The 72,089-nt window shown below is 33.6% G+C and overlaps 5 protein-coding genes across 12 annotated transcripts; 3 read left to right on the top strand and 2 right to left on the bottom strand.

Annotated features, from left to right (window-relative positions):
* Window positions 1-794: 794 nt before the first annotated feature.
* On the top strand, window positions 795-4,615 carry LOC113741874 (metal tolerance protein 1). Of its 4 annotated transcripts, none has more exons than XM_027269525.2 (2): window positions 795-1,066; window positions 2,582-4,615. In XM_027269525.2, exon 2 carries the CDS (start codon window positions 2,582-2,584, stop codon window positions 3,845-3,847), a length of 1,266 nt encoding a protein of 421 aa, XP_027125326.2. In that variant the 5' UTR covers window positions 795-1,066; the 3' UTR covers window positions 3,848-4,615. The 4 variants fall into 4 exon arrangements, with proteins under 4 accessions (XP_027125326.2, XP_071903792.1, XP_027125325.2 ...); XM_072047691.1 differs by lacking the exon at window positions 795-1,066 and adding an exon at window positions 1,119-1,683; XM_027269524.2 differs by lacking the exon at window positions 795-1,066 and adding an exon at window positions 1,121-1,757.
* Window positions 4,616-14,519: 9,904 nt separating this feature from the next.
* On the bottom strand, window positions 14,520-23,458 carry LOC113742845 (general transcription and DNA repair factor IIH subunit TFB4-like). 5 transcript variants are annotated; one of them, XM_027270849.2, is made up of 11 exons: window positions 22,101-23,454; window positions 21,919-22,013; window positions 21,375-21,627; window positions 20,333-20,379; window positions 20,004-20,041; window positions 19,883-19,928; window positions 19,170-19,223; window positions 19,003-19,071; window positions 16,755-16,831; window positions 15,767-15,862; window positions 14,520-15,219 (listed from the first exon to the last, which is right to left on the bottom strand). In XM_027270849.2, exons 1-11 carry the CDS (start codon window positions 22,132-22,134, stop codon window positions 15,141-15,143), a joined length of 888 nt encoding a protein of 295 aa, XP_027126650.1. In that variant the 5' UTR covers window positions 22,135-23,454; the 3' UTR covers window positions 14,520-15,140. The 5 variants fall into 5 exon arrangements, with proteins under 5 accessions (XP_027126650.1, XP_027126651.1, XP_071903789.1 ...); XM_027270850.2 differs by having other exon boundaries at window positions 14,520-15,198; window positions 22,101-23,449; XM_072047688.1 differs by lacking the exon at window positions 19,003-19,071 and having other exon boundaries at window positions 22,101-23,458.
* Window positions 23,459-32,007: 8,549 nt separating this feature from the next.
* Window positions 32,008-41,771, top strand: LOC113741544 (4-hydroxybenzoate geranyltransferase 2-like). Its single transcript, XM_027269080.2, has 7 exons — window positions 32,008-32,535; window positions 34,496-34,617; window positions 36,871-36,940; window positions 38,968-39,117; window positions 39,980-40,115; window positions 40,884-40,980; window positions 41,702-41,771. The coding sequence occupies exons 1-7, from the start codon at window positions 32,008-32,010 to the stop codon at window positions 41,769-41,771; spliced, it is 1,173 nt and encodes a 390-aa protein (XP_027124881.1).
* A 4,780-nt stretch (window positions 41,772-46,551) lies between these two features.
* Window positions 46,552-58,014, top strand: LOC140005475 (4-hydroxybenzoate polyprenyltransferase, mitochondrial-like). The gene is made up of 8 exons (XM_072046474.1): window positions 46,552-46,611; window positions 49,128-49,249; window positions 54,179-54,248; window positions 54,537-54,686; window positions 55,569-55,704; window positions 56,821-56,917; window positions 57,496-57,567; window positions 57,769-58,014. The coding sequence occupies exons 1-7, from the start codon at window positions 46,552-46,554 to the stop codon at window positions 57,563-57,565; spliced, it is 705 nt and encodes a 234-aa protein (XP_071902575.1). The 3' UTR covers window positions 57,566-57,567; window positions 57,769-58,014.
* Window positions 58,015-64,265: 6,251 nt separating this feature from the next.
* LOC113742433 (uncharacterized) lies at window positions 64,266-69,444 on the bottom strand. The gene is made up of 4 exons (XM_027270268.2): window positions 69,274-69,444; window positions 67,471-67,895; window positions 65,680-65,893; window positions 64,266-64,658 (listed from the first exon to the last, which is right to left on the bottom strand). Exons 2-4 carry the CDS (start codon window positions 67,882-67,884, stop codon window positions 64,648-64,650), a joined length of 639 nt encoding a protein of 212 aa, XP_027126069.1. The 5' UTR covers window positions 67,885-67,895; window positions 69,274-69,444; the 3' UTR covers window positions 64,266-64,647.
* Between the last annotated feature and the right edge of the window lie 2,645 nt (window positions 69,445-72,089).

Raw genomic sequence — 72,089 nt, 5'->3', positions numbered from 1 at the left:
AGACGGTGCTGTAGGTGTGGAGAAGAAGAGGAGGAGGAGGAGGGGGAGGGGAAGTGGCAGTAGCAGCGGTGGAATGATGAGATGAGAGGAGAGAGGTGAGGGAGGACTCGTACCAGTGCTGGTGAGTGGGGAAGATGGAAGGCTTAGCATCAGGGCGAACTCGTACGATGAAGGTCTTGCGCTCTCTTTCAGTGGCTAAGACAGATGATGTTGGGAGGAGTAAGAGAAACAGTGCAGCAGGGAGGAGAGGAAGATTGGAAGAGATGGCCATTCCTTTTACTTTCGACGGGTAATGAAATGTGTTTCCGGTTTTGCCCCTAAAAATATGACCATGTGAGAGGGGCGTGCTATTTTTAGCCGGAGAAATGAGCAAAAACGAGCAATAGGACCACATTGGCTCACAATTTAAATGTGAAGGACCATTCTGGCTGATTTTATATGTAAAGGACTAAAAAAGTGTTTTTGGTAAATGTTAGGGACCAATTTGGCAAATTTCCCTATTTAAAATTTAAGCATAATAATTCAACTCGAATCTTTCTTAAAACCCACTAGCATATTCTCTAAACAATCTTTTCAGTTTTCATTTCACAAGCGCACTTATCAAAGAAAAGAAAGATATTTCATCAAAACATTTTTAAAAAAAATTAATCTTGCATATACTGGCAATTTATATACACTTTTACGGTCGAATATAATTTAAATTCATATAATATGTCATTTATTTTAAATTTAAATTCAAATTATTTGTCACTTATTTAATACTAATGAAAGTTTATGTACCGTCAAAATACTCCCACAAAAACATACATAGTTACTCTCCCAATCATTACCAATTACCGCTAGGCCACAAAGGATCCATTCATTCGTCCATCAGACACCTTTTTATTATTGCCCGAGTCCCTGCATAGCTGCAATCCCTCAATCTCTGCAGCTTCTCCCCTGCCTCTAGAAAGGCGTACTTGAAGTTAACTCCCATCTTCTTCCCTACCGCCCCACCTCCAAAGCCTCCAAGGGCCCCCAGACCATTTTCATCGGCCCCATCAAACGCCTGTTTCCTGTGTACCAGGTAAGTTTTATTACCTTGAAAGGTCCCATTTTTTGGGTTCATTTATCAAACTAAAAGCCTTATTCTTGAACCCATTATGGGTTTACTTTCATGGACGGTGATGATATATTGAATCTGCATTAATTGATATATTATGGGTTTACTTTCATGGCTATATTCATCATATGGCCAAAAAGGCAGAAAGTTTTTTTTTCCCCCTTTTTCTGGTAATTTCAAGAACTTTTTTTTTTGACATTTTGCTTGATTATGGTTTGTTGGGGGTGGTTGTCAACTTCATCTTTTGGGCAACAAGCTCTCTTTTGATCCACCTTTTTGTCCTGGTGTTGCCCCACAAAAAATAAAAATAAAAAAAACTTTTTGTCGTGGTGTCCAAATACGTGTTCTTTTTTTCTTTTTCTTTTGCATGAAGTTTGTAACATTCTTTATAAAGAATTAAGTTTTTAACTCATACTTTTTTAATGTGTCTCCTTTATTGCATTATTTGGTGGCTGTGTTTTTTGGAGCTATGTGAATGGCACCATATTTGGAGTATCTTTTGAGCGTTTTGGTTTTTGGTTTTGTTTGCTTGTTCTTTATTTGATTGCTTTAACGTTTCTGTTTCGGTTCTTATTTTTATGGTAAGCTGAGGCATCCCCCTGACTGAGGGTTTTGTTCTTTCTGAGTTTCAAATTTGCAGATTCACAGATCTCTGGTATTCAAGCTTAGCTTTTCTTGTTGTACTAATTGTTCATCTGTTTCTTTACTTTTGGGCGCTATCATCTTTGTTTGGATGAGAATGTTCTGTTTATGCTTGGACCAATGTTGTGGTTTTGGTTGTGCCATTTGTTCCATAATAAATATTGTTAAACTGGCTGTTGACTTAGTTGATAGAATCCCTTTTGCCTGATTTACACAATCAAACGAAAGGTATGCAAAAACTTGACTTAACAAGATTTAATTCTGTTCCTCTACTGGAAGCGTGTATTTAAACTGGAGCAATTTTCTATTCTTTATGCTAATGAAGTGCTTCTGTCATTAGAATTACCTTTATTACTTGGTTCATCTTAATTGTAAATCTCAGCAAGCTTTTATTGTCTCCTAATGAAACGTCTTGAACATTCTGATGCTTCTTGATTTTCTCAAATTGTGTATTGGCTTTGTTTAAAGAATTCCTCTTGCCTTGTGTAGACGGTAGAAAGAAAAGTATGCAGAAACTTGAATTAACAAGATTTAGCTTTGTTTATTGACTGGATGGCTGCATAGTATGGCGGTGTGACTTCTCCCTTCAGCTTTGTCCTTGTGAAGTGTTTTTGTAATTACAATCACTTTTGTTGTGTGGTTCATGTTGACTATGAATCTAGAAAGCTGTTCAGGGTATCTGGATGAAATCTCGTTAAGCATTATGATAGCTTGTCTGATTATTACATTTTACTCCTGTCTAGGAATCCTACATCTCTTTTTTCTGGTACTGCATTGATTCATCAATTGATTGTGTTCGTGGAGTTATCGACTGATAATTTTATCCTATTGTTTCAGATGGATGCACAAGTTTCAGAGGATGGACATGTGATTGAGATAGATGCTGATAGGCCGGCTGTAGAAAAAGGCATCGTTGCCAGTAAAGTTTGTGAGGGAGCACCATGTGGATTATCAGATGCCAAAACGAGTTCAGAACGTTCAGTGTCCATGAAAAAGCTTTGGATTGCAGTTGTACTCTGCATTGTTTTCATGAGTGTTGAGGTTGTTGGAGGCGTTAAAGCCAACAGCCTTGCAATTCTGACTGATGCTGCTCATCTGCTATCAGATGTTGCTGCTTTTGCAATATCTTTGTTTTCTATTTGGGCGTCTGGATGGGAAGCTAATCCACGCCAATCTTATGGGTTTTTCCGCATAGAAATTTTGGGGGCATTGGTCTCTATCCAGATGATATGGCTTCTTGCTGGTATCCTCGTTTATGAAGCCATTGCCAGACTCATCCATGATACTGGTGAAGTTCAGGGCTTCCTCATGTTTTTGGTGTCTGCTTTTGGCTTAGTAGTGAACATCATCATGGCTCTTGTGCTTGGACATGATCACGGACATCATGGACATAGCCACGCTCACAATCACGGACATCATGGACATGGCCATGCTCACAGTCACGGACATCATGGACATGAGGGTCATAGTGATGACGATGGGGAGAAGGAAAATGAGCATACGCATACTCATGGGGTGAGCACAGCTGGGCATCACCACCATCATGAGGGACATAGTGAGCATCCTCATGCACATGAATCAGATCACACTGAGCCTCTCCTTGAAAAGAGTTGCTCGGAGAGTCAACACAAGTCAAACAGTGGACATAAAAAGAAGCAACGGAACATCAATATCCAGGGGGCTTACCTTCACGTACTAGGTGACTCAATTCAAAGCATTGGGGTGATGATTGGTGGAGCAATTATATGGTATAAGCCAGAATGGAAAATTGTTGATCTGATTTGCACACTTGTTTTTTCTGTAATCGTGCTGGGAACCACTATAAAGATGTTGCGCAATATCCTTGAGGTTCTTATGGAGAGCACGCCTCGAGAAATTGATGCTACCAGAATTGAAAAAGGTCTTTGCGAGATGGATGAGGTTGTTGCAATCCATGAATTGCATATATGGGCAATCACGGTTGGGAAAGTGTCATTGGCTTGCCATGTGAAGATTAAACCTGATGCTGATGCTGATTTGGTGCTGGACAAAGTTGTTGTCTATATTAGGAGGGAATATAACATCAGTCATGTGACAATCCAAATTGAAAGAGAGTTCAATTAAAGGGTATGATGTGGTTTAAGCCTTGGTGTTGCATTTTCCTGGGACAGGCAAACTTCTTTCAAAGATTGTCATTTCTTTTCTAGCAACAGAGAGATGACTTTCTTGCCGATTTGGCTGCATTTTTTGTAACTATTTTACCCTTTTTACCCTTTTTCTTTTCTTTTCCTTGTGTTCTTGGTTTATGTTGAGATGTAACTTGGATAATGGCCATCTAGGAAATGCCAAATTTGGAGGTCTTGGCCTCTTAGGACTACTTCCTTTCCCTGGAGTGGATGAGCAAAAGATGCCCATCGACAATGCAATACAGGGCTACGAGTCTTAGAGAATTTAGCCTCCACCGTTGCTCTGCAGATGAATTGATGCCATTCACCTTTGATTATCAGTCGTACTTTATCCTAAGATTTGCTGTGACTGATATCCAGAAAGTGAAGAAGACCATATTGAAGCAACAAGAAATAGGTGGAACTGCAATGTTTTAACTCTGCCTTAAGGGTTATCTTGCTTACGTTTGGACGCACAATTTGGTATAATTGGGCAGACCCTGATTGATTATATCAAATCTATTGTCAGCAATGGGTGAAATATAGGCTTAATGGAGGCAAAATCGAGCCTTTTTAGCTACAAATCTGCTCGTGTAGATAACTGTTTAACAGTGTGTTAGTGTTATTTTTGTATCCTACCAGTACTAGATAACTTTTTACAGTGTTATGTGTTACTTTTGTATCCTACCAGTACAAGTAAAGCATAACTGTTAATTTGTGCCGGCAATCTGTGGCTTCGTTTAGATTGCAGGTTTTGAGTGAGTGTTTAGAAAAACCAATATATAATCTAACTGTTCGCGCTGATTTTTGGCACTAACATTGTACGGCATAGTGCATACGTAGCAAAAAGCGATCGTTGAGAAATGTGTCAAGAATCTTTGAGGAAAAGAAAAGAAATGCTAGAGTCATTTAGTAGCACTATTTCAATTGACTGTCTCTAAAGTAGTTAGCCGCTAGAGAGAGGTTTAAACCTTTCTTTGAATATAGGTTAAGGGATTAAATTTCTTGAATTTTTCTTTAGAATTTTTTGAAAAAATCTGTCAGGAGTAGGTGTAGAACATATCGTGTCGACCAAAACAAAAAAATTAGTAGCACTATTTCATATCATGTCTCTCTTATGTGCCCAAAAGAATCACTTCAAGTGCATTATTCACACCGATCGGATGCAGTAATTAGTTACTCTAGGATTTGCTTATTAACTACAACAAAACTTGTTCAAATGTAGGCGCTTCTAAAGTTGTTATGTAACTACGATTTATATGGTTTCGTAGGCAATCTGGATAAATTTTCTATATTCTGTCAAAATAAAGATTTTTTTATATAAGCAGAATTAGATCAATGCTACATAATATCAATTCAAATTTGAAATTTAAATTATGTACACGTGTTTATTTAAAGTTGCTAGTGTAAAAAATCAAACTTTTATAAAAAGTTAATCCGTGCAAAAAATTCACGGAAAGCAATTGATTAGGACAATTTTGACTTTAGGGCCTTGTGAGCACATGTGCAAATCAGTACACGTGCAAAACGAGACATTTGGGCTGGGGGTCCAATTTTTTTTCATCTTATCATGAGGAATAAGTTTTGACCCACTATTGCCCCCTTCGATTTTAATCGATGGGACAGTTGAGTGGGTTGGCGCACAGATAACGAATGGTCCATGGACAAGCAGCAGCAAGAGGGCGAGTGTTTTTGTGATTCAGAGGGTGCATTATTGCCGTGTCATTATTTGAAAAAAGAAAGGGAAGAAGAAGAGCTCGTCTAATTGAGTCCAGTCCACTTTTCAATGATTTTTAGATGACAATCTTTTAGAAAATGAGATTTAAATCTGAAAAATATATAAATATTAGAATGTGATTGGGTGTATTTATATGACAAATTTAATATAAAACAACATACACATTAAAAAAAGAGTTTACTTACAAAAAGTCACTAAAAATTATGACATTTAAATGATAGGTACAAGTATAAGAATTTTAATCGTTCATATAGTCTATGTTTGTTTGTCGTTAAGTTGTACCATAGAGTAGTTTTTTTTTTTTTTTTTAACAAAAAAATGCCCAAAATATATAGAAAGCTTAATTATTGCTCGTCTTTTAAACTATAGGACGTAGACTACTCCACACGTCCGGCTCTAGATTAAGGAACAAGAGGCTCTATTCATTTCATCTCATAGCTCTTTTGCATGAAGTTCACTATTGATTTTCGACTCAATTAGGTTGGACACTTTATCAAACCATGAAAAGGTCTTATTGAAGATTTTTTAAAAAAATAATAACTCTAAAGTTCTATTTGAAATAGGATTAACCTTTCCTATAATAACAATGTATGTACACATGATAAACGTTGGATGAATGAAAATTTTGTAAAATTTGAATTTAAAATTCAATTTTTATACATATATCATAAATCCAACGATGATAGTATATATACCGTCAATGTGTATAAGATTTACTATTTGGAAAATAATAAATTTTATGTTCTATTGGAAGAGAAAAAAGAATAAAGTAAAATACCATAGTAAATTATGTTTTCTTTCATAAGATAGCTTACAAAAGCATAATTGAAGGAAGCACTAGCAAGCTTATGGTGCATTTGATAAAACTAAAATTTGAAAACTAAAATTTTAAATCTTAAATCTGAAGTCTGAACCCATTAAATTATTGAATAATTACTAAATTTGATACATTTGAGTGTATATCACATTAAGTGATAAGTGACTAATTTTTCACTTATTTTTTGAACCAAGTTTTACCTAAAAAATTTAGTGCCACTTAATTAATTTAGATATTCTATTTTTTATTATCAAATATAACTAAACATATTAAGATTTGAATCTATTAAATTTAAGTATTGAATTGAGTTATTAAACAAAGCCTTAGTGCAATCTTTTGCTATAAACTGGCAAGTGCAGTATTTAGGGAAAAATAAAGAAATGAAAATGCAAACATGCTAAATTAGACCTAGTCCTTGGCTGAAGTTAAACATTTTTTATTACGGTGTGACACATTTTTTATTTAATATCCCAATGGTATGGAATCTGACTAATTTACCCAAATGGAACAATGTAAGAAAAGTTATTCAATTTTTTCAGCTTATTTAGCATAGAATGGCAATGTACAAAGATTACATTACAGCGATTTACCGACAAAAAAAGTAAACTATACAAAATTAAGTAATCTGACAGGAGAAAAAAAAAAAGAATGGCTGTTTCTTTTATGTCCATATCTAGTTATCTCGACAAAAAATTTGACATCATCTAAGCATTCATTTAGATGTTGAGGGGCATCATAAAACCTAAACAGAAAGGGAATAATGACCTTGATTTAGACTATCTTTTAAGCCAGCCCAGAAAGAAACTAACTTTTTGAACTGTTAAGTGTTTAACATTTATCTTAAGCACATGCATCATCATAAACACAAAAGTTTAAATCATAACATGATTACAAGAAATGATTAAAACAAGTTAAACATGTTCTTGAAATCAAAAGACAAATTACAGATTATTTACTAGGCACGGATTCAATTTATTTCTTTCAAGTTAATCCTGAAAATGATTAATTTCTCCTCTCAAGAGGATGGGTTGTATCAACATCAATTAAAAAAAAACATAAAAGAAGAAGAACATGATCAAATGAGTCTAAAATAAAGGGATGTCATTAAGCTCAAGTACCACGAAAAAGAGTAGCCACCATACATGTATAGGAAGCAAGCAAGATCTGGTTTTATTTGGGGATCGGACTTGGTGAAATAGGAAGGATTTTATATGAAATAATTTTTTTTCTATACCGTAATTAAACTCTGTAAATCTTTCCCTCTTCAATTTGCAGTTTGAAGTAATGTAATAATGGTAGTTCCTCCTCCATATCTACGGTGTATAAAAAATTTATTCAGTTCACAGCATTTTGCAAAGTACTAGATTTTATATGTTTCCACACTTTAGAAGGTGCATGATGTTTTCATTCGATAAGTGCAATCACATTACTAGGCAATATCTTGTCTTCTCCAGCATAAGAGGTGTCTTACGCTTAAGATGAAAAATGCAATTTGGTGTCTCCAAAATGGAAATCTAGACATATAAAAGAAACCAAAATCGATGAATTGAAACTTTCCATGGAATGTTTTGGATTTGAGCAAACTATTAGTCCAACAGTGGGAGACCAAAATTTGGATCTCTCCCTTTATGGGTATGTACAGATGAATGCCTCCTCATATTTCTGTATACATAAAAAGTGGTTGTATTTTTGCCAACAAATTTTGTTGTCAAAATTATGCAGTTTCAATCTTCTTGACACATTGAATACCTTTTAGTAAACTAATAAAGTAATAACACTGTAATAAGTCAAATATTGGATCTCAAAAAAAAATCTAGAATAAAAATATATTTCATTTATAAAATATATAGCACTTGATAATACCAATTAGATTGTTAAAATGTGTGATACATTGTAAAAGTTTTGTTGGTCAAATCTTTTCTAAAAATATGATTTTTAAGGGATATAAATTTGAACTCATTACATATTTTTTTCTACTAAAATTATCTAGAAATCTGGGAGCTATGACATAATTTGCTATAAAAAGATTTGAGGTGTCCTCCATCCTGGCAAATAAATGGATGATCCATTTTATACCTCTTGGAGGAGGTGTATAAATGTAGTGGATAAATGTAAAGCTATATTCACACATAATTTCAACAAAAATAGTTAATTTATTAAAGGCACAATGATAAGTATTTGATTGTGCTAATAAAGATAGAGGTTGCATTTAGATTTCTATTTTCAGGCTCTTGAACAAGGAAGTTCAAACGAGGAAATAACAAAATGTGAAAATATGTAATTTCCTAAAACAATACAGATGGAATTTCATTTTCCTCTCTATCCAATGGTATTCATGCTATTTATGCCAAAGTTGATATTTATACCTCGAACCATCTTTAATACAAATAGCAAACATATTAACAAACAAAATTATGATAAATAGGAGGGAAGGCAAACGTATTAACAAACAAAGATTATGTTAGATAGGAGGGGAGGATTGGATTGAATGATAAGATGAGGGTCGTAAGTAAGACAGTTTTTTGTTCAAATCAAGTGGGGAAGTAAGTAGAAATTTTGTTAGTTAGTTGATAAAGCAATTATGCAATGCTCAATCTAACATGCCAAAGCAAAAAAATGTGGCTTTTCAGGCACACAGTGAACTCTTTCAAGTGATGAAGGTGATTTCTTAGTTGATAAAGCACTCGTGCAATGTTCAATCTAACATGCCAAAAAAAAAACCGGCCGACAATGCTCAATCTAACGTGCCAAAAAAAAACCAGTACATGCAATAATACAAGTACATCACCCCAATTACCAATATACTGCCAAAAAACATGATGGTCTTTCAGTTGGGGAAGAATGGTAGATGCATTAATGCAAGCTACATCACAACAATAATCCAAATATACTGTTGGATGAGTGTGACGAGCATTGATGCGAACTAATCAAAGCCATAATGATGATGTATTCCAATGATATAGATACTTGTCAATAAAGATAGTTGATATTCTTCAGATGGTATTAACAAGTTCCCATGACAGCCATAATGACAGTAGTATTGTTGGAAAATAATCTGAACAATGTTGAAGAAGTAATAATTTGAACAAACTTAAGTCATGCTAAATAGTACTGTTCGGAAAAGCTATTTCAGGATGTTGAAACTTTGCTTCGTGATTAAATAATCATTCTTCTTGTAAACAAGAAGGAAGAGGAACAACAAAAGAGAAGATGGAAGAAAGAAGCAACTGTAAGGAAAATTCAACTGAAACTTCGTAATGTAAGTGTAGTTTCTAATTTAGGAGTGGCTCTCAAGAAAATATGTTGGAGAAAGATAAAATTTCTGTGATTTTTTATAAACTAACTTTGTGTTGTGAGTGTATTTTCTAATTTAGGAGTGGCACGATCTCAAGAAAGATATGTTGGAGAAGGATAAAATTTCAGTGATTTTTTTTTTTTGTAAACTTTATCATCAAGTGGAAATAGTCAAAATGTGTTGTGAGTGTACTTTCTAATCTAGGAGTGGCTCTCAAGAAGGATATGTTGGAGAAGAATAAAATTTCGGTGATTTTTTGTAAACTTTATCATCCAGTGGAAATAGTCAAAACTTTATCTATAAATAGAATAGAAGAAGACATGTTGGAGAAGGATTTCTAATCTAGGAGTGGCTCTCAAGAAAGATATGTTGGAAAAAGATAAAATTTTTATCCATAAATAGAATAGAAGTAAAACTATACTGAGCCTACTTGCACGGGGCAAATTCATCAATTTACGTTGGATAGGTTCAACTCAACTTCCTTCTCATACGCATAAGCTCACACTAGTTATTAATTTAATACAAATCCAATAAGAAACAAGTATTATAAAATGATTGAAATTTTCTTTGATTTTCTAATGCGGGACAATATCTTTTGAAATAGAAAATCATAAAACATATCTATTTGATTATATTATTAACAGGTTCAATTGCACCCAGGGCCACAATACTTCCCTCTTTCTCCCTTGTAACTTGAGTGCCTAAAATAAAAAAATAAAGTTCCAGATTCTATTTAGATGTTGCCCGTCCTTTGTCCCAGCGCCATCACAAGGAAATTACCTTTTGCAAAACTTTCGCGGATTCCATCATGAGTTTAGTCTTCACGACCAGATCCATCAACTCCAATCCACCCCATCATGTTTTGGTAGAATTATACCATTAGATTTTCCATCAAATGATGTGTTCATTATGTCCTCCCCGTACCTAGCAAACCCTGACCCGTAAAACCATGTACTCCCTGATAAAAAGCGCAAAGCTGCATATTCGGCATGCCACTCTAGCCAAATGAATTTACATTTTTAGGCATAGTAATATTTGAAAAATTTTGAATTTACCCAACTAATTAGCAATTGTTGAAATTTAGAAAAAATTTGTCTTTAACCCCAATAATTTGTAAAAAGTCAAATTACATACATGCTTGTGAGTAATAATTTTGATGGAAATCCTTAATAAACAAACATAATTACTACAAGTCCAAGTCCAGGTCCAAGTCCAATACTTTTAGGAGCATAGTTTCACTAATAAGTTTCATTATCCATGAAACTTTGTACTTTAATGTATTGTAAATATTATTGGGTTACTTTAATCGTCTTGTATTAACATGTTCAGACGCGTTTAATAACAAAAAATTGAACATGTAAATTAATTAAGTGACACTGAATTTTTTAGACAAATTTTGCTTCAAAATAAAGTGATAAATTATTCACTTATCACTTAATGTGATATATACACTTAAATATATCAAATTTAGAATTTAACAATTCAATAATTTAATTGATTCAGACTTCAGATTTCATATTTCAAATTTTAGTTCTTAGATTTCAGTTTTATTAAACGCACTCTAAAAATGCCAAATCGAGGAGAGTAAGTGTAATTTTTGAAATAAGAGAAATTAGTGAATTGTTAGAAACCTGGTTTTTTAAATTATCCCTTATTCCTAAGATAGTTAAGCGAAAGCCTGGCAGAAGGTAGGGAAACAAGCACCTGTCATCCCCTACCATAAACAAAACGAACAAATAAAAGTTATGATAATAGGAATTTACTTATCAACAAAGTTTGTTGGGTATAAATTTACATGTGCACTTTGTCAAATCTCAATCAAACACACCATAAAGGGGCCACTCTTTCTGATCGGGAAGGATGGAACTTCTTGATATTATACCTGTCATCCCCCACTACAGACAAGCAACAAGTATATTAACAAACAAAAGATTATGATAATAGGAATCAGACACACCATGGTGGGGCTAAATTTACTCGTTCATATGCACTTAGTGAAATCTCAATCAAACACAACAAAAAGGGGCCACCCCTTCTGATTGGAAAGGATGGAACATGATGGGCTCCGATTCAAGAAGTTGATTTCAAAAAGCTGATACAAGTGATGATTCAAGAGGCTGATTCAGAGAGGTTGATCCAAAGGAACCCATATCTTTGAAAACAAGAGTTGTACAGAATCATGGCCCTGTAAGTGAGAAATACAGGATAGATTATATTAAGTGGATGAAAATGTGGTCCACTAGTGAAAGAATAGCAGGTCATATTATGGCTGCTAAGTGGATAATGTTGTGGACCAATATTTAATGGAAACATGGAGAAAGCTGGCCACTTAGATAGGATAGTGGTAACCACCAGCTCTTGGGCGGGTGGCCACCACCAAGCCCTTAAGGCTTTGAACCCTTGTCTCCCACCAAAAATACCACTCTTGTGGCTCTGCTTCAAATCCAGACGGGTGCACTACGCACCCATCTGGTCCGGTGGTGGTTCTGTCCCCATCAGTCCCCATAGGCTCAGTTGAGCCTCCCCGTAGATAGAGTAGGAGTAGGAGTAGGAGTAGAGATGACAATCGAAAAAAAAAAAAAAAAAGATAGGATAGTGGCAGTTCAGGTGTTTAACTAGATCAACAGCCAATGATTTTTGGTATAAATACCAGAAAGAGAGAGAATCACACACTGAAAAAGACAACACAAAATTATTACCAGAAAATTCTCTCTGAAGCAATCATGGTTTTTTAGGCTAGCTTTAGGGTTTACAAGCATTCAGTTGTTCATTTCACTTCATAGACAAAAGGATAAATCTCTTAGGATTTATAGACTACAGGCTAAATCTCTTAGGGTTTTCCTTATTTAATGTTCAAGTGCTTGTTCTTAGACATGCCAATCAGCTTTATGAACATGCAATGTTTGGTCACTTTGTTGGTTCTTATCAGTTTGATTTGTGTTGATTAATCTGTCCTTTGATGCTAATTTTAAGCCCTTGATTCAAGGTCAGGGTGGCACAAACAGCTTTTCTGATTGGTCAAACAGCCTTTGCATTTAATTTTTGTTCGTTTCGCTTTGTAATCAGTTTTTTTTTTAAAATTTTTTTCTAGTAAAGGAAAGATAAAATTTAAGAAAAGGGGACGAGGCAGGGAACTTTGAATTCAGAACCGCTAATTCCTGGATTCTCAACCTTAGCCGTTAAATAGGGCTGTCAACGGGCCGGGTCCGGGCCGGAATTCATTATTCCGGACCCGGACCCGAATTACTATGCCGGATCCGGATCCGACCCGTTTACCCGACGGGTCTTTTATTCTATGTTCCGGATCCGGATCCGGCGGGTCCGGATCCGGATCCGGGTCTACCCGAACAAATTTACCAAAATTTATAATTTCTAATAAAAATGAGAAAAAAATATATTTGTAAACTAATTTCTAACTAATGCAAAGAAAAAACTAAATAAGAAAAGAAATCAAATTAACTTTATTAAAATACATCACCCTAATCAAATTATATTGATAAATATATATTTTTTAAATTATTAATTCATTTATATCCGGATCCGGGTCTAATACGGGTCGGAATACTATATTCCGTATCCGACCCGTTTTTTGTTTGACAAAACGGATCCGGTCCGGATCCGGGAAACGGAATTAAATCCCTACCCATACCCGCAATAATTTCACGGATCCGGTCCGGATCCGGGTCTAGACCCGACCCGTTGACAGGCCTACCGTTAAATCAAGATCTCATCAACTATTTGGCGTAATCAGCATGGTTAATGAGCTTCAATAGAGAGGTCAGCAAGTAATATCTACACAATGGAGGAATTTGTAACATACAAAGTTTTGGTCGTAAATATTGCAGAAATTGTAGTACATAGAGGTACAAACACAAATAAATCCACTGCCTTTTAGGAGGAATTTGGAGGAATCACAGGAGAGCTTGATACATGAATTTGAAATAAATTGAAATCCATATTTAAGGAAAGAAAAAGACAAGGAAAGAAAAGGGAAAATGAAAAATGATTTTCCTCACACAAAAAAATAAATAAATTTTGGTTTTTATAAAAATTTCAAGTAAATGGTTAAACGTGAAAATTTTAACAGTAATTTTCAGTCTTTTCTCGGAAACATAATCCTTTAAAATCCGCCGATTCTAAACTCCATTATACAGCTAGTAAACGTATCAATTTGACCACCAAAAATTATGTTGAGATTTGATGAGTAAAGAAGAATTAGTGGAAAATCTCACACAAGTGAATCAGATAAAATTCATCTAAAAAAATCTTTCTTCAAGATGTAATATCAAATTGATTCAAAGACAATTAAGAATTTAAACAAAAGACTAAAGCATAGTGAACTAAGATTTACTAGAATGTCAGGTAAAAGAAATACCAAGGTATATAATGGCCACCATAATGTAATTTTCTCCTACTTTTGAACCCAAAGAGTTAATTTGCCGCAGCAGCAAGTATTCCCAGCTATGCTTATCTTCTGACCAAGAGGAGGACTTTTCTTTGGTAAGCAAAGAGATAATTAAAGCTTACTTTGGCTTGATATGTTGGAAAGTTGATAAGGACAATAATGGAGCATTATTTATTCCTTGCAATGGATGGTGATGAGGAATTTTTGCTTTAGTGTTCCAAGGAAAAAGTGCATTTATTGCAAAGAACCAAGAGTAATTTTACCTCATCAGCTCAGGTTAATACCCACAATCGATCATCTGAATGTAAAAGCTCACAATTTTTCTACCTCAAGGCCCCGAGTAAGAGTGTCCAAGGGACACAAATTAGACAAACACTTTGAAGATGGAAATCAGGGCTCTAGCTGCCTCTATATATATGGTTAGGCTAACAGTTCATTGTAGCTTATGCCCCTACCTTGACAGCCAGAAATAGGAGAGGGACAATGAGAAACAGAATGAAAAGCTAACTAGGCTTGCACATTTACAGAAGCTCAGATAATGATGCCATAATCCCACACTGGTTAGCATCATACTTTCCATGGATCTTGTTTGACAACATTCAAAGTCAGGAAAACACATGAAATGAAAGTGCAATCAAAAGTCCTGCTAAAGAACCGAAATTCCAAGAACCTTTACACGCCAAGCCTTGTCCAGCAGTCTGTGTTAGTCGACAATTCAATCATATAAATAACCACATATTGAGAGCAACGACATCGCATTTTGGTTCAGCAATGCTTCAGCATAAATATGCAAAATGGATGCTGATCGTCCTTCCCAACTTTCAACCATGGATTTCTAAGATAGCTTCCAGTGCATAATCTGAGTTTGATGTCGATGCCAATGTCATTTACTTCAGGCTGCAACATCAAAAGCTCTCGAGTGTCGTGTGACTTCACGCATGACGAGGAAACCAAAGGCAAAGCTGGAATATGTTCATATTTGAGTATCTCCTGGAGACTACTTCCTTTGCTGTGATGCTGAGGGATCACGTGTTTGCGCCTGACCAAAAATTGACCTACAGACATTTGGGAGCATCCTATCATTCAGTAGAAGAACTTTCCTCTCAGTCTAAATTTATGGTGATACTGTAACAAATCATCCAGATAGAGCAAATGTAAAGCAGCTTAAACAAATGCAATTTACTTGTAACTATAACATGTGTTGCTATTGATAGCATAATCATCAAATGGCCAAGGGGAAAGAATAAGAAAGATACACAAAATGCAAGGATAAGAGAAGGATCACAAATAATAGATAGGCAAGTAGCTATTTTGACTATAAATGTCAGGCATTTCTAGTTTCCTACACCACTGTACCATCTTCCCCAACTCACCTTCCTTCCCCAGGCCCCAACTGAGGAAAAAACCCTTGTTCTCTTGCTTATTGATCTAACCAGCTTGATTTGTAAGTGGCTCAAGCACATCAGCATTTCATTTATTTTATTTCTTTTTGGAAGAAAATATGACAAAATAACAGTTCATCCTCAATCATACTTAAGCAAGCACAGGACATATAAATGGCTAGAAACAGAATTCACTATTAGAAGAGTTTGAATCAGACATATAACAGCAAGTGGAACTCACCCGCAGGTTGAACATTTCTTTTGATGCTTACAGAATATCGATAAACAAACAGAGCATATAAAACCCATGTCAATTGTATTTTTGTGGCAGAAGCACCTGCAAGTTTTATTGATCAGGTTAACAAGACGCATTAGGCACAGCAGGCAACAGTAAGCCAGTACAAACTGTGGGTGCACATTGACTGCACCAACATATAGTTTTGACGTCATATATATATATATATATAAAAACTAAAGTTTCATTAAAAAAACATTGACTGCACAACGTAACCAACAAACTTGCAAGGATGACACTGAATGAAAGTGTCTTCCAAAATCATTATGATCCCAAGTGTATAAAATTTGGATATATGTCAGAATTTAGCTTCTAGTATTTCCAATAGTATGTCAATGCAAGATGGAGAAATCATCTCGAAAGCAATTGCTTATTAGTTCATTCCTTTTTCTTGAAAGACAATTCTCATTTGTGCGTATCTGACAACAAAAACTTTACTTTGTGCTGGGGAAAAGGAAAGGAAATACAATTTACCCAAAAGTGTCAAAGTCACACAAGCAACTTTTCCTTGAGACCAAAACCATGAAGGGTAGTAAAGATTCTATATGTGCAGATTCCAACAGAGAATCTGCGAATGTTTTTTGGACCAAGCTACCAGAAAGAACAGTTAACTTCAAGCATTTATAGACAACTGAGGGAAGCTCCCATACGGGATCCACAAATTACTGCTGACAAAAACTGCTCATTCACTGCATTATGCAAAATTATTCATGTGCAAACACAAAAATATTGTTTGTCTCTGGAATAGTATTAGGATGCATGAAATTTTGAAAAATTAATATAAGCATGTGATTCCCAGCAGGCTTCTACATCTAAAAGCATATAAAGTGCTACAATGAAAAACTCTCCAACTGCTATCTTAAAATAACGGCCAATCAATGTTTCATCGTTATGGAGAAACAAAATAGGGGGATCAAACTTCTAAGTTACTTACGAAGCACGAAAATCCACACCAACAGGCTTTGGCAGTTGCAAAAAGTTCCGAGAATGTAAATCGGTAGCAAACACTGTCTGCATATTTTTACAAAATAGTCACGATTAGCAACTAAAAGCTTTAATAAGAAATCCAAAGGAATCAGAAGCCAAACTATATGTAAAAAAAAAAATGCTGTATGCAATTTAAAACAAAAAATACTGAATCATAAAAGACAAGCCAAATGAAAAGCTCCATGAAGTAAGTTGATTTTTTTTTTTCTGACGGAGGGGGTATCCGGGTTGCGGCCCGACTAATCCCCCTCCGGCCCGAAAGGAGAGGCCCCATCCCCTCGGGCACGATAACCCTGGGACTTGATCCCTGGTGGGGGAGATGGACAACGGATGCTGAGAAGCTTCCGTGACCAATTGAGCTGCCCAGGAGGGGCCCATGAAGTAAGTTGATTGATCCGAGCAAACTAAACAATTATAACACTAAATTCATCTAGCATGTGCAAAAGCTTAAGTTGCCTTCATTAAGCAGAACCATTGGAAGTCTGCTACAATAAATATGCTAAGGAAAATAAAAGTTTTAGACTTGAACTGGGACACACTCATGTGAATGAGAGTTAAACATCTCTATATGGACTCAAAGTGGAAGAGAATATTCCACAGATGTTAAAATAATAAGAGTAACAAGTTAACCAGGGAACAAACTCCTCGTCTTCATCTAATGTAGCAGGATGGGAACAGGGTGGAAAGGTAGGGAAGGAAAATGAGGTAGAGATTTGTAGGACCACTGACTGGCTTGGGGTAGTAGAAGATAGGAAATGCAAAAGGGAAACAAGAAAAGACATTAAACACCACGATGCATGCAGTAGGGCCACATGGGCTGGGAAGGGATATAGAAAAGTGAAGAATTACAAACAAACATGCTCCAATTGTGACTTGCCACCATAAAGAGAATGAGATGGAAGAATTGGGACTTGATACTTGAAAATTGGAAAGGAAACCATAGAGCTCTATTGCAATATAATATTTCCATGATGTTTGGTTAATTTTATCATTCAACCACCACAATCAAAGGCCCCAGATAACAGTAACCAATGGTTAAAGAATAAAAAAAGAGCAAAGACTCCTATAAGAGTAGGAAAACATGCTTTCTTCACACTTTGTTCCTGTGTATAAGTGCTAACACGCCTTACTGAAGAAATATCCACTTCAGAAGTTAAAAGCAACAAGACGCTTGTGCTTTCTTAGTTTATACACGAGGTGGTTTTGATTACAATGTAAAGCCAAATGTTAAATTCAAAACTTGATCAAAACAAAATGAGGAATCAGAAAAGAAACAAGGGAAGCCTGTGTCCACACCCAAGGGTTCACTAAGCACTACACCAAGGAGAAGAATCTCTGTGCAAGATTTGGCATCCTACAAAGTTATAAATCCATATTCGACTCAAGTAGCTCCATCCCCAATGCGCTCCTCTTCTTCTATATTAGTGTATATCATGACTAACTATTAGATGGCATTGCATTCCATAGCTTAACAGTCTAACTGCCTAACAAATGTGACTCCAGAACTTTGATAAAAAACAAGAAATGTGAAATGACCAGTTGTGGAATGAGGCTGACATAGGAAATGGAGAACCATGCTCAAAATTTTAGATGAAAGAAAAATGTATTTAGTTAAAGATGCAGAATAACTACACAATATTTCTCAAAAGGTCAACTAAAGGTCAAAATTTAAGTAGCATGTGCACCACAAGAGAACGAAAAATCAATTAAACTTGTCCCCAAAAATGTTATCTAGAAAGTACAAGCTTAAGTAACTCAATGAATTCTGCTGTAAAACCCAGTATTCCACTATACTTGCTATAAGTAAGTGTTACCCTCACTCCAAGCTGTTTTATTGTTTTAAAGACAACTAAATAGTGTCTCATCCACAATAACTAGGAAGAATAATTCGTTCCTTGCCTAGTAATACAAACACTTGAAAACAAACCACTAAAGTTAAATTATTCTTGCAAGAGAATAAATAGGTCAATTTTCAGCTGACACCACAAAAGAAAAAAGGCATTTGATAAAGGAACCATTTGCATTGAAGGGGATGATATAATTACCATACTATGTTGCACTAACTGATCCCAATGATATCAAAACCATAAACGAGTTAATGTCTTAGACCAACAACCATTGGCAAAGTCTCAGTGAGTCACACTAGTAATAAAAAAGGCTTCTTTGTTTAGCGTCTGATGAAGAATAAGACCTACCGCCAGATACTGGAAAAGTCCATCCAACTGCTGTGGCTTTAGATATACACCTCCAGTTATATAAGAAGCCTGTCCTAAATTATCACCAGAATAGATCACTAAAAAGAATCAAGCATCTCACATTCACCTTCTTGAATAATGGAAAAAATGTAACAGCAGATCACAACCTGCTGAAGAAAAGCAGAATGCTGGATTCCTATAACACATGAATCAATCGGTACCTGTGGAAGAAAGCATAATATTGACATGTCAAGACACCTCAAATTGATTAGCATCACAATGAAAAACTGTACACAGGCGTGTACAACATCTAAACTTTTGAATGAGTTACAAAATAAGCATATTTATTGTGAACAAAAGCCAATCTGAAATGCATGTGTTAATTTCTGATCTCCACCTAAGAACTGAAAAGAACCTAATGCTTTAGCAACAGTCAGCTGAAAAAGAAAACAAGAAGGTGCTCGCATCAAACACCAATGCTATGAAATCGATTCTTTTTTTTATTTAAAAAAAAAACCCTTTTCTTTCATGGTGTGATAAATGGTATCTAGGACACCATGATCACCAAGATTATCACCCAAATACAAGCAATCACCCAATTTAAGTACAGGAATACTGAGAGCCTTAGTATGTGGTCTGGCTTGTCCTAGAAAGGACCAACATAAGGTTCAATAAGAGATTGAATGAGAGAAGAAAACTACTGAGACAAATTCTATGCAGCTAATGCAAACAAGAGAAGAAAAACATGAACGCCTGGAAGTCCATTTAATTAAAATAGGGAGGTCATTACCAACATAAATCATCTCAGAAAGAGCACAGATGTTAATTTGAGAATTATAATGATCCTAAAACTAAAAAATTCATAAAATAGACCACATACCATTGAACGTTGAGCAGAAAAAATGGAATTCATGATAGCAACGTATCTGCACAAGTGAAAGTGTGTAAAAGCCAATGAAGAAGATATCATAGATGCTCCCAAATATCTTAAAAGTACTTACTGTCCAGGCCCATCAGGAGATCCATGCAAGCATATTATCTGCCATCATTTGGCAGCAGTATGTTAGTACATACATTTATGCAAACAAGGGGCAATCAGCATCACATGGTGAGAAATGAATAAATTAAAAATGGAAACATAGGAAGAGATCACGTAATTCAGTTGCTAAAAGTAATGAAATTATTAAACCAACAAAAACAATGAACTGCATGGAAAATATTTAAATGACAAGGCCTTGTTAACTGGTTAATTCTACTTTCTAAATAATTATCTGCATCAATCAAAACTTTTGACATTTTGATATGGGATAATCACAAAATGAGCACTCACCCGTGGCTGTGGATGAAGAGGTCCTGACCGAAATACCCTCTGTATATCTGCCCATTTATTTGGTCATATCCAACAATACTTCCATAAAATCAAAACGCAACAATTTGCAAGTGATTATAGCGTAAACGAAGTGCAAATGTAAGCACTCATGCACACACACCTACATGTCAAATACATTTCTACATGTTCATTACAAGCACACACACGGGTATATGCACAAAAAACTCATACAAATTAAATTTCTCCATTCGACCCTTCACAACTGCACATAAGGAGACAATAAATTACAATCCAACAGCCAACCCTTCACAAACACACAGAGACACCCACTGACCTCCTTCAGAAAATACAAAAAAAAAAAAAAAAAAAAAGAATTAGTAGGTCTACTGCATCAATAGACACACCCACATGCAGAAGCACAGAAACACAGACAAAAACACACATCAATTCAGAAGATTTTTACATCTAGCCGATAACAAACTAATCTTAAACCAGGGCGTTCATTACAATCTATCCTAGTAAAATCTATGAAAAAATGTTAAGGGAAGATAAGATATAAGGGCACAATAGAATAGTAACAGACAAAAAGACTGTAATTTTAAAATATTTTTCAAGAAAATGTATTGATTCATATACAAAATGCTAGGCTAAATGTAAACAAAGAAGCATATATTTTGTGGAAAAAAAGGGTCGCTATAACAGCCCATTATGATACATAGATCAAAATTACACATTCTCTATGAATTAACCATCCTAGCCAGCACTTTTCATTAATTTTTCCAAAATTCAAGTGAATTAGGGGAAATTATCATAAAAGGCACGTGCAAAAATGAGTGTGTTAACAAAGAGAATACAACTTCATCTTATCATTATGAAAAGCATGAATGGTGAAAATGTACTAATTCATGTACGACACTCAACTACTCATTGTAGAGAAGATATATACCCAATGTAATCTATGAGTGCCCTTAACAATAAACATGCAAAATCACACAAACAAGGAGTATATTGACTGGCTCATTGAAAAGTTGACAAAGGATACAGCAGAGAGCCATGGAAAGAGAACCGGAAAGAAGTGAGGATCCAACCCCATTTCCCGAGTCATCGTCCCTCTCACTCAATGACTCATCATTCTCCGCAAACTCCTCCAACTTGGGCAACAAGCTCTCAGCCCTCTGGCTTACTGAGCCAGACGACGAGTCAAAAACATAACCACAAGAATTGATTCCGGTAGCAATCACTACCACCTGATTCAACTGGTTCAGCAGTAGAATTGAATTCAAGAATGCCAATACCTACCATAATTCCCCAAATAAAAAAGACCATTAATACTTAAATTCAAAAAAATACTGGAATATAATTAAAGCAGTGTTATTGAATTCAAGAACGCCAAAACCCATCACTTTTTCCCCCCAAAACATAAATAAAACATGAAAAAAGAACCCAACTACAAATTAAATTTAAAAAAAAATTAATGGGATATAATTAAAGCAGTAGTATAGAATTCAAGAATGCCAAAACTTACTAATTTCCCCCCAAAACAGAAGGAAAAAATGGCATATAATTATATCAAAAAGGGGCATTACGTGGGAGAGGAACTTGGAGAAGGAGAAATGGGGTTTGATGGAGCTCCAGAAGTGAGGATTAGAGTCGATCAGAACCATCAGAAGGCTGACGTCATCTGTTAAAAATTGAAATTTTTTTTACCGTTCGATTTATGGTGGAATTGTTATTAATTGGAAGAATAAATGAAGAAAAATGTTCAAACCTGTTAAGATTTTGGAAGGGACCGGAGGAGACATGGGAGGATGCTCCGGCGGGAGGTGGTAGCCCTGGCGGGGAGCGGCGGAGTAGAGTGACGAGTGTACAGGCCCAAATTTTGTTGAATTGGGCTGTAGGTTCTGTTCTTGGGTCTGGCTCTCCCTGTTTGGTCACTTTATATACATTTTGAATTGCCATTTTGTTAATTTTTGGAAAAAAGAAAAATTATTAGGGAAAATTTGGGAGAAGGGAGGAATAAGAGGTGAAATTTAGGATTGGGGCATTAAATCTTTATTAATTCGTAAAAGAGGAAATTAGGCAGTGTTTTATTGTAATTACTAAAAGAAAAAAAAAGAGGAACAAAGTTAAGTGCTTTAGGCGGATAGCAATAGGCAAAAATGGTCATTTGACTTGGTTACTAATTTCTTTTAAATTATAGTTGACATTACCTTAACATAAATTTCAATTCTTATTCGTTGTTTATCACAATTTTTTTAAAATTATTTTTTCATTGCACTTTTTGAAATGTGAATATATCATATTGAAGATAATTGGAAGAATAAAAGGATGTATTAAAATTGTTATTAAGGGATGTTTTAAAAAAGATTATAGAAAAAAAGGTACAATTGCAATCGTAAATAGAGATGAAAAAAAAAGCCTTTCTTGCTAGCTGCACTTTTCACAATTACCAAAATTAGTTTAGGAAAACTTAAAAAAATCTAAAAAAGTTAGTGCTAAAATCAATTTGTATGGATTTACGATTTTATCAAGAACAAGTTTTTTTAAATACAATATTAGGGTACCACAGTCCCAAAAATATTACAAAAAATACTTAGTCCATACAAATCTTTGAAATAACTAACAAAAATAAAATAAAATAAAATAAAATAAATCTACCACCTCTATCTTGATCCATCCATCACCCACCACCACCAGACACCACCACCCACCCTTGCCCTTCTCCTCCTCCACCTCTACTGCTGCCCCTCCCTTTCCTCTTTCTCCTTTCTACTCCCTTTTCCTCTTTCTCTTCTCCCCTCCTTCCCCTTTCTTCCTTCTCCTCGCAACACCCCTCCTCTCCCTCCCCCTCTATGGTTCACACTGATCTAGTTGTATTGCAAACTAGAGAGGGGGAGGAAGAAGAAGGGGAACCAGATCTGATTGCGACCAAAGAGAGGGAGAGAGGGAGGGAAGGAGGTCGCAGGCTTGGTTCTCCCAAAGTTTTAGGAAAACTTAATAATTTTGAAAAAGTTTGAGGTTAAAATCGAATTTTATATTTTTCTTTTCTCCTTCCAGCGTCAACTTTGAAGCCCTAGTGGTTGCTTCTATTCTTCATCTATTTTGGAGATGGCACCATTAATAGTGCTCTTCCTCTAACACATAAATGAACTCACAAAGCACACTTGAAAATATATTAGGTAAATTACAATAACTTCTCCTCTAGGTTTGTTTTATAAGTTAGAGACATATCCTCTTAATTTCAAAATAACATGGACCTCTCATAGCATTGCTTTTCATCCAACTAGCATTTATGATAGGATTGACTTTATAATTTTACCCTTTACTTTTCTGCTTAATGTTTTTTGTGTTAAACAAAAATGGAAGAAAAAGTAGATTTATTCATAGAAATTGAAAACCTATATTATTTATTTCTGTAGGCTTTTTATTTTCACCAATCAAAATAAGAGGTATATACATGTATCTATTCTACAAATAAAATGGATTAAAATGAAAATGCAGTGTCTCCAATTCATATACTCGTCAAGTCCTTTAATCCAGTGAAATTTCAACTTATGAATATATGATTATGAGATCGTAGAATCAAGACATCAACTCTAGTAGATATTTTTTTGCCCATTCTACCTCTGTATGAGCCTTCAAGATGACTCCAACAAACATCAACCTGTTTCTAGCATACCATATCCTCCATAACAATATTGCAATAAATTCTCTTTCCATTGGACGCATTGATTCCAATATCTCTACCATACCAGTACTTAAAGCCGCCCGTTTCCACACTGCAGCAGAAAATCTACAGTCAGAAAAGACATGCCTGTCATCTTCATCTGCATTCCCCACACCAAGGATATGAAGAATTAACACCTGCAACTCTTGATCTTCAGATTTGTTCCTGTTGGTAAAGCACTCCAGCATAATCTCCGCACAAAACTTTTTACCTTTGGGGGCACCTCTAATTTCCACGCTCCTTTCCAGAATTTCATCTCTTCAAGTGATGGCGGGCGACGATTCAATCTTTCCACTCCAGTGTTTTAAAAGGTCAATAATCATCCGATATGCCGACTTAACTGAGAACTGTCCATCATTGGCGTAGTGGCATCCATACTATCTGATCAGCAGGCCATGAATCACATAATGGTATTGAACAAATTGTGTCCACTTCATAATCAGGAAAACTTTCTTAATCAGGTCCTCACTCCAGCATCCCCCCTGCTCATTAATTAGTTCAGAGACAAATCTTCCAAGCATATAGTTTAGTAGTTTATTTGATGTTAGTGATCTAAGACACTGGCATATTGCCACATATGTCGGAGCATAATGTAAAATTTCAATGGATTAATGTCAACTATGAACCCTCAAAAGAAAATATCAAATATGACAAAGGGCAAGGATTTTGCATTATAATTGATGCAAGAGGTTGAGCAAACAGGAAGGAGAAAACTACAGTTCCAAACTGCATATATGATGTTAGATTTACCTTAATTTTAATCGATTATATCATGTTATTATTCATTTATAGACAGGTATTAATTCTTTAACAAAATTCTTTATCCATGTATCATCAGTAGCTGATTGCTGCTTGCTTCTATAATAATCAACTTAGGTGTACATGTGAGACTATATCCACTTTACATGCTCTAAATTCCTTCCTTCATTCATGATGAAATTCTCACGTAATGTAAGTCTTGTCAAATGATCAAGTTACAATATATGAGATTATAAAGTCTTAATTATGTATTATCAGCAATTGTAATGCTAGATTGAATGTCAACCTCTTTCGGTGTGCTCCAACCAACCAACCAAAAGATTTTTCACAGCACTGAAACAAAAAGGGTTTGTACAATGGATTGGGAATCCTCAGATATTAGAATAGTCCATTCCTCCCATTCACAGTGTCATATCTGCTTTGTTAGGGCATCTGCAACAGAGTGTAATGATGCGAGTAATGCCTTTCATGACACGGGTTCATTATATGGCCGCCCATTGTGGCCATATAATGCCCATTAGTGTGAGAACTCGCAAATTTCTTATATTTTTCTCAAAAATACCCTTTTATTTGAAAATTATTATTTATCAAAGCCCCACTACCCTATTATTTCACAATAAGTGTAAATAAACCTAGAAAGTAGGGTTTCACGCTTCGGTTTCAAGTTTGGAGCAAAATTAGGGTTTTCGCGATTTTTCGCCGGATGAATTTTCGGTACAGAGTAAGGATTAAATTTAGAAATTAAAAGTGACTTTTAAGTGAGAAATAATATGTGATTAGTAGCAATGATATAAGGTTAGTGAATGGGAAGTAAAAACCCTAATACGTGAGTTTTTAAGAAAAACGGCGGGAACCGGCGGGTCCCGCGCACTACCGTTTGAACGCACCACTTGACCACCATTTTTCTTACCAAACAAGCTTATTGACTTTTGAGCAAAATATCTTCTTACTTGGCAGCTGCTTTGACCGAAAATTAAGGCTAGAAATGCAAGGAAAAGAAAGAGAAAAATGAAAGGTGGTGGTGGCGACAAGTGTCGCCACCCTAGAGTTTCTTGACCAAGACAAGGACTTTCTATTTAACCCCAATTTTTGCATCTTCTTCCCCTTATTTCTGCTCCTTGGCCGAGAGGAAGAAGGGAAAAAAACACCAAGGGAAAATCTCTCCATTTCTTCTTGAATCAAACTACTAAGTGAGAAAACAAAAGAAATAAACCGATTAAACTCACCTTTGAGTGTTTAGTTAGTGATTTGTTGGTGGGATTGTGAAAGGGAAAGCTAGGGATACACTTGGTGGACACTAATCAAGGTAAGGAAGATGATCTCTCTAATTCTTACTTTCAATCTTGTTTAAATAAGCTTAGTAACTCAATTTTGTGGTGAATCATGGATGCTATCATGTTTTGGAGGTTTTCCCCTTTTGATATTATGAACTAGGGTTTGAGGATTTGCTGCCAATTTGATGTATGATATATATATGTTGTAATTAAGTTTATATAAGGGGTTTTGGTAGTGTTGGAAGTGAGAAATCAAGGAAGGTTACATTAAAAACTGAAAATTCCAGATTTCTGGAAAATTTTTCTTCCTTTCTGTCCGGTTTTGTAGCTGCATGTTAGAGGCCGAATTGGCCTTAGGTCAAAACATGAAAGTTGTAGAGAATGGTATTTTATAGGTGCCTACAAAATTTCAGCTCAATCAGAGCAACGTAGGTTGTGAAAAGATCAAAATACCCTTACTATTTTAAGGTTTTTCCCAGCAGTCCGTTTGGTCAGTTTATCCAGTTTATCACGTTTATTCACTAGGATCCGTACTGATTTAGCTTTCTGCCAAAACATGAAAGTTTTAGTATTCTGTCTTAGCTTTTAAACCCCTCTAAGAGCACCTTAATCGGACCTTTGTAACCTGAGATATGACCATTCCAGTGCAGTGTGGTTAAATAGCCGATGAGTTGGATTTTGGTTCTATAATTTGAGGATTTGACTAAGTTGCATTAGGAACTGGACTAAGTGATCTTCATGAACATTGTAGCCCTGTGTCTTAGCTTCGAAACGGCATAAGTTTCGCCTCAATCCGATAAGCGTAGCCTCGGATGTGTTATTTCCGCATTCACACGTCAAATCTGTCTTTTACTAGATTGTATTTCTGCACTTGTTATTATTGTGATTCTTATTCTTATGATGTTGTGAGCCTATGGAACGGCTTTTGACTTAAATTTCTGATATGTGTGACTTTGGGTTTTGGTTGAGGAAAAATAATGAAGCCTAAATGGCTGGAAAATTAGGTAAACACAAAGGGCATGCTGCCCGAATTTACGCTCGAGAACTAGAAAACTATATTTGCAACTTGAGTAAAGGTTAAGTGATTATCACTTAAACTAGCGAGAACCTTTGCTACGATGTTTATCGAGGGTTATACGTTAGGACATGGCCGAACTTGTACCCTTGAGGAAAAGACATAATGGCCAATGTAAACTTGAATTTCCTTGTACTTTCAACACAAGTGTTATTTCCAAGTATCTATGCTACAAAAACCTTACGATTTGAAAAGCGAGCAAGTGTTTCACAAGTGTCTTTCAAATGAATTTCAATTGGTCGATTCTTAATGAACGGAACGTTTAAATTTCGAATCCTACTCGTGTTTCAAAGTTCTTAAACTGAGTTTTTATCGCAGATCTGGACTCCAAGCCTGGAGTGTAATTGAACGTGAATACTTGAGGCACTATATTTTGGTGAATGCTTCCAAATATCCGATTGTACTTGATACATGTGTTCCTTACTTGACTTGTATGATTACATGAAAATGAATGATAGGGCGAGGGTGTACTTTACCGCACTTGCCCTAATATGACTTGTTCTTGCTAGTAATTATATTTGACTTGCTCTACATGTACTTGAGATATGTCTTGCCTGGAATTTCAGAAACCCTGTGGCTAGTTAATCGAGTTGAGCCGGCAAGGGCCTGGTCGATTAGATAACAAACCCTGGGTCACTAGTAAGGTCGAGTGGAGTGTTATCTCCTCGGCAATCCGGTATACTCGAGTATTACCACCCGTGTTTCGTGTGGCGTGAGGGCCCGGAAAAGGGGGTTGATCGGTGGACGGGGATTGGCGTGTAATGGAGTTTTATTTTGGACTTGTTATTACTTGAAAGTTGACGGAGTGTCAACTACCCATTGATCAAGCTGGAATGGAACCGAGATATGATTACCGTATCCTTATATATGACTGCAAACCTGATATTACTTGGCTAGTTGAAGTACTATTTCCCTGATTTGACTTGTTTACTCGCTATTTCACTATTACTATGTTATTACTTGATTTGTTGGCAAATTTGATATTTGGAACTTCACTGAGTTTCGGCTCACCCTATTAGTTTTATTTTCTTTACAGGGTTACGAGCGAAGCGTGAGAAGTGTAAAGACTAGCGTAGTCTAGTTACTTTAGACTTTGTTTTTGAATTTTGACTTGTACTCGCGCTATTTCTCGAATGGAACATTTTGTACTTGGACTGTATACGTTTTGAACTAGTTTAAGTATATCGAGACCTTGTACCCTGATTTCTATCAATGTAAATTATAAGCTTGAATTGTGGATGTTATTTATGGTTCATGGTTGTGTGCACGTGATTTTAGTAAGTGAGTCCTGACGAGAGTTGGGCAGGCGGTCCGCCGAACCCTCTGGTACGCCTTAGGGGGAGGTGGGGTCGTCACAATTACAATGATGCGTATAATAGTGGGCCAGTGTCAGCAACGGACCAATTGTTTTGAAACGGCAACGGACTAATTTTTTTGAAGCTACAACGGACAAAATTTATACCAGCAAGTTAAAGTTAGCAACGTTCATTTTTTTTTCCAACGGTTATATTTTAATTCTGTATATAAACACACAACACACTCCTTTTTTTTTCATATCTTACTATCCTACTCTATTATTTCTTTTACTCTCTCACTCATTTTCCTTAGCCTCTTTGCACAATTTTTTAAAATTTCAATATTTTGTGATCATGGATGAGAATTTTAGTAGTTTTACAAATATGTTAAATGCTCCAAATATAGAAAATTCATCCTCCTCACAAAGTCAAAACCACCAAAATTTTTCAAATTATCCAAATTACCCATTTTCTGGTATTCGTACAAATGTGCAAAATTATGCATGTCCCGAAATTTATTCACTTCCAAATTTCCAAAATCCACCAAATTTTTCATATCCAATTTTCATGTATCCTCCACCTACTTATTTTAATCCAAATATGAGAAATCACTACACATCGGGGTATTATAACCTTGGTATGGGTTGTGGAGGCTCAAAAACTCCGTCGGAGATAAGGAAGGATTTTGATTTCGCCAGCGAACAAGAATTTTGTCATTTTAAAAGATTCAAATTCATTGGGACTTTTAACTGAAAAGTATTTCAGATTCCCAATTTTTTGAGGGGAAAAATGTACGAAAATTACTAAGTTCAAATGACAAACTCTACACAAGTTGCATTCGCCAAAAGCGACTATCAATTTGGAATAGAATAAGGAAGCTGCAAAACTTGAAGGGTCCAATAATGCTGCATGTTGTAGCAATGCATATATAAGACTAATGCCACTTGCATATAAACAATAATTTATACGGACCCCATTCATGGTGTGGTGAAGTTCTAAATGTTTATAAACTTCAAAAAAAAGTTACAAGTTAACATAGTACATTATCTCCAAAACTCTGCTTTACTAGGAAGAAATTTAGTTAACTTTAATGTTCTTAATTCGACTCTCAAATAATCTACTATTCATTCTTCTTTATAAAGGCTTAAAACCTTTTTTGAGAAAAAATAAAAAGAAAATCAAATTAAATTGTTGATTGACATCTGAATGTACTAAAGTTCTAAAACTATTAAAATATCCGAAATCATAAGCCTCTACGTCAATGTGATTCCATACAGCCAACTTGTTTCTATGTGACTATTACTTGTTTATTTATTTACTGTATATATTATTCCCAATGACGGAGTCAAGGGGGGGCAGAGGGGGGCCATGGCCCCCCCTAAGTTTTGAGAATTTTAATTCATAATATGTAAATATGTGTGTAAAATAAAATTGGCCCCCCCTAAATTTTTTCAATTTTAGTTTATATTATGAGAGTTGATATATATATATATATATATATATATATATATATATGAATTAGTCATCTTTGAATGGAATTTCAATTTTGGCCCCCCAAAAAAAAAAATCCTGGCTCCGTCACTGATTATTCCATATGTTTAGATGCGGAATTTCAGCAGTACTACCTGTATATGTTGATGTGGAATTTTAATACACATTGAAAATGAAAAGTTAGCGTGCCCATATCGACCCACATGCATGAAAAATCAGTGGAAACTTCGTGATTGGTAGCCGACTTGAATTACTTGATGAATTGGAGCACTTTTTTATTGAGTCCATTCAAATTTTAACTGCATACAGCTTGAAAATATTCCAATATTAAATGCTCTCATTTGGATTGCTTCTTTTAAAAGTTTTTTTTTTTTTTAGAAAAATATACTGTAACGATTTGATATATGTGAAGTAAAACTAAAAAAGTGATTGGAAAATATATTCACATAAAATATAAAATTTTTTCTGCCGAAAACCAGGATCCAAACAAGGAATACATAATTGTTTCAGTCATACCTGACTTTTATTGACCTTTAATTTGTTGAACATGTTTACCAACTAACGGGCTTTAATTATTCAATATGAAGGGTAAGATTTTCAGATAATGAAATTGCCAATTGACAAAAAAAAGACATGAGAAATAAGGGAAATTTGCAGATTTTAATCTTGATAATGAAAATTTTACACATTGAAAATCTTGGTTTTACTTAAAATTGGAGTCAATGCTTCCCTAGTGAAGAATTAGATCAAGAAAATGAGAAAAAAAAAAACTGACAACAAGGAACGGTCCGTTTTTTTCAGTACACAAAAATTTTCAAGAACGTAGAAATCCAAATGAAATTCACCCAATATTCAAGCCGGCTCTGTTTGGATTGTAAATTATTTGAGATATTTTTACTGTAGCACTTTTTGTGATGTGATGTATGTGAGATAAAAAGGTAATTGGGAAGGTAAAAAGGTGTATTGGAAATTGTAATGATGATGTAAGCAAATATATTTGGCCAAATAAATTGCTGTCCAAACAAACCAAATTCAAGAGCATCTGTTTCTTCTTTTTCTTTTCTGAAAATAAACATTAACTCCGACAAATTAGATACAGTAAATTACAGCATGAATCTAGTCTATAATTTTTTTTTTTGTTTGACTTGAAGAATTAGCATGGCATTGGGACTGGTTTTCTTTTGGAAAGAATATAAAATTTCAGAGAATTCATCCGGAAAAAGCACGCCATGAGTCAGTCCATGACCAAAGTTATGTGACTTTTGTGCACTTTGGACCTGCCGGCGGAGACCAACACCATCAAATCCTCAACAATTTGCAAATGAAAGGTTTCTAACTTCAGATAACCGGCAGGCTCAGAAATTTTCTTTTGATAAAAAAAAAAAAAAAAAGGCTGCCGAGCTACAGCCCTTGAACTTTTATTTATAAAAAAAAAAAAAAGTGGCTGCCGCAGGAATTCAAAAAAGTTAAAAACGCTGTTGCCCGCCGTGCTGATTTTAGGAATGGACTTTGTCAGCACCACATTTGCCAAATTTTTTTTTATTTTTGGGTAATATTCTAAGGAATTAGCCCTGTATATGTTGATTTTGAAAATTTTGACTCTTGAATATTCTCCCTTCGTTTAGGAAGCAGCCCTTATGCGCCTCTAGATGATCAAATCAATATATATAGCAACATCCAAAACTCCTAACTAACTTGGCTCAACAAGAAGAATAAATTTGCACTTTGTTTTCCATTATAAAGATTTGGAGTCTTTTTTGAAAAAAAAAAAAAAAAGAACTATCAAATTAAATTGTTGATTTACAGCCCAAATACACCAATGTTCTAAAGCTACAAAATATCCGAAACCATTAGCCTCTAAGTCAATGTGAAATCACATATTTTTTGTTTCATATATCCAGACAATTTGAGCAATACTAGCTGTATATGTTGATTTTAGACAGCAGCCTTTATCCCTGACTAGATGATCAAATTGGATCAGTATATATGGCAACATCCTAAGCTTCTAACTACATACATGCCTAATACATGCATTAGACTTAAGAAAGAAAACAATGGCCCAAGCTTCCAAGCTCATCATGTCTTCTTCCCAAACTTTCTCTAGAACTAACCCAATCTCGAACTTGAACCATCAACTTCGTCCCTCCATATCCATCAAACCAGCCAAATCAAACTCCAAAATCAGCCATTACACTTTGGAAAACTCAGCCATTTTCAACCGTTCTTTGATAAAAAGTGTAAGACTTCTTGGCAGAGGCTTCAACTTAGCTAATCAAGCTCCACAAGTTTCGGCCTCAGATAAGACATTAGAGAAAGCTGAAGAAGAAAAAGCTGTCACTTCTTCTTGGATTGAAGCAGTTTTCCCTGAAAAAGCTCGGCCTTATGCCTACCTTGTCCGCTTGGACAACCCGACGGGGACGTTTTTATTTGCATGGCCATGCTTGTGGTCGCTTGCATTCACTGCGAACCCCGGCAGCCTTCCTGATATGAAGATGTTGGCATTCTTTTTCCTGGTGTCTTTTATGTCAAGAAATATTGCATGCACCATTAACGATTATTTTGACAAGGATTTTGATGCACAGGTGATGATCCCTTTTCCATTTGATTACTGAATCTTAAATTATGTTTTTACTTTTCATTTGGAGATACAGAGCAATTGACAATTTCACATGTTTCCAGTTTTCACTTGGTAAAAACTAAAATGTAATCTAGTTTCTTGTTCTCTAGAAGCAAAAAACTATACAAGGGCGGTATTATTATTATTATTATTTTATATGTAAAGGGTGGTGGTTGTTTGTAACATGATAAATACAAACAAATATATATAAATTAAGTAAGCAGAAAATAAAGATAATCAACGGAATATTAAAGAGAGGCACAAAAAAGTGGGATTTCCCTTTTTCTTGGTACAGATCTTTGGGGATCTATGAGACATAAATATATCACTTACACAAATTATGATATAAATAGTATGGATCTAAGAGATTAGATCTGAACTTTAAAACAATTCACCGCCCCGAGTGCTATAATTATATTATATACTCCCTTCGTTCCACTTTAATAGTCCTGTTTTCTTTTTTCGTCTGTCCCAAATTGTAATCCACTTTCCAATTGAAGAATGTAGTTGTATTTTAATTTTCCTAAAATACCCTTATTCAATGTAAGTTGTTGTTACTATAAACCTACTCCATTTAATGAGAGTTGATTCTTTTTTTACCATTAATTCAAGTTCCCATAAAGTTGTACTCTATTTAATGTGAGGGTATTTTAGAAAAATAGCAATCTAAATTTACTTTTCCAATAAAATTAACTACTTTTTCTTAAACTGTGTGAAAAAAGAAACAGGACTATCAAAGTGGAACGGAGGGAGTATGTGTGTGTGTACGGGGCGAGCCCATAGCCGAAGACAAGTCGGTAGCCATACACATGACATAGCAATGTCAGAGCCTTTTCTTAATATTAATGATGTACGAAATATGGCTGTGAATCCCAGCCCATTTTGATTCAATCAACTAGTGATTATAGTTAAGTTTTATTTTTCTAAAATGCTCTTATTTAATGTACTCTATTATCAATGAATATAACCTACCTTACTCATTAAGTGCATTGATTCATACATTGAATGGTGTAACCTTTCATTAAGATTGTTGTTACAATTAATGTAAAGGTATAATAGATACTTATACTACTTATATTAATACAGCGTATTGGATGAATGACAACTATGCAAATTTTGAATTTGAAATTTAATTCTTACACATGTGTCATGGATCCAACAGTGATAGTGTATGCATTGTCAGTGTATATAAGATTTACTCATTAATATAGGGGTATTTTAAGAAAATAGTAGGTTAGATTTATTCTTCCAATAAAATTAATTAACTTGTCTTAAATTATGTGAAAAAAATATTAAAACTATCAAAGTAGGATGAAGGAAGTATATAGTGTTCAAATATAAATTAACCTATCCCAGTTTGATTCAATCATTTTTCTAAAATACTCTTATTTAGTGTACTCTATTATCAGTGAATATAATCTACCTTACTCATTAAGTGCATCGATTCATGCATTGAATGATGTAACCTTTCATTAAGATTGTTGTTACAATTAATGTAAAGGTATAATAGATACTTACCGTCTTACACTACTGATATTAATATAGGGGTATTTTAAGAAAATAGTAGATTAGATTTATTCTTTCAATAAAGTTAAGTAACTTGTCTTAGACTATGTGAAAAAAATATTAAAACTATCAAAATAGGATGAGAAGAGTATATAGTGTTCAAATATAAATTAACCCATCAATCTAATCCTAAGTTCCTAACATTTTATCCCTAACTTTTAAATATACGTACTCCTCCTCCCTGAAAAATGAACGTTCTCATGATTTCTTTCAAAGTTTCAAACTTTTTATGCTGTGTCTGTGCTCAAAATCACATTGTCTCTAATGCAATTATTGGTCTAAATATAATTGCTTAGTTACCAAATCCAAAAAAAAAAAAAAAAGATAATTACCCTCTCAAACCCATATCTATACTGCAGGTTGAGCGAACCAAAGGAAGGCCGCTTGCCTCTGGGGCAATAACGGGATTTCAAGCACTTTGTTTCCTTGGAATTCAAGTGTTACTCGGATATGGAATTTTTCTCCGAGTAAATGAACTAAGGTATGCGCCCCCTTTGACTCTTGTCCTAGGCCTCAAGTAGCAACCAGTATTAACCTATTAATTCACTTATAGGCAAAAACCCTAGCTATATTGAATGACCAATTCTTACCTTACCAAGAGTTTTAGATTTTCAACAATTTCTGCTCCCATAGATAACTCCTTTCTTTTTAAAAAAAAAAAAAATTTAATTCATAAATTTTAAGGTGACACCCCTCCTCTGTTTAAGAGATTTGCTACAAAAGGGGGAAAAAGCTTTGCATAATCAATTTGCAACTACCATATATATAATAAAATTATACTCTCATCCTTATCCTTTTATTTTGTCTCTTTCTTATATGGCTTAACGATATAGTAAGTAGCTGCAACGCGTTCTATTAAATAACCTAATAACCTAAACTCTTCCATCTCCTTTTCTTTTCTTTTTTTTGGTTATCCTCTTCTTCTTTTTTTCCTTTTCTTGTCTTGGACAAACTAAAATGTAATAATTGACAAATCCGAAAACTAGAATCTTTAATTGTGTAGGTACAATAGTAAGATATGTTATTAAGACTTAAATAGTTAAATGGCCAAAATTACATGGTAAAACCATTTAGTGTTGTTTCATTTTTGCCTCAACTCCGACTTATCTTCTAGCTTATGTCTCGTATCCATGCAAGGTGGTCTCTTGATATTCTTCTTTAATTAGTCGTCATTTTAGCATCCCTATGCGGTCGAAAACCGCCACCTGCAGTCTTAATAGCTGCCAAAGTCAAGATCACATTAGGTTTCCCGAAACATGCAATTAAAGCAGCCACATCTCATTCAGGTCTGGAATAATAAATAAATAGCCACCCATACCTCTGTCTGTGGTTTTCAATTGGAAAAAAAAAAAGGAGGTGATTGAGATTTTCAATAATTTCACTTAACTCTCAACATTTTAAAAATTACACGTACTTCCGTTACTCGTTTAAAATGATAATACTAATTTTAACATTCTAATAAAATTCCCTTGTTTACTGTGCTTAAACAAAGGATGAGTTTTATAATTTTTTTCTTTTTTCTTCTTATTCATTTCTCTTTATATTTCATCAGCGAATCCGAACAACTATTGATATCGTCCCTCGCATCTATTCTGATCAAACATCAAACTAGTTACATTTTTTTGATAACTTTTAAATAAGATACTGATGACAAAAATGAGTAGTTATGATGGGTGACGAAGGTCACCAATGGTGGGTGATGGGTGGTGTGGTGAGGGACGGGGGTTGTTTTGAAAAGATAAAGACAAATGTCAGAGTCTGTATTTTTTCTAAAAGAGCTACAGTAAATTATAATAAAACTTTATTTACAAACTCAAAGAACACACCGGCCAAGCACAAGCAGACCAGAATCCAAATATTCGAGTCGGTGCGTCCCCAATATCTAGACAAGTAGGCAAATGCATATAATGTTACTATGTTTTTTTTAAAGAAAAGGCAATTGGTAAATGACCTTACGTTTTAAACTCTTTCACATTATTTAGGTAAGTAGAAGAAACTCAAGAAAGTAAAAAATGATTGAATGACTTAAGTTGCAGCACAATTAACATCAGTACGCGAAAACAAGTCGCTTATATCTAAGGCCTCATTTCGGGTTGCGGTACTTTTGATAAAAAAAAAAAAAACTTTTAAGTGTTAAAAGTGCTTTTAAAGTATTTGATAAATATCATCCTATAAAATTAGGAGTTGAACTTTTGAAATTAAAAGCACTTGTAGCAAAAATTCAAATTTGATGCTTTTAAAGTAACTTTTTTGTAATTTAAAAAATAAAATATCAAATTTAATCATCTTATCCTATATTATGAACCAAATAAAGAGATAAATATTTTTAAAAAATTTCATATTACATATTATCTAATACAATAAGTACTTATTGAATTGTGTTTTCAAATATATATTTAAAAGTACTTAAACAGTTAATAAGTGCTTTTATTAAAAGTTCTATTAAGGAAGTACTATTCAATAAACTATCGCAACCCAAATGGACCCTAAGTTAGGTTGTGAGTTACAAATAGTTATTCTTTTTTATCGAACTAATCAATACAAGTATTTGATAATCAAGTTAATTACCATAACAAAACTAGATATTCTCCTCCTGCATTTTAATTTCGTGTCAAATATATACTGGACTGCTGCTTAGGTTCTAATTCATTATTAATTTTTATTTTTCTGTTTTTTATTTGTTGGGCATCTTGAAATTCTAATGTGTTGATTTATGTCTTTTGTTTATATACAGCCGTATTTTATGGGTTTCATCCTTGCCGTTGATCTTCACTTACCCGCTCATGAAGAGAATTACTTATTGGGTATTGTATCTCTTATCTTTTTTTCCATCTCATAAATTACGTCCACAATAACTTTAACTTTTTTAAAATGAAACTTTAAATACTAAAACATTGGTTTAGATGAAACACTTTTGCACTAGATACAATATTGATGCAATGTTCTCTATGATTTTCTAAAAATTTCATTTCACTAAATATTATAGCTTACATATTTCTAGGCATGGCTAATCAAGTTAAGACAATTATTTTAGAATGATATTAGTAATAAGCCAATTATTTCTGGTTAAGACAATTATTATATTAATCTTTCTTAGTTAAACTATTTCCGATATGATAAGTCCTTGATTTCATATAGACTTTCTAAAACTAAAAGTGGAATAATAGCAGTACATAGAAACAAACACTAATTTTCAACCTCAACATAAAGAATAATAATAAAATTTCCAAGATTAATGATTAGTTAGATCAACCTCTAGTTTACTTTACCTTAACACACACACACACAAATTCTTGAACATTAATTAATCTAATCTAAAGATCATTATGTATTAATTTTGCTTTATCAGTTGCATATTATTCAATTTTTTTAAAGCTTTCAAATTCATTTGTCTAGTTGGTCAAAGTGCCATCAGCTGAAATTATACATTATTCTACACCATCATAATAAAAAAAATTGGAAAACCACTATTCCTTAGTTTAGATCTCATTTAATTAGTTGTCTTTCTTGCCAAACCTCCCCCAACAACAAAAAAAAAGGGAAAATCAATTAAATGTGTGTAGTTATTTTGGTCCAAGCCAAGAATATACAGAAGTCCACAGATAAAATATTCGAAGTTATGAATATACAGAAGTCCATGGAATACCACAGATCAGTAATATAAATAAAATTGAATGACGAAATGAGATCATCTAACAAAAATTATTTACAAAATACGACTATGGGATTAAAGTGTACACAAATAAAATTTTAAAAAAATGATCGAACATCTTATTCTTTTATTTTTTTTTCTCTTTTTGCTTTATCTATTGTTCCCATTGCCTGGCCTTGTTTGGACAGCCATTTTTCACTGAAAAATGGTCTTGTTTTCCGTGAACACACTTCCCTATCACCTTTTTATCTCACATACATCAAATCGCTACAGTAATTTTTCTACCAAAATCCATGAAAAATGCAATCCAATTCATGAAACAATCTCTGAGTTTTCATTCACTCTGTTTAGTTTTCTTTTCAACAATGTAGGTAAAGCTTTAGCTAGTAAGTTGAAGTAAATACAACTAAAGCCGAATAACAAAATGAGATCATCTAAAAGAAAGAAAAATAATTGGCTATATATGCAAAAAACGACTATGAAACTAAAACGTACATAAATAATATAAAAAAATGATCGCATTTCTTATTTCTTTATTTTCTCTCTCTCTCTTTACCTGATGTTTTCATTGCTTAGAGGTCCTGAATTGTAATCTTTCCATCTACATCCCCACTTCTTACCTTGCTAAACACAAAAAAGAAAAGAAAAGAAAACCTATTATTTCCATTGTCTTAGCATGTTGCAAAACAATCTCTCAGTTTTCATTCATTTTGTTTGGCTATCCCCAAAAAAAAAAAAAAATTGAGATCATTGCATAGTTGTGCAAAATTTTTTTATTGGTGACAGTTGGTTACCATGGGATAGACCTCATGACTGTCCAATCCGAACTTAATTAAGTCTGAGGGCTTATTGGATAAAGTTGAAACTTGAAATCTGAAATTCGAAATCTAAATTTGTTAAGTTATTGAATTATTAAGTACTAAAATCTTAACATTTGAAACTATTCTTTATTAATAAGTGAACAGCTTATCACTCATTGTTTTGAGTAAGTTTTGTCTAAACCATTTAGACTCTATTTATTAATTAAGACGTTCTATTTTTTATTATCAAATACGTTTGAATATATTAAAGTCTAAAACTATTAAATTTAAGTGTTAAATTGAGTTATCAAACAAAATCTAAATACTCTTTACTTAATAAAGATTGGGCTGATTGAGAAGTTCAAACATGTCAATGCAGCCTCAAGCCCATCTTGGTTTAACTGCAAATTGGGGAGCTTTGTACTCATGGGCTGCTGTTAAAGGAAGTCTTGATCCTGCTATTGTCTTCCCGGTCCTCGTTGCTTGCTTCTTCTGGACACTGGAGGTTGATACAATATATGCACATCAGGTACAAATTCTCGGAATTTCTTGAGTGCTGAGTTTTTTTTTTTTTTTTGGTAAATAAAGCTTGAGTGCTGAGTTGCACACGCCTAGTGGTATCAAAGCTTAACCTCTATAGTACTCATTCAACTTTTCCCCTGTTTACCTCTTTTTAAAACAATGGTACTATAGTTGTGGTCAGTCTTTGTACAATGGCACTAAGTGAAATTTGGATGGGTGCTATAAAGAGTAAGAAAAGATACTACTTAGTAAATTATTTGCCTATGAATCCTATATTTCGCTTTTATAATATGTATTTAAATGGAAAACGTTGCCATGTTGTCCTAACCTATGCGGTTTGATCTCTTTATTTTGTTACCTATCGCTTGGCTTTTTATCATTAATTTTTTTTTTTTTTTTGGCATCATAGGAACCAAAGAGTGAAAGACTTGGCTAATTACCCTAGTAAGAAAGAACAGTGGAACTTAAAAAAAGAATTAAATTATGTACGAAAAATGTTTGAACAAAGTTAGGTTTTCGAAAGCCACAAAAGAATTTGGTCTTGTTACATATTTGATCTTGTTATATATATATATATTTCTACTGTGTTCAATATCTTTGAAGCTATTAAACTCCATTTAGTTGGCAATATTGATGCAATTATTTTATTATTATTATTTTTCTCTTTCATCCTTCCCACGCGTTTCCCATCCCTTTCCCATCTCCAATTATCAGAATTCGAATCTTACACCTGGTAACGCGGAGAATTTTAAGAGCCGTCTTCTAAGTTCTAAGATGCAATATTAGAAAGAGTAGTTTGATTTTCCTAGTGGTTGCATTGAGCCATTGACTCACATACTTGTACCCATGTATGCTGCATTTGGTCACAGGATAAAGAAGATGATGTGAAAGTGGGTGTCAAATCTACAGCTTTGCTATTAGGTGATTCAACAAAATTGTGGACTACTGGTTTTGGAGTTGCATCCATTGCTAGTCTTGCTCTAGCTGGATTTAACGCTCACATTGGTATTTACTTCTATTCATTCATCTTTAGTTAACTACAATTTATAATAATTCTTTTTTTTTTTGAAATATCATCTCTACAATTTATAACTAAAATTAACTTTTTATATATTGTTGTGAAAATTCTTAATTTATATAAGCATGTCTAGACTACTGCAAGATCATATTTGATTAGATTGTAACTTAGGTAGACTTTTAGACATTTAGAGTAAACCTATCTTGTGATCAAAAAAATGTTGAGACCTCAGAAATTAAACGTATTGAGTTCAAATCTCCATTCTCCATTTCTATTTCTTAAATCATATCCTTCCCTTACTGAAAATATTTTTTTTAAAAAAAATGAGTGAGTAAACCTGTCTCGTGTAAAAATGCTTGCAACTTTTGTATACAAGATGTTACTTATTGTTATTTGCTTTTACTGTTTTTAATTTACCACACCAGCTAGTCTTGGGAACCAAACCATTTTTCACCCTTTCTAGCAAGATAGAGTTTTTAACCTTCTTATTTTTAAATGAGATAGAAGTATTTTTGAAGATAATCTGGACAGCGTTACTCATACTATCTTTTTATTTAACCATATTTTTCCGATTTCTTTTCCCACAAAATTTATTCCCAATCCTTTGACCATTTTATGTCTATCGTTATTCAACCTCTACATTTGGCCAACAATATGTTCCTCATTTTTTCAGCTCCTTTTGAAGGGTTATTTATTTTTAATCTTATTTTTGGTTATTCTAATTTTTAGGTTTATATAATTTTCGAGTGTTACAGGATGGCCATTTTATGTATTGCTAGCAGCTGCATCCGGTCAAATAGCTTGGCAGATTTGGGATGTAGACTTATCAAACCCAGCAGATTGTTTCAGAAAGTGGGTACTTATTAATGAAGATAAAAAATTCAAATTAATTTATTATTTGACTGTGCATAATTGATGCTCTTAGGAAATTATAAAGAGGCTCATCCTCCCACGCTAAAATTAACTTTCACACCTTCCAATCATAATTCTTTCTTTTGGCTATAGGTATAGAACATTCTCTTACAATTTTTTGAGCTAATTACTTTTCGTCGTTGGTAAGTCCAGGGCAAATGTGAATAAATCTTTTGAAGCTTGTAAAGATAGTATACATGAATTGTTGGATGGGCAAAAGGTCAAATTGTATTAGTGTCTGTAATCTAATCGTTCTTACTAAGGGGGAAGAAGGGACGAGTTGGGTGGTACGGGAGGAGAGAGAGTATAAACAAGAGATCTCGATTTTGAGTTCTTCTACTTACACTAAAATAAAATCTTAAAAAAAAATCCTTCTTACTAATACTTATAGATCGAGCCTCTAGGATTTCTGGTTTTTAACCGTTAGGTAGAAACATTCTTTTAAAATGCACATCCCTTGGCATATGAAAAAAAAAAAATTGAAAAAGTGCTTTGACAAAATTTGAGGGTTCCAACCCAAAACGTGATCTAGCCCATTTTCAGAAAGAAGGTCTAATTAAAGATACACAAACTCAATCCACAAGTCTAGTCTTGGCATATATTTCTTATGAATAAATTTTATATTATAACTAAGTTTTATTTTATTCCTTTCACTCTACAGATTTGCATCAAATAGATATTTTGGTGCTGTTGTCTTTAGTGCAATTCTGTTTGGAAGACTCTTGTCATAAAGGTATTTGCAACTACCTAATACATTATTGTTTTTCCCTATGCTCAGTTTCCAGCTCCTTCATTTATACACTTCCTTTATAAAAATCTGTTCTCTGTCTTTTGGTTTTCTTTTTTAACAAGGTTTAATTTTTACTCGTTTGCGCGGCATAAGCGACAATAAATAACAAATTACATAAATTCCACTAATGTTTTTATTTTCTGTGGCAATTTTTCACTTTGCAGGCAAAGGAAAATTGAAATGAAATATAGCACAAGGGAGAGGTGGATGATGGTTATATTGTGCTTACAGTTTCAATAGGAAGTTTAAGATCAACAAAGCATAAGCCGTCATTTTAAGGTGTGTTTGGATACGAGATTATTTGAAATATTATTTAGAATAATTACTATAATATTTTTTTGAAATATGATGTATATTAGATAAAAAAGTTATTGAAATGACAAGAAGTTGACTGAGAATTATAATTTTGATGCGCTAAAATAATATTTGGAAAACATTTTACTATCCAAACACCTTATTTGAAATCTAGTTAAGAAGCTTCATATCAGTGTCCTATGTGCATGGGAGTGCCCAATCATTGGATTTTTTTATTTTTTATTTTTGTCGAAATGATAGCTTTATAGATGATATCAAAATATGTACTGTGTTTAGACAAAGGTCCAATTCATACAGACGTGCATATTAGCACAGAAGAGTGAGTTCAATCCGCTCTTCATCTTGGAAAATGCCATAAGCATAACTACTAAAAGCCACAATACTATATATCATTGTTTTTATTCCTTACACAACAAAAAGTCCAATCTTTGGATCAATTGTAAGTTATTTGATTTGATGTCAATGAAAACCTAAAAATGACAGGGGAAAAAAAAGGAAAGGAAAACAAGAAAAGGAGGGCATCAGAAAAGAGAAAACTTAAATAGGTTGCTTCGAAATTAAAATTGCAGATTCCAAAATCTCATAGCATGTTTATGAGATTTATGATTTCTTCGGTTTAGGATCACCAAAGCTCCGGAAAGCAAATTTTGGAGCAGCAAATTTGTAGTGAGACCAAACGTCATTTATGTGTAAAACAGACATGCAAAAATTACTTCATATTTGAGGACTCCATCACCTAGAATGCTTCTTAAAATTTTCAAAGAGTACATGATAAAAAAGATTAACCTATTAAATTTGACTAACTGAAAATTTCACAAACTTTTAAATGTCCCAATGTGCTTAATTTTTAACATTTTTTTTCCTTTTTACCCTTCTACTTCTCTCCACACCCAACTGTTAGGCGAAAGATTCGAATCCTTAGTCTGACGGTGGAGAATATTCTAAGAGCTCTCTCTTGAGCACTTGGCCTATTTCTCTTGAAATTGCAGGGGCAATTTCAGTGAGCTGACATATGTTAGACTAAACCTAAAAGAAAATTTTTTTTTCAACACTTAATTCGATGCTCAGATATGAATCATTAATTGGACCTTGCAATTACTCAGATTCAACAATTGTAGAGATCATTGATCCAAACTGCACTATCCATTACGGAGTGAATCCTCACACATTTGTGATACCTCATTCTTCCCATTAATAACGTCTTATCTTTGTTTTTAGGTGCTGAATTATGTTTGTTCCAACAATTCAAAGCATTCGTATTAATTTTTACCCACAAATAATCGTAGTTTTGTTCTGCTCCTATGATAAATTGTTTAAGCTCGAAATTTTCAAGGCAACAATGGTTACCCAAAAAAAAGAAAGAAAGAAAAAAGCCTTTGGTCCGAATTCCAAACTAAGCTGCCAATTTTCTTCTTTTTACACCTCTAGACCCTGAAGTAGCAGCCTCCACTTCCACATCCATGCTTCTTTTTTGAAAATTCTTTGGTTGCGAGCTCCCCACACATGCGTCCTATTTTAATAAACACAAAAGGTACAAAGTGGATCCATTTGCTACAATTAGTTAAACTATTGGATTACCTTGACCATGTACCTTTTGACCCAAATTACAAAATCTAAACATTCATTGGGCTGTTTTGTTTTGTTTTTTTTTTTTTAATAGCAAAATCAATGACCTACTAGGAAAGTGATTTCATACATGGCAAACTTTTTTTTGGGGATTCTCCTCGGATTCTCATGTTTTTTTGGGAGATGCCGAGTGCACAGGTAGAGTTGAAAGCGCTGCTTTATGGTGTTAAGTTAGCTCTTGCTCGAGGGTATTTTACTTTGCACTTGGAATAAAATCCTTGGTACTTGTCCAGATTATTCAAAGAAGAGCGAGATGTCTCCATGGAGTTTGTAGAGGGATTTATAGGAACTGCTGCAAGCTAGAAGTTTTTTTAAGGAGGTATTACATTGCTTTCGAGAAGTGAACAAACCTGCGGACAGATTGTCCAATGTTGAAGTTGATTCTGGAGTAACTACAATGCATGAGTCGTTTCGTGATTTGCCTCGACTGGTGAGAGGAGACATTACACTTGATCGGCTTGGTTATCCGAGTTTTCGAAGAAGTGGATTATAAGTATTTTGCTTTTGTCTTGTGCTTAATTGTTCATGCTTTCTGGAGGTAAGGCCTAGCCCCCCTCATTGTATTCTGTGAATTTCTATTATTATTAAGAAAATTTGGGTTGGCATCCCACCCCTGTGTACAGGGTTTGCCATAAAAAAAATACATAGCAAACTTTCTTCTAAATAATTTTCATCTGTTTATTTATTTATTTCATATCTTTATTTGGTAACTATATATTTGTAGAGCTAATCTCCTAAGCTTCCATGCCATCCTCTCGCAACAGTTTCTCTTGGGGACTTTCACAAAATGGCCCATGCCATATAAGATGGTTCTGATTCTGGTTTCAGAACCGCCGGTTCTGCTTCTTCAAAAAGATAGAACCAGAACCGCACCATCTGGTTCTGGTTCCGATTCTGGTTTCGGTTCTGGTTCCTTATAGTTCTGATTTTGATTCCTTGTGGTTCTGGTTCTGATTCCGTATAGTTGTATACAATTTTATTTAATTTTTTTATCCTTACCAATTTTAATACGAATATAACAATATATTTAAAATTTTAAATAGAATGTAAAAAATAAATACAAAATAAAGATCATATTTTAATTTTATTATTATTCAACAAAGTATTAAGTAATAAATAGATAATACAAATTTTATGAAAAATACGTTACATTGTCAAATTAAAAAATACATTACACTATCAAATGACAATCATTTTAAATGAAAAAGAAAATACTTGATTTTTTCATTGAAATTGAGATGAAATATCAAAACAAACATTAATTATTTAATCATCTTCACTGCTTGCGACGGCACTAGAATCAGTTGTATAATTGAATTCTTTTTCTTCATCTTTTTTCATTTCTTGTTGTCTATATTCTGCTCTAGTCCAATCATCCACGCATGCTTGAATTTCTAGTGATTCTGGGCTTAATCTCGATCTTGTCTCATCCAAAATGGTTCCACCGGCACTAAAAGCTTGTTCCACTGCTACTGTTGATGCTGGAGTTGCTAAAATGTGCTTAGCAATACGGGAGAGGATAGGATAATTCTCTGATTTTCGCTTCCACCAGTCAAGGACTTTAAACTGTTTAGTTAAACTACTATCATCATACTCAAACTTGGTAGTTAGATATAATTCAAGTTCCGTATTAGTATTAAGTGAACCCTTTTGTCGTTTCGACCTTTCAAGAAGTATTCTATCACCAATTTTGACAGCTCTTTTAAGACTATTATCAGTGTTACTAGAGGGTTCCAAAATATTAGTAGGAAATCGATCACCATAAGTAATAAAAAATTCATTATATTAATTGTTTTAATTTTTTTTAACGGTTCTGGAACCGGCGGTTCTGGTTCTGGTTCTATTTTTTAGAGAACCGGAACCGGAACCTTTATCCAAGGTTCTACCATGGTTCTGGTTCCATGATTTTGGTTCCGGTTCTGGTCCGGTTCCCGGTTCCAAGTGGAACCATGGCCATGCCTAGGGACATGTCCATAACATATGGCTCTACACCTTAGTTTGAAGCTTTATATGGCTCCACATTGTGTGTGTCTTTCCTTATTAGTATGTCCAAAATAACATTATTGAGTGTGTTTAGATAGGAGATTATGTGAGATAATTTTTTGAAAAAAAAAATACTACAGTACTTTTTTTATATGATGCATGTAAGATAAAAAAGTAGTTAAAAATATATTTATGATGCAAGTAGAGAAATTTGTATTAAATGCAATGAACATTTTAAACATAAACTATCTGTTTCGATGATATAATTTTTGCACTAAATAAAATGTTATAGCCATGCAATAATACACTGTAATATTTTCAAAGTTTTTTGTTATGTTATGGTAGCTTACAACTTTGTAAATTTATATTAAATTTAAATCTAATTTCCAGTTATTGTAGGACCGCCTAATCAATTTAAGACAAATAGTTAAAAATCACCTGTGTAGCATTAATTTCATCTTTCTTAGTTTTAGTAGGAATCTATTATGTGGCACTTTTTTTCTTTTTGTTTTTGTCGCAAAAGAAAACATATTTTTTCTGCATAAGTATTGAAATTCAAAAGGTGGATAGTAATCTTACAGTTTTCATAGTGGACTTACATCTTCTTTAAGTGTGTCAAATGTGTAACAAGAGAACTTTAAATATGAATTAACTTTATGTATCATTGGTACATAGCTCGTTTTATTTCTTTAACATAAATCATTAGCACTAAAAAAAAATATTTACACAGTCAATTAGAAAAACAAAAAAAATTGATGTGTATGTTGTTGCAGCCTCAAGCCCAGTTGGGGCTGACCATGAACTGCGGAGCATCATACTCATGGGTTGCTGTTAAAGGAAGTCTTGATCCTGCTGTTGTTTGTTTCATAATCTGGCCCAAGCTAAACAAAATGGCCCAAGCTTCCAAGCTCAGAGTCATGGCATCCTCTCATAGTTTCTCTGGGATTTTTCCCATCTCCAACTTCAACCATCAACCTCATCCCTCCATAGCTCTCCCCAAAGCCTCCATCAAACCAGCCAAATCAATCTCCAAAATCAACCCTTCTAGTGTGGAAAACTCAGCCACATTCAACCATTCTTCGATAAAGGATACCAGATTTCTTGGTAGAGGTTGTAACCTAACATATCAAGCTCCACGATTATCAGCATCATCAAAGTCATTAGAGCAGAGTCAAGATGAAAAACCTGCTTCTTATTTAATTATTTTAATACTAACTCAGACATTAAAGAAAAATACTAAATTTTATTTCTTATCATTAGGTCTCAAATCATATACAACAACAAAAAATAGTATATCAATTTATAACTTTCACTTAATACAAGAACCAAATTACTCTTTTTAATTACATACCCATTGTCAAACATGACCAACAACAAGTAATCAAAAAATTTGCAACCAAAATATTACAGAGAACAAACATTAACATCATAAATATTCTTGTCAACATATTAAAGTTAGTTGTTGAGATTTTTATGATACTAAAGCTCGCTTCTTGTAATATTTTGGTTACAGATTTGTTTGATTATTTGCTATTAATCATGTTTGACAATAGGTTCGTAACTGAAAAGAGTAAATTGGATCTTATATGAAGTGAAACATGTAGAATGATATACTATTTTTGATATACCATTATAGGATTCAAAGTTCTTTATTAGCTAATTGAATAATTGCAATAATTTCCACTTACCCTTTGCACAAGGGAGACCCTTTCGACCCAAATCCATTGGAGCTTGTAGCCAATAATGGGCTCACATCATTTTTATTAACCAATAATGGGCCTCACATCAATTCGCCTGTCCCATATTATACCCCAAGAAGAAGGAAAAAGGAACAACACTGAAGAAACGAATATGGAAAAGATATCATAGAAAAAGAAGATGGAAGAATAATTTTTTATGGTATCATACCAAAAGATATCATACGAATAAAGAAACATGAGGTTAATAAGCAAAAGTCTTGCCGTTTCGGTAAAAAGAATAAAGAAACATGAGTACTTTCCTTTGCTGTGCTGATCCGGTCTTTTTTATTAGCCAATAATGGGCTCACATCAATTCCACTGTCCCATATTATACCCCAAGAAGAAGGAAAAGAGAACAACACTAAAGAAACGAATATGGAAAAGATATCATACTAAGAGAAGATGGAAGGATCATGGAAGAATTCCACTCTTTGTTCTTTGTGTTGTGGTTAATACTCGGGTTATTATCACTTTACCCCATCAATGTTCGGTGCCACTATCAATTTCTCCCTTAACGTTATTTTTTAGTCACTTTACCCCTAAGATTAACAGTCAAACTTAACGGAATTTGTTAATTAAAGTAAAAAGACAAGTTTAGCCCTTAAAGTTATTATCATTTTACCCCCATAAACTATAGTCTCGATAACAATTTATCCCATAGAGTTATTTTCTAGGCAATTTATCCCACCACTAAACCAACTTAGCAAGTTAAAAAACTTTAGAAGAAAGTACCCTCCTCTTTGTATAATAAAAACAATAAAAAAATTTAGAGTGGCTCTTCTCTTCTTTAGTATCAAGAAAAAAAATCAAAGTATTAATTTCTTTCTTCTTGGCAATCTTATTAATATTAAAAAAATAGAAAGATCGGAAAGGGGAGGGAGAGGGGGGGGAGAGAGAGAGAGAGAGAGAGCTCAATTCTTTTTTTGGAAAATACAAATAAAAAAGAATTAAATACTTTTATTATTTTAAAATTATTTCACTTTACTGTTTACCACCAGATTTCAATCCTAATTCCAACAACCTTAAATTAATACGATAATGTTAGACTTTTTTTTTCTTTGCAAAATTTAATTTGCTATCTCATTCTTTCCTATCTTTTTTTTCTTTTCATAGTATTAATAAGTGTGAAAAAATAAATTTGAGAAAACCCTTTTATTTTTATATTTTTGGATCTCTTAAGGTGAAAAAAAGAAAGAATAATCATTCTAAATTTTTTATTTTTAATTATATATATAAGGGTAAATATATTAAAATTTTTTTGACCATAGTAGTTAGATTAATGATTAAGTAAAATTCCAAGAAAGTAATGTTAAGAATTAAATCGATTATATCACTATAATTTAAAGGAATAAAGTAATAATAACAATGTAGTAATACTATAAAATAAAAGGGTATTTTTGTCCAAAATTTCTTAACATGTTGAATTGAATTACTTATGGGGTGAAGTGACTAAAAGACAACGTTAGGGAGTAAACTGATAGTAGTGATATAGTTTAAGAGGGTAAAGTGATAATAACCCTTAATACTCCCTCTTATGCTGTGCTCCTTCCTTCAAGTTTCAGCATCCCAATGATGAGTTACCCTTCATTGCAATTCCATTGCATAAAATAACAAAGAAAACTTGTGTATTTCAGGTGGAGAGAACCAAAGGAAGGCCTCTGGCCTCTGGCGCAATCACTGGATTTCAAGCCCTTTGTTTCCTTGGCATCCAATTGCTAATTGGTTATGGAGTTCTTCACCCAGTAAACGAATTAAGGTTTTTCTACCATCAACCAAATTTATCTAGAGTTGACTACGTTTTTAAACAAAATGTCACTAAACAATAACAGCAGATGCCACTATAATCTCTTACCATGACATTACAATTGAAAATGCCATTAATTTTAGAGTAAATTTTATATACGCTGTCAATGTATACACTGTCAGGGTTGGATGGATGACATATGAGCAAATTTTAAATTTTACACACGTATCATAAATCTAATGGTGATAGTGTATATACTGACAGTGTATATAATGTCACTAAATCACTTTTTTCTTATATTGAAAAATGATGGAAAATAATATAATGGTGAGACCATTTCGTAGGGAGTGTATGTATGTATTCAAGACAGACTCACATTGAATGGCACTATATAAAGTCTGGTATTAGTTTATACTAGTTTATTTGTGCCTCATGCGATGCATGAGGGTGCCCAGTTTTTTGTGAAGTTGTTAGTTGTGTGTGTGGAGTTAAGAGTGGGTGTGTGCGAATTTGATGATGAAAGAGTGATAGTTCAGGATACGTAGGCACACTATTTTGTAGCAGTCTGTACATTACCAAAAATTGGTCATTGCAGGATAGAAAACTCATACAAAGAGCTGTAGACAAAACCACTATTTATATTAACAAAAATAGGTGGTTGCATGGTAGAAAACTAATGTCAACAGCTATTGCAAAACTATAGATGACAAACAAATCTATTTAACTAAATTTACCCATACTCGACTATGAATAGATGAATATGGGTATCTTAAATTTTTGCATATGAGTATAAAATGAGTTACCCAATAATACTCATTTAATTTTATTGGATAACTCATCAAATCTAATTAAATCATTTAGAATTGTCTTCTCCCAAACCTCCTCTCTTTCTCCACCCCTTTTTTTTTCAGATTCTTCATTTTGTCAGGATGTTAACTACTTTTGTTTCTGTGAGGACCCGAAAATTTACCGAATTTCTAGGATTTATTTTATTTAATTGCACACTTTTATACCTTTTCTTTATTAGAAAATTTTCCAGATAATTTTTATGAGCAAAATATAGTTTTTAAATCATTTTTCTAGTATAAGTTAGTTCATGTGAAATTAAGAGTGTATATCGAACGTGGGACCCACTAGTGCGAAAAAGTTCGGAAAAATTCGGCCAACTAGGTTAACTTTTGGATACTGAAATTAATTTATCGGGTGTTAAAAGATAAGTAGAGGGTGCTAAGTGGATTGGTATAAGAGAGACAAAAATTAGGCAAACAATTAATGATGGTGACAAGTGTCACCATAGGGTTGGTAGAAACTTTTGACTACTATTCCATGTCTTACCAATTGACTAAATAAGCTAAAAATTTACCAAAAATTCCTCCATTTCCAAGCTCTAGTGGCCGGCCCTCTCTCTCAAGAAAGGAAGAAAGAAAGCTCTCCAAGTTTGCTCCAATCTTGCTCCAATCTACCAAATCAACCATTTACTCTTGTTTTTGTTCCATAGAAACCCTTAAGAGAGTGCTTGTGAGTTGTTTTGTGGAGTTACTTGGAAAGCTAAGAGGACTAGTTGCTCTCTTTCTTGTCTTGCTAAGGTAAGTTGAGAAGGACCCCTCTCCTTCCTCTAATGATGCTTAAATCATGATTAGTGGTAGTATAAGATGCAATTTTATGGATTATTTCTTGATTTTGGTTGAATTGGTGAAGTTTTGTAATTATTGGGGATTTTTCTGTTTTCATATGAATATGATTATGTGGTCATGTATGATGATTGGAAATGGTATTTAAGGAAGCTAGAAGGTGGAAAAAGTGGCTAATGGCAAGCAATTTCTGTTTTGGAAGAAAATTGAAAAGTTAGGGTTTTAATGTTCTACATTCTGCCCGATTTTGTAACTCATAGTTAGAGGCCGAATTGGCCTTGGGTTAAAACATAAAAGTTGTAGGGAATGATATTTTAGAGATTCCTGCAAAATTTCAGGTCAATCGGAGTACCGTAGCTTGAGAAAAGATGGAATTACCCTTGCTGCCCTGGTTTTACCTGAATTTGGGAATTGCTTCTGTAATTGGTTATTTTGGTCAGGAATGCTTCCGAATTGGTTGTTGAGGTCTTCTGATGAAATGTATCCCTGTTTCTTAGCTTTCATATGGCTTTGGAATTTTTGGATTTGGACTTAGGTAGGCTGATTTATGATATTTACACTAGAATGCGTTCTGTGAATCTGTTTTTGCGGTTCTGGTGTAGTAGATTGCATTTTTGACCTGGTTACACTCGAAACTGGGTTGAGTGACCTTCTGTAATATTGTAGCCCTAGCTCTTAGCTTCGAAACGGTGGGTCTTGGACCTTCATCTGATAATCGTAGTGCCTTTGGTGCCATTACCGCAAAATGACGTCAAAAACTATTTTTTTCAGGGTTAAATCTAGTTCGATTTCCGGATTTTCTGATTTCCTCTATTGCTTGTGTGTGCTTATGAAACCCTATTTTGGGAATATTTGGCATTGGTTTATGACTCGTTATCGAGTCTCATTGTACTTGTTTGCATGTTTTAGGGCGTGACGGTGGTTCACGACGTTCCTTTGACGGAAGTGCATGAAATATCACTTTCAAGCTTGGTGAGTGTACTACTCACTTGTGTGTTACTATATGGCTTTGATACTTGAACTTGATGAGTTAAATGTTATTGCACCATCGATATTGATTGACGTGAGGGTGTACTTTATCACTCTCACTTATTTCTCATGTTCTTGGAATGTTACATGGAATGTTACATGAAATGAAAAGTACTTGACTTGGTGTCGATTGGACGAGTATCCAACGACCATGATTATTACCATTGAGCTCAACACCTGTGGCTAGTTACTCAAGTCGGGCCGGCAAGGGCCTGGTCGATTAGATAACGAACCACGATAGTCTGTTTCAGGAATCTTTGGATATTGAGACCCTTAATTTCGGTATACTCGAATAATACCACAGTGCAAGTGTTTGGAGTTCGGGCCCGGTAGGGGTATGTTGGGTGGAAGGAATGGAAGTAAAGTGGAGTCTACGGTTGGTTAATCTTAAACATTGACGGAGGGTCAATGAACTTCGATCAAGAATGCAAACGAGGAAAAATGGCTCTTGAGAGCCGCCCGTATCCTTTTATCACCACCATTAATGTGTGCCTTTGTTTACTTTTGATGTATTGAAATGAAAAACTTGATGCTTATATGAACTTGGTTGCTTGAGTAGTATTATCTCACTGGGCAATTAGCTCACTCTATTCCTTTTGTTTTCCTTACAGGAAAATAAATACTTTTGGATTGCAATTGATAATTGGTTGCCGAAATGAGCTAGTTGGACATATATTTTGTATAGCTCATTTATTGAAACCCTAAATGTACTTTTGGAACCGTTTCTCTTTTGATTTGGCAAACCAAACATGTATCCACTTTTGAATACTTTTGTATGCCACTTTGGCTTGTAAATGCTAAGTTTCAAGATGTGAATGTTTGCTTGATATTTGGTTGGGTTCTGACGGGTCGGTTACTATTCATGGCCGACTCCGGATTTCTTTTTTTTTTTTTTTTTTATTTTGACATTTTGACTTGTTTACGCGCGTTTGTAAGTTCCGGATCGTATTAGCTCGCTCTATACCGAACCGTTAGTTCTGGCGAGAGTTGGGCAGGCAGTCCGCTAACCCCTTTGGTTTGCCTTAGGGGAAGGTGGGGCTGTCACAGTTTCATTATTATTATTATTATTTGTTGATTTTATTTTATCATTTTATTTTCTCTTAGTTTGTTAACTTGCTCATTTTTTAGCATTACCAATTTATGACAAATTTTAGCCTATTTTCCTACCTTTCCAAAATGAAAATTTAAATTTACACATGAAAAAAATGCTAGGGGTTCAAAATTTTTGGATTAAATTTTTATGTTAACTTTTATAGTACTTAGTTCAAATTTTTATATTCTTATTGATCAATTATTAAATAGTATGTAATTTTGCGACATAGAGTACGGATGAAAAAAAAACTGATAATCAGGCTTATTGAACATTATAAGTAAATATTTAAAACTAATAATGAGTGTAAAGGATGGTATAAATTGATAACTTAATTTGTAAAAATGAATTTAAATGAGATTACAAAAAAATTAAAATAAATGGGTAAGCCTCCAATTGCTTCCACGTAATAAGGCAACAAAAGTAAAGTAAACTCAATCTATACAATACTAATATGTTAAGGTGAAATTTCAAATTTAGCTACCTGTTTAAAGCACATTTGCACCGTTTTTAACAAAGACATGCAACTTCAGAAGCTCCCAATTGCTTCCACGTAAGCTAACACCACCACCGTATATGTTAAGCAAGTCAATCTGTCCAACACCAAAACAAAAATGTGAAATTCCATGTTTAGCCACCTACTGATGGTGCCCATACGGACCATCACTATTGCACTCATATCAGCCAACTCCCCTTTTTATACTTCTTATGAAATATGTAATTATAAACCTACCAACTTACTAAATGTGCAATTTTAGGAGCCACGTCCCAATCAGGTTTGGAATTTGGATTCTTAAATAGCCACCTTCTGTTGTTTAGACTTTAGACTTAATTAATGGGGAGAAAACATGAATGGACTGTCCATTGTGACTTATGATATTTAATTAGATAACCCTAACAATTCTAACAAATGTGTTCTAAAACTTATTGGATTGATAACTAATCCTCTTTTCCAAAACAGCAAGTGATAGATGCATGTAATCCACTTAAAAATTATTGGGTTGATAACTTATCTTCTGTTCTCTTTTCCTTTCTTACTTCGTTTTAGTTTATAAATTGTTTGTGGCTTATCTACCATATTCAAATGTATTTGATGCTTCTCTGAGGATCCAAGTCGCTTTCTTTTCTTCCTTCAATTTTTGTGAAGCATCTTCAAATCTTAGTTTTAATTCTTCTTTTGTTTTTGTGCAGCCGTCTACTATGGGTTTCATCCTTACCGTTGATTTTCATTTACCCGCTCATGAAGAGAATAACATACTGGGTAGTATCATATCTAAAGTATACGGCTCTATGTTTTGTTCAAAATTTAATATATTTTTTCCCTTATTAGTATGTCCGAAACAACCTTAATTTTCTTAAACTGGAATGAACTTTTGAAACATTAACTCTTTTTTTTTTTACATGATATAATTTTTTTCACTAAATAGAATGTTCACGCCATATATGCAGTTATTATGCCAACTGTGTTACAAGAGATTTTTAAATATAAATAGAAAACATTTACACTGCCAATTAGAAAAGTGAAAAATTAATGTGTATGTTAATGCAGCCTCAAGCCCTATTGGGACTGGCTATGAACTGGGGAGTATTACGCTCATGGGCTGCTGTGAAAGGAAGTCTTGATCCTACTATAGTTTTCCCACTTCTTGTTGGATGCTTCTTTTGGACTCTAGAGTATGATACAATATATGCACATCAGGTACAAATTTTCTTGAACTAAATTGATATTTTATGCATCAACTAATTATAAGAAAAATCAAATTAGTGACTAGATTTTTTTTTTCTAAATTAAAATACTGGAGAACTTGCTTCCCATCAAAACTAGAATTAATGACTGGAGACTTCCCTTTGTCCTAGATGAAAAGGACTTGAGGATTTGGCTAATGGACTTGTAAGTGGAGATATAAACGCAAATAACAACCAATGTTTAGTTAAGCCAGAAAAATTTGTGAATAATGTCAGATCTTTTAAAACCAAAAAGAATGGCCATCTCCATACCATTTTACTTTCATTGACAACCCTATCGGGTCTGATCTATCTGAGTGGATTCTTCTATTATGTACCCTTAAGGCACATGATAAGTTAGTTGTCTGGGAAAATGTAAAATTTCTCCGCTAAAATTAATTGAATTTATGAGTAGATGATAATGTCTGAAATTTAAAATGGATCCACTTCTTATATTCTGTACGTTTATTTTGCGTCCTAAAGGCATAGAATAAAAAAACCATTCTTTTAAGGGAAAAATGAATTTTTAATCCCAATCTTTGGGACATGGTTCAAATTGGTCCTAAATTTTCAATATTTTTCAAAACAGATCTATAGTGACCCAAGAATTCAAACTGGACCTGTTAAAGACCATTGACAATTGGACAAAAAAATTGGCACGAACAACTCACGTGGGCAGTAATATAAAACTCTGGTTTTTTAATTTTTGTTGAACTAAGATCAATGAGCTATTGGTCTTCTCATTTTTCTTCACTTGATTTAGTATATTTGAAGTTATTAAACTTCATTAAGCTAGAAATACAAATGTCAATATTAGAAATGGCAGTTGAATGAGTTCCCTGTTTATTGGGCACAGGATAAAAAGGATGACGTGAAAGCGGGTGTCAAATCTACAGCTTTGCTATTGGGTGAATCAACAAAACTGTGGTCTGCTAGTTTTGGAGCTGCATCCATTGCCAGTTTTGCTCTAGCTGGATTGAATGCTCATATTGGTATTTACTTCTTTTTATTCATCTTTTTTTTCCCATTTTACTCAACAATTATCTAATTGTAATTTGCATCTATGAAGTCAACAATTTTTTTATTGTTGTGAAAAAGGTTTATCTACATGTATAATTAAGCACGAGTAAATTAACAGGAGATCATGTTTTATAATTTTGTACATGTAGAGTAAATCCATCTCTTACGCAACTATTTGTGTACAAGAAGTTACTTCTGATTGTTACTCGCCTCTGCTGTTGTTAATTTACAATATTAGCCATAGGAGCCATATGTGTGTCTCTTCCTACTTACACTTTCTTGGATGGACAAAACTTTGGATAGACCCGGTCTTGTAGATCTAATGGTCCAAATTTTATCACATCTTCATTACTTGAATTAATGAGATAGTGTGACACATTTTGAACTACTAGATCTACGTAAATCGGGTCTATCCAAGTGTTTGCATCTAGCCTGAATAGTTTCCTACTTATTATTTTGAATGGTATACTATTTTAAACATAGTCTAGAATCTAGATAAAATTATCATGTTTTCTTGTTTTTTATATGTATGGTAAAGGGCACACGGTAATCGATTCAACGGTCATAAAATATTAGATAATTTTATAAATTTACTTATACATATATATACACACACACATATGTGTATATATATATATATATATATGATCCAGTTTATGTTTGGATTTGGGCATGGATCATAGCAAATCAGGCTCGTGACTCTTTTACAGAATCTAGATCTGGGTAGGGTTTGGATTTGAGAAATTAAATCCAATTCCTATCCAAATATATTGGATTGGATTGGATCTGAGTAAGATCCGACCCATTGACATGCCTAGTAGTTATATTGAGAAGATATGCTTTGATAGTTACTATTAAAATAGGTGGTAGAATTTAAGATTTTGTGAGGGTAAAAATGAAAGTTTAAAAAGTGGCAAAAAAATGTTTACACCAAAACACAAGACTCCCAATTTATGTATAGTATAGATATAGATGTTAGCTTTGGCTAAAAATATTTCTTTCTATTTCACTCTCATCTTGCAGTCTGCTTTTTGCCTATATTTTTTTTTAACTTTTATTTCCATGTCTTTATTTATTGAGTGTTATAGGATGGCCATTTTATGCATTGCTAGCAGCTACTTCCGGTCACAAAGCTTGGCAAATTTGGGATGTTGACCTATCAAACCCTGCGGACTGTTTCAGAAAGTAGGTATTCATCCATGGAGATAAAATTGGAATTCACTTGTTGACTTTACATAATTGATAACCTTAATTAGGAAATCTCATGCTATAATTTGTTTCCACACCTTCGAAGCTTAATTCTCCCTTCCGGCTAGTGAAGAACAATCTCTTAGCATTTGTTTGAGCTAATTACTTTTCTTTTTGAGTGGGTCCATTGCAAAAGTAAATGAATCATACGAAGAATGTAAAAAGAATATACACAAATTGTTATAGGGTTTTAACATATCTAAGTGTGTTATTGTCTATTATAATTACATTCTTAGTAGTACTTATAGACAGAGCCCATTTGAACTTAATGGTATGTATCCCTAAAAGCGCAATACTTTCTTCTAAAGCGAAAATGAAAGGGTGCTTTCCCCATTGTAGAACACAAATTTTGATGTTTCCACTCTTAATGTGACCTCACCCATTTTTGAGAAAAAAAGTCTTGAAGAGATACAAACTCCACAAGGGGAAAAAAAAAAAAAGTCTATGCTCTATATATTTCCTGATATATCTTATGATCTCTGGCTAAGTTTTCTTCTACTCTTTCTACCAAACAGATTTGCATCAAATAAATGGCTTGGTGGAATTGTCTTTAGTGCAATCCTATTCGGAAGATTCCTTTCCTAGAGGTATTTACAACCATCCAATTTCCAAATCATCCATTCGTACTGCTTTTTGGACCTTTTTCTTTCGGTAGTCTTTTTAACCAAATATGGTGCTTACAATGTCTAGCTATTCAAATTTCACTCTGCTACCAAAAAATAAATAAGAAAGAAAGAAATTTTTTTCAAATTTCACTAATTTTTTATGTGTGCTATTTGACTTTGCAGGCAAAGAAACTTGGTGTCAACTACTGCAAAAGGGAGAGTTGGAAATGATTAAATTCAATCATCTTTTGAAAATATAATGTAACAGATATAGTAATGCTCCAAAAAACGCATAACAACCTTGGGGACTGTACTGGATGAGGGATTGAATCCTCAACCATTGGCAATTGTAATACACTATCCCATTAATAGTGTCATATTTTATTTTTCCAGATGTGCAATCAAAACATTCCTAATGATTTTTATAAACTAATATCCCTTGCTTCTGTTATGTTTCCAAGTTCAAAGAAAAATTAAATTGATTGTGAAACTTAGGATCGTGGGATAAAAATTTGCACAACAACTGAATACAGTTTAGCGACAAATTGAGTTTGCTGCTACCAATTACAAATACATACGACCACCTATGCTAGTCACCACTAGGGGTGTTCACGAATCCAGCCGTTCGCGAGCTGATCGCGAGCGGCTCGAGTACGAGCTCGACTCGAGCTCGGTCAATATCGAGTTCGAGCTAATTAAGTCGAACTCGAACTCGAGCTCGAGTTCAAAAATATTAAACTCCGCTCGCGAGCTCAATTAAATATTTTTTTTATTTTTTATTTTAATAGTAAAATTACACATATATCCCTAATATTTTATTATTTGTTAAAAATTATTATTTTATTCATTTTTAAAAATAAATAATTATTTTTTAAAAAAAATAAATTTATTATTATTTTAATTATTTTTTAAGCCCGAGCTCGAGCTCGAGATCGAGCTTGACATTTTGAGCTCGTCGAGCTCGAACTCGAGTTCAAGTTTCACAAAATTAACTGGAAGCTTGACTCGATTAGGCCAAAGCTCGGCTCGACTCGATTAGGCCAAAACTCGACTCGATTCGACTCGTTTGCACCCCTAGTCACCGCTCCTTGGAGCCAGATGCCTTGGAGAACAATCTGTGACCAAACGCTGCTGTTGACTGCAGACAGTTGACTCAAGGAAGGCACTTGTGACAATCCGCATTGTTGTGGCTTTTCAATTGTTCCACATTTATATTTCCCAAAATTTCTCAATCATCAAGACTTAGGGTGCATTTGATAAAATTGAAATATGAATTTATTAAGTTATTGAATTGTTAAGTATTAAATCTAATACATTTGAGTGCATATCACATTCAGTGATAAGTGAATAACTTATCATTTAATTTTGAGAGCAAGTTTTGCTTAGAAAATTCAGTGCGATTTAATTAATTCAGATGTTTAATTTTTTATTATCAAACGGTTCGAATATGTTAAGATCTAAATCCATTAAATTTAAGTGTTAAAATTTGAATTGGGTTATCAAACAGAACCTTAGTCTACTAGTTATGGTTAAGGCCCTAAAAATTAGAAGTCCTAGGGTCAAATTAGGCCGTCAATCGGGTCTAATGAGCCGGGATTTCATAAGCTCAAGCTTTGGAACATTTTCGGGTTTCGAGCTATGAGTTTCGGGTTCATAAATGAAAAGCTCATACTCAACTCACATAATATTCAGGTTGTGAGCCTTAATCAGGTTTAGCCCAAACTCACTTATTACTCCTTAATTTTCTTAATACAATTACTATAGCTATTAAGTTGTAAAACTAATTTAACATTTACAAGACTATAATATTAAAACTAAATATGAACAAACAATAGTTCTTAAAAAGTATATAAACCAAAAATTTTTCAACAATATTTATCTTTAATTAGTTCAAAATGCATGAAAAATAGTAATAAAACATGCGATCATAAGCCAATACATCTTTAAAAGTTGAAACTTTTTTATAATCTTGTGATTTGAATCCAAACGTGCTTGATGATTTGTGTTTGTAGACCAAAAAGAAATCAACCAATTTTATGCCAACACAAAAATTTACTCAACCAATAAGAAAAGTTAGAGATTCAGTTATGCATTACTAATATTGGCTCTCAAGAAAGCTCATGAAAAAGTCTTTAGATGTATTTTTGTATTTTCTAATTTATATATATTTAGTATTTAATAATAATATATTTGGATATATAATTATACATAATATCAAAATATAAATATTATATATATAGGTAATTAAAGGGCCGTACCTATATCGGATTTGAGCCTAATAAAGCCCAAATTCAGCTCATATTTAATTCGGGCCTAATTTTTAGACTCAAACTCAGACCGGCTCACTAAAAGGTCAGGCTAATCGGGCTTTTTATCGGGTCGAACGAGCCGAGCTCGGGCTGGCCCAATCCCATTGACAGTCCTAGGTCAAATCCCCCTTTCCCCTTATGTCTTCTTAAATCCCACCCTCTTCTAATGAAAATTTTAAAAAAGAAACTTAATTACCTAATATCCTTAGGGTCCGTTTGGTTCATGAGATGACACAGGATTGGATTAATCATCCTGTGTCATTCCATGTTTGGTTGCATTTTATACATAGGATGACACATCCTTCCTAACCGAATTAATCTCCTATTCATGGGATAAAATGATCCCATGGGAGAGATGGGATTAATCATCCTGGGATGACTAACAGATAGGATGATAAAATTTTAGATTAATTTATCCTACAAAAAATACAAATTTATACTCTTATAATTATATAATCCTACTCTCACATGATAATATAATATGAATGGACTAATTTGCCCCTACTATTTAATTTTAAAAATTTTTGACTAATTTGCCCCTACTACCAATATAACAATATTTGGACTAATTTATTCTTATGAATGATTCAAATTCAAATTAGCTATTATATAACCATACTCTCATAAATAATATCATAATAAATAGACCAATTAGCCCCTACTAATTCTATTAAAATTTTTGACTAATTTGCCCTATTCATTATTTTAAAAATTTTGACTTACCCCTATTAATTGATTTAAAATTTTTGACTAATTTGCCATACTAACATCATAATAGAAGGACTATATTGCCCTTGGACTAAATTACCCTTACTAACCTTATTTTCTAAACGAAATTTATATAAATATATAATTTTATTAATTAGACTTTGTGAATGAGGACTTCAATAAGTTCAAACTCGATCCAAAGAGAAATCTTCTATATTAGCCTGAGTTCGGCTCATTGAAAGCTCTTAAATGAGTTAGGTTTTAATCGATTTAACCTTAATTTAGCCAAAACTTGGCCCATTATTTAATTGAATTTCAAATTTAGGTTCAAAAGCTTGGTCAAAATCTATTTTTAAAGGCCCGAAAGGGCTAAGTTTGAATGAATGCGAATTTTTATATATCAAAACCCTTGATTTACTTTATAATTATAAAGTTTTAAACTACTCTATTTTAATAAAATTTATAAATATTAAATTATTTATTAGATTATTTTATTAAATAATATTAAATTATTTTATTAATATTTTATAATATATTAAATTATTTTATTAAAAAGAATCTACAAATTAAGGGATGTTTTGGTCATTAAAATAGTAATCCTTCCTCATCCAATCTCCAACCAAACACGGGATAAGATTATTTTTCAATATATCCTATCCAACCGAGAACCAACCAAATACCAGATAACTTGGATTATTTATCCGAGAATGACTCAACCCAAGATTAATAATCCGAGAATGAGTCATCCCATCTCACCCAGTCCGTGAACCAAACAGACGCTTATTGTTTATTGCCCATGATTATTGGAAAGCAATAAAATTTGAATTCAATTACCTTTTATTATTATTCATTTATGTGTCTTTTCTCTTTTTCCTTTCCCTTTTCCTCTTTAATACTCCATAACTTTTACTCTCTGTTTATTTTTTCTTTTTCCTTACTTATTCAACCTTCAAACTTATCTTCAACCCTTAAATTTCTATAAGGCTATGAGACTCATTCATTATCATTGTCCTAAATATTTCTATCATTCTTCCCCACACAATCCCCTCTTTGGCATTGTGATGTTTGAAATGTGGCTATATAAGTAACCACTTTCTTGAAGGCTGTGAAATGCGTATCATCCTTGATTTACTTCATCCTATGCAAATCACATGCAACTCTCACATCCCCACTGCAATGTACGACAATCATTCCTTAAAGGAATCATTAATAATTGTATTAAATAATAAGTACAATATAATAGCGATTTGGTGCTTACCTAAAAGTTGAGGAGTTATAGAGCGGATACTCGCCACGTTAGACTACTTACTTATAACAATCGCAATCCTTCTCGTGACCAAATGTATATAATAGATTGGTTGGTTTTGAACTTTTATTTAGAATTATATCTAGTTTCATTTACGCAATATATAGAATTTTTTCTAACATCTATGCTATTAATTTCTTGTTTTTCTCTTTACTTCTTCTTTTTTTTTGAGTAAATATTATATACACTGACAGTATATATACTATCACTGTTAGATTCATGACATGTGTGCAAAAGTTGAATTTCAAATTTAAATTTCATATAATTGTCATTCATCCAATGTTGACTGTGTATACACTGTCAGTGTAGGAAAGATTAATCCTTTTTTTTTTTTGGTAGGGATAAGAAAAGAAATGGATTAAAGAGAATTTAAAGAAGTGGATGGAAGATAATTATACGGTCTCCATCCCTACATTGCAATCACTTGGGTACAGTTTCAAATTTCATGCCATTATATTTGTGAAACCATCTCAATGGCTTCTGTACGTAAGATTTTTAAGGTTAAAGGTGAGATTATCAATCTTTCACTCAAAGCCAATTCACTTCACTATTCTCTATTCTCCTCTTTTTCAACTTCTCTCTACTTTTTCTTTTCTTTTTAAATGCCTTCCTTTAGGGAGAGAGACCATGGGAGGGAGACCCTCACATGAATTTCATTTCATTTTTTTTTTCTAATAAAGTCTCTCCTAAGTTTTCTTAGTGAGAGTTTTCTGTTTCATCTAGATATTGTTAGTGAAAATTTTCTGTTCTCCAAGGGATTCCTATAGAGATCTGAAATTTTTCTGGATCTTGAATTTATTTCGATAGATCTCATCATCATTATTAGAGTTTAAAATCATTGATTAGTAGATCTAGTAGTTGCAACATGTACAAAAAGGAGCTATAGTGATTTATCTGTTAGAAGACAATTTTGAAATTTTTTGTATTTTTCAGATCTTTTTATAATTTTTTGGATCTATTATATCCGTTTAATTACAAATCTGTAATTTCTAGTGCATGTTTAACCTGTCATAGGGCAGCAATATAGATCAATTTGTGTTGGACAATTTCCAGCAATTTGTTAATGGAATTTGCTTTTTATGAAAAACAAAAAAAAAGGGTTAAAGGTGAGATTGATGAGATCATACAAAGTTTCTTTCATTCATCCAAAATCTACTTTGATTTAGTTGATGCTAAAAAGGAAATATTCTATTGATGCTAAAAAGGAATTACTCTATCTTGAATGTATATCTATGAGTAGATTCTTTTGTTTGTTAATGAGAGATCTTTGAATGAAATATTAGTATGTATTTGCATATGGATAGATTGGGAAAAAAGGTCGAGGTAAACCAATTAGTATGCGAATAAAGTACTACTCTTAATAATCACACACGTCACTCGGTTTGGAGCTGATAGACAGATGTAAGGCCATTGATTTATATCTATTTTTGTACAATATAGAATTTAACCTTCTTTTTCCTATTGTATATATTGGTACCTCAAATAATGTAATGCAATTCTTTCTTCTTCTTCTTCTTTTTTTCCATTGAGTTTTGTGTCTACGATTTTGAATTTGGATTTCTGATCTTAATGTTATGCTAGATTGATCTTGTGCTCATACAAGATTCAAAATTTGTTGTGTAAGACTATATGAGTTTTTTATGAAAATTATAATAAGTCATCGAATTTGGGGCTATGTTTCTATATGCAGTTTAATGTTTAGTTTTCAATCTTCCTATTGTGCTCAAATGTTTTAAAGAGAGAGTACTTCTCTCTACCCCAATATTAGAGTCATTTTTTGGAAATACAGTTTTTTATGGAGACATAGAAATCATTATATCTAAATGAGGCGGTAATGGTGAATCTATATATGTATCTTTTGAATTCAAAATATTTCCTTATTAAATATGCGTTGAAATTTTAAAAAATTATTTCTTCAAATGGCAAGATTGACAAGTATGCATTAAATTAAAAATTGTGACTCTTATTTTGAGACATTAATAAAATGAAAACATGACATTAATAATGAAATGGAGGGACTACCGTACTATACACTATTCAGTTACACAAACACAGGATTCTAATGATGCAAACATCATACCCATGGAGAAAGTGAATAACCATATGATATGACAGTATTAGTTTCCACTCATTGTCTGAAACTCAATTTTCTCTTTCCAATGTTTGTATAGCATTCAAATCTAACAAATCCTAACTTCTTAATAAGCAACTTACTGGATAGTAATTTTAAGAAATCTCTCTCATTCATTATCTCTGATATTCATGTTCAATTTAATTGCTAAAGTTTTACATAGTAAACTTTTACGAGTATATAGATTTGCGTTAAAAAAGAAACGTAAAAACCATGCATCTACACGGGTTAAAAAATGCTAGTATACATTCATAACAATACATAGGGGACTCATTTACTGTCTACAATTGTCCCTTGAAAAAAAAATTGCTTTATATGAGTTATTCCTATCAGTAAACAGGGAGCCTTGCAGTTATAGAAGCAACACTGAGTATTTAATGCCTCTAATTTAAGCACAATATAAAGACTTCAGCTAGATTTTGCATCCATTTGCCTGCTTGCATACAAATAATCCGTCTTTTTACACCTGATGAAAATGATTTGTAAACCTTGTTTTCAACAGCCTGCAACATCATAGTCTTCTTGAACAGAGAAATTGTAGGTTTTGGCAGCTCTCATGCTGTCAGCTGTAAGTCAGCAACATACAAACTGTACAGGGACTGTTAATGCTACCCTTTTCCTGCATCCACATGGTTACATGAGATTCAGTATGTGTTAAAGAGCCTACATAGAGGGTTAAAGAGGAATGAGTTGAGATTTCAAACTTCTTGAGATAGTTCACTTTCAAACAAACACATGTATGCATTTCCAAGTTTGTAGTGTATACAAAAATTTGAATCACTGGTCACTTTCTTAACACACTTTTGGTTTTGCTGGACATAAAAAATGTACACATGGTTTTGGCCTTTGTAAATAGGTTTCCAGTGCTTGCGGAAAAACTTGTCTGGCAAGATGGAATTCTTAACTTTCCCTTCCAAATATGTCAAAGATGAAGATGACAAGGGAACTTTTTTTCAAGCTCTTAAACGTCTTTAATAAGAGCATGAAACCAATCTCATAAAATGAATAGTTCTAAAATCACCTCAGACAATCATGTTTGCCTTGGCACAAAAGCAGACATCAATTTGACAGCAGATGCTATGGCCAATTTGTAGTATGGGGAAAAATGGATCAAACAAAAAGAAACCAAAAAATATATAATTAATTAAAAAATGATGAAGTAGTGAGGGGAGTTGCAACGAATTTGACCTTTGAACCAATTAACAATCAGCAATAGACCATGAATAAGAAAAATACAAATCTGAGAAATCCTAAACACAGTCTCTAGCCATGACACAAAAGATCTAGTATGGAGCCCATTTGCCCATACTTGACATCAATTTTGTGAAGGACATAATATGCTCAAATTTAGGTTGTATTTTCTTTTTTTCCATTGTTTCAAATAAAACGTACTCCAGTTCTTATTCATATTGGTGCATGAGAAATACACTGAATAAACAGTCCACCAAAGCTTAACATCTTGGGGACAAACTACCTTCTAGAAAATAGCTAGAAGCCAATAAGATATGAAGTCAAAAGCTGCCACAATTGGTTGTAGGAAAAGTGGCAAAAGTGGCTTTGAGGCTTACAAATTAGACATAGAACTTGAAATAATAAAGAACAAGGCATGATATTGTGTGATGGTATGTGAATGAACTCACCATATGTTCTTGAGTTGTGGTTTACAAGCTCCTGTCGTCTAGCTTCAAGTTCCTTTAAATTGTTACGAACAACTTGCACTTTTGTTGAAAGATGTTCATTATGGTTTTCTACATCTTTCATAAGGCTAAGTAGCTGCTCCTTATATGCTGCACTCAGTCTTTTCTTTACCCGAAGTTCTGCTGTTAGTTCCTGAATTCTTTTATCTTTCTCATCCTTCAAAAATATCCAAAGGATCATCAGTTAAATAATGATGTTAAAGCACCTTGATAATCATCTAATACGGAATTTACCACAATAGAGTACAACAAACTCTAGTAATATCTGCCCTTACTCAAATACAAAGACTTGAAAATCAGAAAATATAACTGATAACAAAAGGGAAAAGAAAACTACAATAATCTGGAGAACAGCTTTAGTGGAGTACAAATAAGAATAAACAATTTGTAAGGTTATGGGTTGCTTACCTTTCATCTTCCACCATTCACATTACAAAGATTAGAGAACTACAAAAAGATCTCATTTAACCCAAACTTTGCAGAATTAGCAGTTCGATTATTTGATCATAGATTATTCATCTTTTCTTTTCTCTTCCTCCACTATTTGAGATTCAAATCTGTTGCATTGGAAAGCAACAGCTGATCAATAAGTAGTCATGGATCTCAATGCCACTCAAAATGGTTGGGTGGCTCCAGGGGCCAATCGTTGGTCATGCTATATGCAGTTAGTTTCATTACATTGCTCAAGACTCACAGCATCCAGAGTTCTATCTGTGTAGGACTCATAGATAATTCATCAATTCACTTGTACCAAGAGAGACTAAAGTTAATTGAAGATGAAGGATTTTATTTAGCAGAGAGATAGTTTAGATTAACAAGAAATAGACTTTCAGGTTGAGAGTCTAGTGAAATTGGTGATGTCCTTTCATTTGAAAATAGAAAAGAAAACCATGAATGCCATCAGAATAATCTAAAGTACTTTGGCCAATAAAGAAACAACAAGCGAACATATGGGTCATGCCACAATTGTAGCCTAACAGAAGAAAGAAGTAGCAAAAGAAGAAAAGTGGAAGAATAACAAGTTAATAAAATGTACAGATCCATTGCTGTCTCTCAAGTTGCTCACGTCTTAAGTTCTGATAACCCTCTACTTTCCATTAAGAAACGCTATGCACTGTTTGGACACAAAGAGAGGCCAATAGCTAAAACCGGATCATGGAGAAAAAGAGTAATAAACCAATTGTGGATAGCGTCTTTTATCTTCTAAATTTCACCTTAATTTCTTGAGCTCTGTTTGTTCTAAAGGGCATAATCAACTCAAATCCACATACTAAAAACCCTAGCATGAGTAAGCAATATCTTTTATGTACGTTAATCTGCAAAACAGTTCAGCTCATAACAGTGTTAACTATGTACACTATAAGCACCAGAAAGCAACTATTTTGAACATGCCCAGAAAACCTATGCCTATGCAAATGGCATCCAGACTGGTCTTTTCCTCTTTTTTGGAAAAGCAATCATTTTGTACAGATAGTTGATTGTTGGTTGCTAGGAGCATTTGCTCAGCATTCAACAACTAAAAATTTATAAAACATGAAAACTCACAGTTCATCTTTGAATAAACATGCACAAGTATAGGGTGACAGTTGAGGGAATATAAGGAAAGCAGATGAAATCAAATGCCCATACATCTGTCTCAAAATACAGAGGCAGTTGGAAAAGAAATAGCAGATCAAACTCTCGATTCACTGAAGGCAAAATAATGCATAGACAAACTAGGAACTAGAAACTTACAAAAGTCGGACGTCTCCTGGGCAAGGAATCCACCAAGGGATGATTATGGTCCCTCGCGAATTTTCTAACTACCCATCTACCAGGCTTTTCTCTCTTAATCAGCATCATTGCTGTACAAGCTTCCCTTCGTCTATCCCGTTTTTGACTGGAAACCTTTGCTGAATTGTGACTGTATATTCCTCTGCATCCAAGTCCACGGGATATTATTGATCCATCTCTCTCAGACTTACGTGATGACAATACACGAGTAACAAATCCTGTCCGTAAAGCATACTCATCATAATATGCCCTTGCAGCTCCTTCAGATTCAAACACCATATCTTCATATGGTTCTTGGCCTTGCTCAACTTCGCATAGACTTGTGTCCCCACATCCAGAAGTTTGTAATCTTCTGGTGCCATCATCAACCAACATTTCCACATCCACTGAGGGACAACATTAGATTCTCATTCATCTCATTTATAGATTCTCATGGCAAGTTTGTAAGTAAAACCCATTTGTTTTACATTGTGCCAGCAAGAATATGTGACCCAGAATTCACTAATAGCTAGTTTGGGAGCTGTAATTTGATGAGAAAAGAAAGGAAGGTGACAAGAAGACGTCTTTTTTAACGTTTGGAAATCTTTGAGGGACAGAAAATGATGGAAAGCATATGATTCGGACGGATGAGCCCCTACTGCTTTGGTTACCAAAGTTTTCCACCCACAAAGGAAAAGCTGAGAATGCCAAATAAAATTTTTCTAGATACCAATTTTGTCCTCAAAAATGTATGGAACAAATTTTTATTGACATATATATATCCAAAATCATCCCTTTTCTTACCTTAACTCCCAAACAACATTAAAATCCCTTCTCTTCTTTTCTCTTCTTTTCATTTCTTTCATAACTTAACATTTCCCATCTTTTCTTTTGTAACCTAAACTCCCAAACTAGCTATAAGGGAGTTTGAATAACTAAATTGATAACTTATTCGAAGGCCTTGAGTAAATACATATTTCGTCAGCCTGGTGTGTTTATGCCCAAATAAGGCAGTGACAGAACTTTGACAAAGCAAATGAAACAGAATTCACCAGACAAATGTCATCAAATTATACAGTAAATATATCATTTGGAAACAAGTTTCTGATACGCTATTGTGGGGAAAAAAACCAGAAATATGTGCAATCACTTTTCAAATATCACCTTTTCATCATTGAATTATAGTTATTAAAAGTCCCAACATACACCTATTAACATGAATGAAGACGGGAAGACCAAACACTCTTTCTCGTATGCACATAATCCATCAGACTAATTAATTTGCTAAAACTAGTGACAGAGTGTTAGTTTCAACTCCATTAATTTGTTCCCAATTAAACACATAGCAAAAGTGCAACAAGATTCCAAATTAAAATCCTATTCTTAGTATACTCAACCAAAATGAGGCTGACCCAAATTATTTTACCCATATTTTCATTATTCTTTCATTTTCTCACTGTCCTTAAGCAACTTAATAAGCCCAAGACATGAAATTCATCTGATAATGAAATTAAAACGAACTACTTGAACAATTGTCTAAATAATTGAACAAAATGCCAAAGAATTGGTGAAAAAGTAGCATGGAATTGTGCTGGTTTCTAGAACAATGCACTGGTCATTTATGTAAAAACTGAACTTCTTTGGTGGAATTACAAACAAAACTCAAAAGGGTACTCAGTAAACTAATGAAATTTGCAATTAAACAGCATATAGCAATCCAAGAAAAGGGGAAATTTTCAAAGGAAGAATTTTGTATAGAACAAAAACGAAAGTACGAGACTTTACCACCGTTACTATGAAGCTCTAGACTCTTTACCCTCCTCAAGAAAATTCTGTTGTGTTTCTTTTTTCCGGAATTGATTGAATTAAGTGCTTGAAGAAGAGGCTTTGGGCTTCTGAATTCTCATAGATCCTGGGTTTGAAGAGAGAAGAAGAACCGTACTGGTAATTGGCGTTCTTAGTGTAGTTTAAGAGTGTGCATATATATATATGGGATAATTTCAGATACCTCCCCTGAGGTTTCTGACAGTTTCACTCCCCTCCCCTGTGGTTTCAGAAATACCACAAACCTCCCTTGTCAGATTGTGAGGTCCCATTTCTTACATCATTGGTGCCACAAAGACTTAAATACCCTCACAAGTTTGCTAATATTTCGTGATTATCTGGAAAAATTTAGTTAAATTAGTTATAAACACAATTAATGTAATTAACGAAAAATTAGAGTCCTAACAACCAATATAGAAAAGGGCCTTCGTAAATTTGTTTAAATATGAATGCAATTTTCAAATACGTTATTTTAATTTTCGTAAATTTGTTTAAATATGAATGCAATTTTCAAATACGTTATTTTAATTTTCGTAAATTTGTTTAAATATGAAAAATTGATTAAATAGCGCATTAAATACAAAACCTGCCAGTTTCTCATAAAGAGCTGGTATGTTATAGGCAATTTCTTTTTTTTTTTTTAACTTTCACATATTTAATTTATGTTAAATACAAAACATATTAGTTTTCCTTTGGGCACTATTTAACCAATTTTTTCCATAAAGAGCTGGTATGTTTCCCATAAAGAGTTGGTACAAAACATACTATAAACCTGCCAATTTCCCATAAAGAGCTGGTATGTTATGAGCAATTTCTTTTTTTATTTTTAACTTTCACATATTTAATTTATGTTAAATACAAAGCATAATAGTTTTCCTTTGAGCGCTATTTAACCAATTTTTCCCATAGAGAGCTAGCATGTCTCCCATAAAGAGCTGATACAAAACATACTACAAAACCTGTCAATTTCTCATAAAAAGTTGGTATATTATGCGCTATTTCACCAATTTTTCATATTTAAACAAATTTATGAAAATTAAAATAACGTATTTGACAGTTGCGTTTTTATTTGGAAGAATGCATTCCTTGGATGTATTTTTCACCCTGTGGAAAGAGATTCAAAAATCGTCACCCTTTGAGAAGTTAGTTTAAAAACTCCTTCTTTTTGGGAATTTACTCCTTGTTAATGCAGCCACTATATTTATTTTTTGGTATTAATTTTTTTTATGGTTTATGATTTTCTTATGTTTTATCAAAAAGTTAATAACTATTGTAGTTACAATTATGGAGATGTTAATTTGTCGTATGTGTAATTCTTTTATTTTAGAAGAATTGTTATATCAGGGGTAAATTTGAAATTTAATTACATTTAATTCCGAAACACTCATCAAACCAAGTATCAGGAATTGGAATGACGCTAATTCCAATATGTGAACCAAGTTAGATATTGGAATGAAAAGTTTAATTCCAAAACCGGAGTCTATGATTCCATTTCCATTTCCGATTTCAATCTGTAAAACAAGCAGTCCCTTACTCTCATAAATAGCCTTCTGAACTGGGCGTTGCATATGGACATTAGAACTGACTGCTAGAAAGAGCCGTTGCCTTCCATTTTGTTCACTATTGACGTTCAAACCTTAATGAATGCATTGGTCTCACTTACACCCCCTCAAGTTTTATTGTTCTTAAATTCCCTGTTTTTTCTTCACATGAGATTAGCTCATTAATGCAAGATAATGAGGGCGTTTGTGGCACACACTTGTTTCTCTCTCCATCTACTGATTTTTTATTGTTTGTATTTTTAAATTGGGTCTATTTTGACATTGCCTATTTAGTTTTAGGGGAGGTTTGTGGTATTTTTGAAACCACAGGGGAGGGGAGTGAAACTGTCAGAAACCTAAGGGGAGGTATCTGAAATTATCCCTATATATATATATATATATATTTACAACCTAATCTATCCTATTATACAAGGAGGAAGTCTAAAAAGATTGTGTAAGGGCCAAGTTTAAGGCTGTGTAAGGAGCAAACATGTATATAGAGATTGTGCAAGGGGCTAGTCTAAAGAGGTTGTGTAAGGGACTAATAAGGAGAACCTAAAGAGGTTGTGTAAGGGTGAATCTAAGGCTGTGCAAGGGATAAACATGTATATAGAGACTGTATAAGGAACAAGTCTAAAGAGATTGTATAAGAGACTAACAGATGTACAGATTTAAATGGATCAAATGGATATTTTGGCACCTCCATTAGATTTTTTTCACTGCAGGTGGAAGTCGAACCTCCGACCTACAACCTAAAGAGGAATTTAGTCTTTTTTGGTAGCCACTAAGTCAAAACTTAGTGATTGTGGACCTTTGGATTCCCTCGAGTGAATCTCCATCGTTAGTTTTGCATAGTGCAATCACACTTACAATGGTCACACACTTGACAATTGAGTTATTATATTTAGGATTAATCTCAAAAACTCTCCTTAAGGTTTAATTAGTTTTGCACTTTACTTTCTAATGCTATTATTTTATCACTCTATCTCGTAAATCATTAATCAATTCTAACCTTATGTTACAGAAATATCAAACATATATTTATACCTCTAGGGATTAACTCCAATAAGTTCCCTTAAGATATAGCTTGTTTTGCACTTTGTCTTCTAATATCATTTTTCTCTTAAATTCGTCCCTAAAACCATCAATTTGCTCTGCATCTTTGTTGTTGTCCGCTTTTCATAATCTTTCTTTTTAGTTTTTTATTGGTTATGTTTTATTTCAAGCCAAAGGTCA

The sequence above is a fragment of the Coffea arabica genome, chromosome 4e (genome assembly GCF_036785885.1).
Source record: "Coffea arabica cultivar ET-39 chromosome 4e, Coffea Arabica ET-39 HiFi, whole genome shotgun sequence".
In the NCBI taxonomy this organism is placed as follows: domain Eukaryota; kingdom Viridiplantae; phylum Streptophyta; class Magnoliopsida; order Gentianales; family Rubiaceae; genus Coffea; species Coffea arabica.
The sequence above is the reverse complement of the archived record's forward strand: the minus strand, read 5'-3'. Positions and strand labels throughout refer to the sequence as shown.

Coding starts and splice junctions, on each gene's coding strand:
- LOC113742845 (XM_027270849.2), bottom strand. CDS start 22,134: ATGTCTCCTCCGGTCCCTTCCAAAATCTTAACAG. Junction 21,628..21,918: donor TCTCCAAGTTCCTCTCCCAC/GTAATGCCCCTT, acceptor GAATTATGGTAG/GTATTGGCATTCTTGAATTC. Junction 19,929..20,003: donor TCTCCTGATGGGCCTGGACA/GTAAGTACTTTT, acceptor TCACTTGTGCAG/ATACGTTGCTATCATGAATT.
- LOC140005475 (XM_072046474.1), top strand. CDS start 46,552: ATGAACTGCGGAGCATCATACTCATGGGTTGCTGTTAAAGGAAGTCTT. Junction 46,612..49,127: donor GAAGTCTTGATCCTGCTGTT/GTTTGTTTCATA, acceptor TGTGTATTTCAG/GTGGAGAGAACCAAAGGAAG. Junction 56,918..57,495: donor CCTGCGGACTGTTTCAGAAA/GTAGGTATTCAT, acceptor TCTACCAAACAG/ATTTGCATCAAATAAATGGC.
- LOC113741544 (XM_027269080.2), top strand. CDS start 32,008: ATGGCCCAAGCTTCCAAGCTCATCATGTCTTCTTCCCAAACTTTCTCT. Junction 32,536..34,495: donor ACAAGGATTTTGATGCACAG/GTGATGATCCCT, acceptor TCTATACTGCAG/GTTGAGCGAACCAAAGGAAG. Junction 40,981..41,701: donor CCAGCAGATTGTTTCAGAAA/GTGGGTACTTAT, acceptor TTCACTCTACAG/ATTTGCATCAAATAGATATT.
- LOC113742433 (XM_027270268.2), bottom strand. CDS start 67,884: ATGTTGGTTGATGATGGCACCAGAAGATTACAAACTTCTGGATGTGGG. Junction 65,894..67,470: donor CCAGGAGACGTCCGACTTTT/GTAAGTTTCTAG, acceptor ATATTTTTGAAG/GATGAGAAAGATAAAAGAAT.